This window comes from Haemaphysalis longicornis, unplaced genomic scaffold, assembly GCF_048455015.1.
Source record: "Haemaphysalis longicornis isolate Haplotype H1 unplaced genomic scaffold, Haemaphysalis longicornis Haplotype H1 scaffold_17, whole genome shotgun sequence".
Classification (NCBI taxonomy): domain Eukaryota; kingdom Metazoa; phylum Arthropoda; class Arachnida; order Ixodida; family Ixodidae; genus Haemaphysalis; species Haemaphysalis longicornis.
The window spans coordinates 2,372,250-2,444,338 of NW_027526276.1; the positions used below are offsets into that span (position 1 = coordinate 2,372,250).

The 72,089-nt window shown below is 46.7% G+C and overlaps 1 protein-coding gene across 1 annotated transcript; it reads right to left on the bottom strand.

Moving 5' to 3' along the window:
• Positions 1–8,697: 8,697 nt before the first annotated feature.
• On the bottom strand, positions 8,698–47,964 carry LOC144166381 (uncharacterized). Its single transcript, XM_077695896.1, has 4 exons — positions 47,804–47,964; positions 39,064–39,161; positions 31,539–31,867; positions 8,698–9,144 (listed from the first exon to the last, which is right to left on the bottom strand). The coding sequence occupies exons 2-4, from the start codon at positions 39,146–39,148 to the stop codon at positions 9,037–9,039; spliced, it is 522 nt and encodes a 173-aa protein (XP_077552022.1). The 5' UTR covers positions 39,149–39,161; positions 47,804–47,964; the 3' UTR covers positions 8,698–9,036.
• Between the last annotated feature and the right edge of the window lie 24,125 nt (positions 47,965–72,089).

Below are 72,089 nucleotides of genomic sequence, written 5' to 3' on the forward strand. Positions count from 1 at the left end.
TGGGAACGGTAACGACCTGAAAAGTTAATCACAGACTATATTGCCCAGCACCACTTTTTGTGTACAGTTCATATCCAGCGACCCTCCTATCGCTGAGATTTAGGTGGCCCAGATGAATTAGTGTGGTAGCTGTGAAAACGACGACGACCAACGTATCGATCGTACACAATGCGAATACACCGGCGCTCAACATTTTCAAATGAATCACTGGAAGATTTATTTAAAAGCTGCAAACTGAATTTTGATGAAAAAATGCACTGTAAAGAGCGCGAAGGCTGTGAGGGTTACAAAATTTTTGTTTTCGCCGAGGTATAGTACTGAGAAATTTAAGTACACGTTCAAGAACGTGGGACATGTGTACCCGGAAGTTCAGCTTCGATTACACATGCACAATCGGGTCGCATACAAGACGCTCGCGCTGTATTTCTTCATTAAAAAGGCTGTAATTGGCATCACGTTTTCTACTGAGTGACATAACTACGTCTTCTTTGTGTTCAAACACTGTGAATTCTTTGAATACCAATGCAGGATAGAATAATGTCATTCTGTACCAATACCGAATCACGAACGTTTTCTATCTTCCGAAAAAATTTTTGTCATCTGCAACGAGGAATGTCCTCGGGCGGCGTTCATACGATGGCAGATCATTGTTGACTACTAGAAACAACAAAGGCCCAAGGTTGGAGCACTGTGGCACGCCAGACAGTGGCTGGTAGGGCTCAGGCAAGCATAGTAAATTTTTAACCTGGTGAGGCAGGATTTTTCAAACTTCTAAATAACGGGAAGTAGGTTGAACGTTGGCTGATTTGTTTCAGTTTTAAAAGAAACTATTTGGTGCATAACCTTATCAGAGACCTTCGTCCAGTAGAAATAAACTGTGTCAACTTTGTCTTTGTTAAACCCGATGAGACCGGTATACCGATGAATGCACAGAAATTAGCTTCAATTGATCGATCTTTATACAGGCGAGGTGCACGGCAGAAATATTTCCTTTGGGCTAAAAGAATAAGCGGTAATAGACAAACATCTCGGTGACTTCAGAAAACCCTCACTATAGTGCCACCAGGCGAAAATTGTTAACGTGATAAAAGCTAATAGGTTCAAACATTTCGACGACCAGCGATTTATTTCACTGCGAAAGAAAAGACAAATTCTCTAATGACAAGCTTAATAGGCGAGTCAAAACGGGGACTAAAAAATCTTCACAGCCTTCGATTATAAAGTTTGGAAGCCCATCACAAGCAGTGAAAACTTGTTTCAGTTTGCGCAAAGCATTGCCTACCAGCTCTTTTATTACAAGCCGGGGGGTTAGGCAATCATAGCGATCATGAAAATGGTAGCCTGTCAATATGCCGTGAGATTCCGTAAATTCGAGTTGAGATGCTGCTCAAAGGCCTCGCATGCTTTCTCTGACACGCAGCAGATATTACGTGAGGTTTTGGGAACAGTAGCGCTGACATTATCTTTTGTTTCAGGCCGTACGTAACGCCAAAAACAATAGGGCTCTGTTTTGAAGTACTGTTCCCGGCATTCGTGATAAAATCTTTCACCGCATGCAAGACGTTTTTACAATTCTGCAGATGGAGTATCCCTTGTATAAGTGCTTACATTCATACTTCTTATATAATTTATAAATCAACCGTTTCCTCCATACCTTTTCGTGCAAGTGGGCCGAGAAGAATCCACGAAAGTTTACATTTGCGGGGAAAACCAAAGGTATAAGATTTTTTATAAAATCCTGAGCCACAAAACACAAGAAGGAAACAATACAGTCATCGTCTCTAATGCAAATAACTGGAGTTCAATCATAGCGCCGCACACGGTTCTACAATCCTCCGTATTCACCGCAAAAGCATTTCAACCTTCGCACAGGCCGCACATGATGCATTCTGAAGGACAGAAGAAAGTATTGGTAAAGCGGCGTACAAAACTTGCGAACTGGCACAGACGCTTTACTTGCGAGAGCCACAAGGAACATCGCGAGATTCACTCGTACTAAATCTAAAAACTTTGCCAGCGGAATTTTTAGAGTTGTTAGTTCTAAAGTCTATTAAAAACTGGTGAACTGAAACAGGCGTTCGCCTTTCTTGCGTACATGGGCGCAATAGCTTTCAATTAAAGCAAGCGACCAATTACCCTTTGAACATGGAAAGCGCAGTGAATGTGCTCTTCGTATGCCTACAAATCAACCAGGGATTCCAGGGCAGCAAAATATTTTAAAAATACAGTGGCGCCGAAGTTTCGTGGAAGGTAATAAGGTAACAGGCAATGCTGGAGTTTACGCCATCAGTTGTTGGTAGCTCAATCCAAACGCAGCCCGGGTCACTCTCAAGGTATATACTACAAGGCTATAAATACGGACCCGTTTTTAATGTTTCTGCCTAACTAATGCCCGGAATATACACGGAATAATCGCGTGAAAAATATGAATGAATTTAACGTAGAATACTTCATCCTAGTTTTTGTTTAACAAATGATATCGCATTCGCAGTCGCACACACAGAACACAAATAAGCCGGAATGGGAGTAAATGGCTTGTTGCATAACTCAGTACCAATTCGGAGCTTTCAAAATTCCTTCCAATAGGAGTTTCGCCTTACTCCTATTATTTCCGCACTTCTTTTCAGTAGAATATGGGAGTTTCATTTTACTGCAACTAAAATGGGAGGTTTCAGGGGTACCATTGGAGTGTATTGTTTCCTTCAACTGGGAGTTTTCAAGGGGCGCCATCGGAGCAGTTTTGAGCTGCATTTCAGGTATTCTTTTTGTTTTTGTGCGCTGCATATGACCTTATGAGCGCTGTATAAGGGCTGTTGCGGACCTTTTTACTGTATTTGGGAGTTTTAATGAGCGCACAGGCCGCATTTTCATTTTGCGTTTAGCATTACGTAATTTCTAGTCGTTTTCCGCTTCAAACGTTGAATGGCAAAACGTGAAGGTTTGTTTTCTGCACAGCGAATTCATTGCAAAAATTACATAAATACGATATACGTGTGGACACGTTTATACAATACAACGCCTAATCGACCAAACACCTACATCGAGAACACAAGGTAACTTGGTAAGAACTTTATCTACTACAACACTCCTCAACGAATAAATGTAAGCCATTTGCGAACAATGAGGTCAGCAGGTCGGCGGTGCGCTGTTTGCTTGCACCTGCCCCCCAATCGCTGACGTTGCCGCAAATCCTGGCACTTTCCCTAAGAGCCACAGCAGCACATGCATTAGAGGGATAGCAAAATACTTTATATCTGCGGCAACAAATACAGAAGCATCATGGGCATCTGACCTAAAAACAACGGCATTGTAAAGACGCTGAACTTGTCCCTCTTGTGTCCAACTTTCTGTAATGTCTGAAGGTTTATTTAAAGCTATGCAAAACTGAACTTCCGTCTGAGACACCTGCGCTCACTAGTTCGTCAAAACGAAGTGCTCTGCTGCTCAAAAGGCTTACAACATCTCAAAATGCTTCCTTTCCCTCTTTTCCACGCGTTTAGTGTTCTGGGAGCGAGCTTCAGGTTTTACCACCCGCACTGCCCTCTCTCCCTTCAGCCAAAGTTAAGGGAAAATTTCGGTAGGTGTGACGCCTGCCCCTGCTCCCGCCTCCTCCGCCCCCCCCCCTTCAAAAAAAAAAATAATAAGCAGTCGTCTGTCGAGTCTACAGAATGCTTCCTCCAATGGCGTTTGCTGGTTATAGTTACACGCGCCTAGCGTACGGAGAGCTCCCACGTGGCTTCGACCTTCTCCCTTTCCAGAAAAATCAATTAATCGCCGGCGGCACGCGACACTCACCCTCCTCGTAGCAGGCGGGGCTGGCACCACACGTACTTCTCAAGAAAAACGGCCGCCTGCGACGTTTGACTAGCCAACTTCACCTTCGCCTGCCAATAAGCCAGACACAGCCTAACAAAAACACCTCACAGCCGTTCACAGTGCGCACAGTTTTCATTTTGCTCTTTCTGCTCGAGTGCTCTGCTCGAGACCCGCGCATGATGCATTGCTTTCACACCGTTCGGCCTCCCCAATTAAGCTCCGGGCATGGCGCCCTCTCTCACGCACGGCGCTCACCTGCAGGGGCAGAGAATCGCCCGTGGAGGGACGCGGGAAATATACTGAGTTTGTTTGACACTGGAAGGGGAACAAGTCTCGCAAAATGTTGGGTTCAATAAAAACGTGAAAATGTTTCCTCCAACCACCTCGCAGAGGCACAACCGCGTTGTTTTTAACGAGCCACCCTTCGTTAGCGATCACAGAATTCAGGCCTCGCGTTGGCTCGCTGGCGTATTCCGTCGGCTCGTAGGTCGGTCACATGGAGGCGACGTTGCGATGTGTCGCACGTCAGTGCAGGCTGGTTTCACAATGTTGGCAACAAGCTTCGATTGTGGGCACGCACTTCACATCCATTCGTGCGGCCGCAAGTTCACATCGACAATTAATTTTCGGGGACGCTGGAGCCCACACGACACACGACACCAACTGGCAGCCATTTTGTAAGGAGGAGCAGAAGGAGATAGAGGAAGCTTGGGAGTTTTTAATACTCCCATTAGGACTAACGCAGTATTCACAGCTAGATACTGCGTTTTGTGAAGAGGTAAAATCATGGTAAATGCGCTATTTACAACGGCTTGTGGCCCCCGGTGTAAAATGGCAGTTTTTCCGCCATCATACTACCACATTAGGGAGCAGGCCGCCTGCCGTGAGGAGTTTAAAAGACGAATTCCAGCCAAAAAACTCCCATTCAGGCTGACTTGTGTTTTGTGTATTAGCATGCCTGAAGAACTGTTCGCTTTTGTTTTGAAGGGCCCTGGCGTTGTGGTAATACATCTTAACGTTCTGCGTTGCCATGTGAGGAATTCAGGGCAATACCAGTTCATTCGAAATGGCATGAAAGTGACAGACCTTTTAAAAAGGCGGCACCCGCAAGCACTTGACCATACTTCGGGCGTGTTTGCGATCCTAACGAGTGCGCTGTCCGGGGAAATATCGAACCAGCGTACGTTTTTATTTTGTTTTTAGCCTGGTCCAGTTCACTCTCGCCTCGCAATGTACACCGTCCGCAGTTTCTGAACATCAGATGCCCTAGTATTGGGTGCAGGGACAGAAACAAAACAACTGTAGTGGCCGGAGCTCTGGGCGGGACTTGGAAGTGGAAATGCATGGCCATATCTATTGTAGCCGGCTGTATTAAACTCTAGCTCTCCGTTTGCGCCGGGATTGTATCTTAACGTACCATTATCCCACCGCAATATTTATTACTTCGAATGACTATTCATTTATTTTAAAAGTTGTAATTAGTGATCTATACGTACACATGCAGGCAAGTTATCCTTCTCTTTTGGCGTTATTTCAATCACTTGGGTTTTTCGCATCATTATTTCCACGCCATCCTCAGCGTTCTTATGAGACGGAAGGGTTCCACATAAAAAACCGAAAAACAAGAAACAGTACAGGCAACCACACCGCACCCTACACTACGCGCCAAGCTGTCGTGGTATCATGGTCCACTCCAAACTTCCGGTGACATTGGTGGGATTGGAACGTAGATTCATGAAGTGGTTGCTACCATCGAAACAACGCAGAGCGCCGAAATGCTGGTTGTATCAGTGTCGCATAGTTACTCTGAATGGATCATGGTTTTTTGTCAGCCAGCTCAATGTTTCTTAGAAGTAAATGTCACTGCTATTCATGTAGTTTCAGTCTACACTTAGGATCCAAGAAGAGGGCATGCACAGATGCAGCAGCGAAGATTGTCAGCATTGTTCATCAAAACAATGCTGCCACTGCAACCCTGCTGACGGATCATGCCAAGATGAACAGACTAGAGCTGGTAATGCATTCTTCCTCAATGCGAATGGTACACCTGCCTAGAAACGGTGTCTTGTCAGGAACCGTATCTGTTAGGAAAGATTGAATGAATGTCGTAGCAGCTGTGAAAGTCGAGAAAATTAAATTGACTACAGGCAACCTACATTGTGTTTATTTGGGAGAAGCGATACGGAACGAAAGTGAAGTGAGAGGGTGCCTTGGGGATAGAAGAAAGGAATTTACGTGGCCCGGTTGCAACAAGACATCGCCTGTCGATGGCGTTTACAGCGAAGTCAACAGATAAAAGGCCATTTTTATCACTTTCCACTGGAATCCCCTTCTCATCCCGAAATAACCGCCTCCAGTTTCCATTACTGCTAATAATCAAGGCCGTTGATTTATACCTGCATGTCTCAAGGGTTCGTTTTCCAATTTCGTGTTCATTGGGCCTCCAATCCCGCCTTGTTGGTGCTGACGGTCGGGTACTGTGCGTCGTCGTGTTGGTCGTACCGGGGGGAGAGTTGCAAAAAATACAGACACTAAATAAGACTTCTCGATTTTTTTCCAACAAGAATAAATTAAAAAAAAAACAGAACAGAGCTTTTCCAGGCAGTTGCGTACTGATATGACTTTGACTGCCCACTGGCAAACATGTCTAACATCGCAGAATGTCAAGCGTGCAATGGAATTCGGTCAAAAGGACGAGTTTAGGAGTATTTCCAGCCGCTCCATTCATCCACTCAGTGGCAAAGGCTTTGCTTAAGCTAACCCACTGAGTCCGCGGTCCCGTCGCTGACTGGACTGCAGATTCCCCTTTTCTTGTGGCGTGCAAAAGAATGTAATCCCAGTTCTGAAATGTGTACGCCCTGCAACGCAATAGGTTTGCGGAAGATCGTGTCTAAAAACTAGTGTACGTTCACGAGAGCCTCAATGTCCGGAAAGCATTGTCCTCTGCGCAGCTAAACGGAGACCCGTTAAGCTAACGGTATTAGTACAAGGATCCATCTAAAAAGTCAATCTTGGTGTTTTTGAGAAATTGATGCCTTGACGTAAAATCTTGCCTCGATTGACTCGATTGATTGGTTGTAGGATTTACCGCCCCGACGCAACACAGGCGATAAGGCCCACTGAAGTGGAGGGTTCCGGAAAAGGAATCCAGGAAGGAGACAGAGCTAGCAGACAATCACAAAACCCGGTTTCACATTTTATGATCGTCTGCTACACCATTTGGCTCCTTCCTACTGTGAATCCCAAACGTGCGTTTCGCTCTGAATATCCGAGGTGGCGCCGTCGTTCCAAGATCAATTTGCGCTGACTCGAACATCCAAATTGGCGGTCATTTTCCCATTTTCGAAAACAGCAGTTACTTATTTCTCGTAATAAACAGGAAGCTACCGTTGTTGTTCCCCGTGTAAAAAAAATAGAGCACAAAACGTGACCTTCGCGTAAAGTTTGAGCTCGAACAGAGTGGCAGTTCGTTCAGGAAAAAAATTTCGAGTGTTCCAATTATCGCCGCATCAGCCTGTAATAAATAACCGTGACTGTACCTGCAGTCTAAAATATACATTCTCACAGGCCATTGCTTCAAAAAATTTCCAATAGTCATAAAGATACTGCGTTTCGCTTAAAGGAGCCATGAAGAGAAAACACAAGTTTGGTTCATTCGAAAGATTGCCTCGTTAGAACCATAACGACACCACTTATAACGCAAACTTCGCTCAAATAGGCTACATAATTAGGAAAAACGGGAATGGTCATGCGACCCACCAGCTCATTTCCCGCAACAGAACCTATGCCGTCACATGGGCTAAGCTCTGCGATTGGCGGAGGCCGGCAAAAGCAAACGCATGTTAGGCAGGGCTTACAGTTTGCATAGCGAGCTAAATGCCCGTGAAACATACTGCACATTCTTTTTATGACAAAGAACGGTGGAGTAAACGGTTGAAGTTCCGAACGAACACGCAAGCGTGTGCGCCAATGCGTACGAAACGACCGCCTGGCCGAGCTCGACATCTCGCCGTCGCGCAGACGAGTTTTCGGGTTCGAGGCGCTCTGACCTTGGAGGAAAAATGCCGTAAACACCGCGCATTGACGCTCGTATCTTTCTGGTCGAAGCAGAGAGCTCGCGCGAACGGCTTTCCATACACGACACCGGCCAACTGGCATAAGCGATACTGCTACTGAAGTTGAACTATTATTAACCGTAATAAAAATACGGCACATACGTACCAGTCTGTATTCGTCCGTGGCGACGGCGCTGACGAGGCAGCGGTGCCGACGGCAGGGCGTTCGTCTGTTGTGGCTATCGCGGAATGGTCGCTTTTCCGTCCACCGCGTATCCCACAACTCTTGCCGCTCGTGCACTTAGAAGCGTTGAGCGTTCAAGTGGTGTGAGGTTGTTAAATGCAAGCCCGAGCTCCTCGGCGAGAGTTTTGTTCTCCGGATCAGGCGATTCCATGACTAGGGCTGCGGGTGCACTAGGTTTTACTAGCATTTTTAAAATGGCCGCCGTCTCGGTCGACTCCCGCGTGTGGGTGCTATATGGAGTCGACATACTAAGTATCTGTTTCATGGACCGGCCCGTGTGACACCATTGCTCACGTCACCAAATGTGCAATTTTAGCGGGAGATTTAAAATTTTGGCTTAAATTGCCTTATTTCTCAGTGAATAAAGCATCATTTGCTTCCGGGAAAGCGCTTGGGGTACTATGAAACACCTAATCTTTCGAATAAAACAAACTTTTGTTTTCTCTTCATGGCTCCTTTAACATAATAATTAGCCTTGATTTTTCGGGGTGTATGAAATTCATGTTTTGCCTGTGCTTGTTTTAAAAACGAGGTCAATAACAATTTACGGACACAAAAACCATCAAGATGTGTTATCCGTGCTTGTAAGACATTGCGCTTCATCTTTATTTCACCAGAATGTCGTGCAAAAGCGACACATTTTAGTAAAAACTGTAATATTGTAAGCAGGTATCTGACTGAGGCGACCAACATTTAAAGAACAAACAACCCATAAAATGATTATGGAATTGATCGCATGAGGTAAGTTTAGTGAATAATCATTCTATTACATTTCATGTCAGGGCGCTTTCAAGTACGACCTATTTCGTTGAGAACATCGCGGAGTATATAGGTGACCATTTCGTGGCCTAATTCTTTGATAATACCCGGAAACAATTTGCCGAGATGCATTGCCACAGCACCAAGAACTTCTCCGGCACCTCATAGTCGAAGACGTCCCACACTCATGTAAACCAACTGGGGGACATCGGCATGAATCATAGACGATTCATTTCGGGTCTCGTTGGTTATGACCGTAGGATCCACAACCTGAAAAAAAGATGCACACTTTTGTGAGAAAACAGCAATCCGGAATGCAATTAAACGAACTGCTGACAATACTACAGTATCAATCTGAAATCAGTTTTGAAAAATGTAGCAAAAAAATGCATTATCAGGGAAATGTACATAATATTTCTTGGCATACTCAGGCTTTTCCTCGAATTTTTAATAAATATTTGGGGCACCAAGTTCATGGAATGACTGTGTTAAACCTACTAAAAATCTATGCTTTCAAAGTGTATCCCTACAAGCACCCGTGTGAAATAGGACCCCGATAATTTTGTATCCAAATGTCACAACTGTGCAGTGACCTTACATGGCAACGTTACCTACCCTCATCCCTTAGCGATAGTCGTGCCCCCCCAAAATATACGAAATGTCATCTCAGTGAGCAAGAACTCGCAATGATAGTGACGCATTCATCTCCTTTCAGCGAAAGAAACTATATCCCCAGAAAGTACCAATAGAATAATGACAAATAGAGACCACAGGCAATATGTTTTTCATGAACCTTCGCAATTTGTGGACGGGGAACCAGGGATACGAGAAAGGTCCTCACGAATCCAAAACTAAAGCCTTCAAATTCACAGACAGCAGTCGTTAGGCAACATTTCGGTACAAATTAGGACCAACGATTTGGATAAGTTGGCTGTCGACTGCACATCTTCGTTTCTCCTTTTTTGGGAAAGGAAACCTTCAGAGGTACGTTAACCAAATAGTTCACATCTTTAATGTACCATGTAGCACACTCGCTGCCTGTATTTACTATTGGCAACTATAATTAACAGCAACAAAACACATATCAGCAGAAATATGCATGAAACCGTAAGTATGAGCTTTATCGGCCAGTAGAGCCCTAGGGAGGAGCCGTGTTCATGTCAGCGATACCGAAGGAGGGGGTTTCTTTATCCCCATCCACACGAACCCGGACACATTCAGCGCTATGAATACCTCGAAATACGGTGCCTTAGTTCTAGGACTAGAGGAGCTCTCAGACGTGCAATTAGACGGTGCAGTATTCAGCGAGGCAAGAACACCAGCGAAAGGCTTTGTTCTATTGCATACTCGGCATATATAAAATTACCGAAGTCGTGGAGCAACGATGAATTCTGGTGTAGCTTTTCTGATCCCATCGACAGAGGAGCTAAACAAACAAATATCTACAATTATCAAGAAAGTCGCAGTCGCCGTTCTTATCAAGCCACCCAAGGTACAAGAGGTAGCGACTAGATAATTAACGCTTATGTGCTAACCTGTCGGTATGACGATGAGACTTTGGGTAGTTTCTACGAGCAGGTCGAATCGGGAATGTATAAGGTGAGAAAGAAATGCACGCCAGTGATTAGATACAAAGAACAAACGGAGGAACTCCAAACTATTTCAGATTCTATTTAGGCTCCACTTCAAGTATTCCGCAGGATTCTAAGTGACCACGGTAAAACCCAAATGCTAGAGGGGAACTCGAAAGGGTGAGCCTATATAAAGGAATGAAACCGGCATAGCAGTCGGGAGAGGCTGAATACAGCATTTTGCAATAAAGATTCAGGAGAAATACGATATTTTATCAGGAGAGCGTACGATCTCAGAGGCATGCGATACGACAACCTAAAGACTGACCAAGAAATCAGTAGCTCCTGCTGGAAGAGGTGAACTTCAAGAAGAACATGGTAAACTATAAAACTAGTTAGCAAGTATGTTTCTTACTCAACCCACGTTCGACGGGACAAAAATAAAAAAGATAACGCGAAAAAGCAGTTTTGGAGCCCCCTTATAGACAGCTCGTTATTGCCGAAGAGTAAATATTTCCCGCAGAGGCAAACGTTTTTTGTCATTACGCCTAACATTAACAGCAAAATAAGAGTAGCGGTTATATTTATGCCGAATTGTGCTGCAGCAGCGTTTTCACAGGCACGCTACAATATGCGATATCTTCACCTTCAGAGCCCCAATTAGAAATCGCTAAGGAGTATGAAGCAAGGAAAAGTTGCAGGTGAGGAAGTAGTAGCCGGGAATAACGGGACGATGTAGGGTGTATTATTTAGAAAAAATCGCAAAATCGTTCTCAAATCAACTCGAAACATACAGGTGCCTTTACTTTGGTTAAAAACGAACCTAATACTAATCATGTACAACGGAGATGTGGAGAACAAGTGCGTGTTATATGACAATGCCTTTTGGCTAAGCGTACTGACAGATGAGCGCAAGATGGAAACTGTCCGCGTCTAACGCCGCGGCGAAAACTCAATTGTTTGCGCCTGGTTTCTCCACAGCCCTGCGTCAATGGTGTCAACGAAAACAACAATAATTTGTTGGGCGTAAGTGTTCAATTCGTCTAGAAGAGGTGTACGATCAGCGCGATTTGCTGGAAAACAAATAAATTCCGCACTTTGCCGTGCAAAATGTCATCGGGCTACATAATGCCCAGACACTTCTCCCCAGAGGCGCGTTGCCTGTTCCACAAGTTATCACTTCCCCAGATTCTTTTCTAGCCACTTTTGCTTGCTTAACCGCCTCGCAGCAAGGTTAATGCCGAGGAATTAACGATTACGGTCGGCGCTTTCGGTCGAATGGCCGTTTTATTTCTGCAAAGAATAAGCTCACGGCGTTATTGGGATCAGGATGCTGTGGCGCCGGCTTCTTTACGCAATCCATTCGAACTTTGTCTATGAAATCTTCTAGTTAAATATGAGCAGCGGACAAAATATTATGCATTTATAGAATATTTCGGCCGAGAAAAAGCTTCAATCAGAAGTGAATCCTCTTACAAAACCGAAAACATGTCCATGTACTTAATACGAGACTGGCAAACTAACAGATGCATTCAACAAGATGAGGCCCAATTCCAAAATCACACAACCACAATCTCCAATACAGTTTCGTATGTTTCCGAAATATAAAATATCATGAGGGATTTTGTTTGATATGTTAGGGCGCATGAAAAAGGTAGCTAAAAAATTTAGTAGGTGCAAATATCGACATGAAGCTATCAAATTGACATCGTCAGAACGATTGATGCGTCTAGTATATGTATTTACTAGACACTGTTAAACAAAAAATGATCTTTTCAGTTTGTTACGTGATTTTCAAGGTGGACTTTTGTTGGTATATATAACTTAAATTGAGCAGTCCGACTGGAATAAAGGGCTAACTATTCAACAGAACAATTATTATTTCAATTTTCTAGAGATTTTTATATACCTCGTTAGTGTGCGGTTTCCAAAGTTGGATGCATATTCCGATATAAACTGTATTATTGAATTATATCCTAGTGGTTACCTTCCAGAGGGAGAGGTTTTTGGAGATGTCTAATGATGCAATATTTTCTATTTACAGGTAAACATTTGTGCTCAGTATAGGAGAACCAAATTCCTTTGCAACTGATTCTAGCGTCACATAGTTTCAATTGTCTGAGAGTAAAATATGAGTTTCTTTGATACTATACAGGGATGGGATTGCTTCCTTGTTAGTGATGGGCATAAATGCTGTTTTATCTATGCTTGTATACCTGCACCTATATTCACACCAGTTAGTGATTGCTTGAATGGATTACTCCAGCATTTTTGGTTTACTGCTGCAGCTAATGGAACAAAATAAAAAGCAACCAACCGCAAAGCGCAAATCGCCACTCTGAGTTTGAACCGGTAATATTACCCAAATTTTGACAAGGAGCCACATAAGCACGCACCCCTCGAGAGCTCTGCGGTCCAGTGAAAGAGGGTTGGAGTATATCACTGTTTATGTCTCCAACCCGTGCTGGAAGAGTTGCGCATGCTGTGACAGCTTTACAAATGAGAAATAGGACCATTTACCATATTCATTATTTTCAGTGAGGCATCTTATCGAAATTCATTTATATAGTGAAAACAAAGAAATGTACAGGAGAAATCACTTGGGCAGCGGTAGAGAGACCCGAAAGGCGTATTGCTACACTAATTGAACGTGTGCTTATCTGGCATATAATTATGTAAATAGAAATAACGTTTCCCAGCAAAAATATACGTGCTTGTTAATGATGTTACTCTGTTCAAGTTTAGGAGAACAGTTTTTTTGTTCTGGTGTACTGGGACTGCTCAAGCATTGCGCACGTGTCCAATGTCTTGTGATTAGGATAAGCGAAATATTATGACACAGAGACCGAAAGCAATCCAGTGTAGCGACGTGAAGTGCATTTGTTAGTGTTGAAAAACAATAAAGGCCCTTTTAAGAGACAAAGCCGGCGTCAGTCATCATTGCGCGGACAGAAAAACGGCTGATTTCGAAATGTTTCATAGCACCTCAGCAACGCGAGTCAATGCCAGTACACCGCAGATTCATAGAGCGGAAGTCCCCTAAGGCGTTGAACTGTTCCTCCCTGGGACGCGGGTTCCACAGCAGCAACGTTAGATGCTTTTCACATGATCTCTTAAAGCGAGAACGTCCGTGTGGCGAGATTTCGGGGCACGTTAACGACCACACGAGGTAAACATTATTCCCTAGCCCTGAACTATGGCCCGCCTCCTTGCCCAGGTGCATTTTCGGCGCCTTTAACCCCACAAGTAAATCAAACCAGTAGCTACGCAACACTTCAGAGACACAACAAAATCACATATGTGTTCAGGATGTGCGGATCCTGGCGTCGAAACCACTGCGCTGTCGCTAGGTTTGTACGGTTGGCGCGGCGCTTTTCCCCTCTCTCTCCGAAATGCCGAATCGCATCGGCGCCACTTTGCACAGTCGAGCCGAAACCCCGAACTCCAGCCTTAGGTGAACGCGGTAGCGACCATTTGGACGATGAAAAAATGTCACGCAGCAGGCTCTCCCTCCTGGTAGGGGGCCTAACCTCACTTCATTGGCTAGTTTGAAAGGCAACCGGAACCCCTCTCGGCAGGACGCGGTACGCGCACCCTGCCGGGGGGGGGGGGGGGCTGTACGGAGGGACACTTGTATGACGCCGAAGGCATTGTCCGAAGGTATTTGACGCTTTCCTTACCATCCCGCTGCAACTCTGTTGCACCGGCGGAAGCCCGCCAGCCCCTCCGGCTGCCATCCCGTGCCTTCGGCTGCCCCTGTTTTCCTTACGCTTACGTATAGTAAGGCCTTCCCTAACACTCAACGATCACGCCGTGCGGTATGCGCCCTGAGAGAACGTAATCTGGGCCGCACGGTGATCCACGGGCACAACGGTGCGCCACGCCCCAGATTATGCCCTGATGAAAGAGCCCTCTGGGACTGCGTGCCGACGACGCGACCACTTGCGCGTGGCGCCCCATCCTCCCTTTCACCCAAAGGGTACTACGCACCTGCTCTGTACATCATGTAACCCGGATGTTGGCATAAAATAAACGCCTTCTCTCGATACCCTGGGCATGATATTTTGTCGCCGGTACTCCACCTGCCCAATAGAGGCGGTGTTGAGTTGGCGGGACGCCGTTTCAGTATCGTCGTCATCATCAGCCTATCTACGCCGCCTGTAGGGTAAAGGCCCCTCCCATGGATATCCAACTATCCTGTTCCTGTGCTGACTGTGACCAATTTATTTCCGCAAACTTCTTGATCTGATCTGCCCATCTAACCGTCTACCGCCCCCTGCCACGCTTGCTTTCTCTACGGATCACTCTGTTCTCCTTAATGACGAACGGTTATCTTGCCTTCGCATTACATGCCATGACCACACCCATTTCTTTTTAATTTCTACTAATATGTCCTTAACACGCCTTTGTTGCCTGACCCACTCCGCTCTCTTCTCGTCCCTTAATGTTACACCGATCATCTTCCATTCCATTGCTAGCTGACTCGTCCACAGTTTCATTTGAACCCTCTTAGTTGACCTCCAAATTTCTGCCTCGTAGGTGAATACCGGTAATACGCAGATGTTTTTCAGGGACGATGCTAGGCTGCCATTCATTGTCTGAGAATGCCTACCGATGGCACTCCACCTTATTCGTATCCTTATAAATATATCAGTCCCATGGTTGGGATCTGGGGTGATTACGTGGCCTAAGTAGATATATTCACTTACAACTTCTCCTGCCTCACCACCTATTTCAAACCGCTGTGCTCTGCCGAGGTTATTGTGCATTACTTTAGTTTTCTGCATATTAATTTTCAGGCCCACGGCTATACTCTGCTTGTCCAGTGCGGTAATCTTGCTTTGCGATTTGTCCCCCGAGTTACTTAATAAGGCAACGTAATCAGCAAATCTGATGTTACTGAGGTATTCTCCAATAACCCTTACGCCCACCTGTTCCCAAATCAATGTTCTATACCTCTTTTAATCATGCTGTGAATAACATTGCAGAGATTGTGTCTCCTTGTCTGACGCCCTTCCTTATCGGTATTTTATTGCCCTCTTTATGGGGGAAGATGATAGCTGTGAACGCATTGCAGATTTCCTCCAGTATACGCCGGTAATACTTGTCTAAACCTTGATTCCGCAATGCCTTAATGACGGCTGAGGTTTCGACTGAGTCAAATGCTTTCTAAGAATCTTTGAAGGCTATATATAGGGAATGAGTGTACTCCGCGCATTTCTCTATCACCTGATTTGTCGTTTGTATATGGTCCATTGTTCAATAGCCTTTACCAAACCCTGCTTGTCCATTCTGGGGCGTGGCGACGGTGCCACCACGCCCCAACTGGAGGGGCGGTATATGTATTCCGGGAGAAGGGCCAGAGTCTTCACCCGGAGTACAGCATGCGACATTTTTCATTTCATATTTACTAGATAATTTTGCGCATTACAAGCATGCAACAAGATGTTGGGCCAATATCCCAAGCTAGTTGAGGCCCAGATAAAGATAAACATTTATGCTTCTTGCCGGCCCTGTGGGTTGATCACAAACGTACTAGCTGACGCGCTTTCTCGTGCCTCGTGGTCAACCGAGAATCATTGTCCAGGTGTAACTTTAATCAGCGACACCAAAGCGAGCCCCGCGAAGTTGGCGAAATTAAAGCTGTATGCGGGTGGTCGTTTTAGAGCGCTCTAGAGCACTCCGGAAAGCGACTCCGTGTTCGGGTGGTCGAAATCGAGCGGTCGACGTATGTTCTGTTGGTCGTTTCAGAGCGTCGTCCTCCCCTCCGAGTGTCTCGGAGGTCTGTGACTACGAAGTGGGGGCGCCGCCGATATCTGCAGGCGATCAGGTCACGTGACCCCGGCCGCCGCGGCACGCCCCGCTCGCCTGCCTAGTCGGTGGCGTTCGCTAAGCTCTAGTGAGCGGTTTGCGATGGGACTATTTCGACGTTTTTGCTTCGCGTGCTATTACTGAAGGCATCTCCGGATCATGTAGAAACATAGACGCCTATATAGTGTAGGGGAACCGTCTTCGCTTCTTCTGCAGATCGAAATCGGCGCCGAGGAGGACAGAAGCTCAAACGCCGACGATTCGCACGTTTAGACGACAAAGTTCGCAGAACTGTTCGCCGCTTCGCATCCTGTGTTCAAAGTGCAGGAATACGTTCGCAACTTTGGCTTGGAGCTAACGCCTCCGATATTCAGTGAAGGCCGCCATTTGTGGAAAAACCTTGGCCGGCCTGGCTGTTTGCAGTTGCCGTGTTGGCCGCGCCGCAGCGCCATGGTCGCGCGCTGCTCCAAGATCGGGTACGCATTCGGTTGGGGAGCGGTGACTCTTGCTCGAATGGGGGGAAGCAGCGGATCGCCGTACTCCGTAGTAGTATCTGTTTGTTTTATGGCGCAAGGGCAACGATGGCCAAAGAGCGCCAATGCAATGGTTGATCATTTTGAATGATGTTTTAATAAAATGGTGCTGTAAATGTGACGATTTTAGGAGAGGTTAGTGTGGGGGGTGTATACAGCCCCTCATTTAAAACAGCAATAAAATTGGGGAAATGGGAATGGCAGGGTAAGAATGTAAAAAATAAATAGACACTCATAGCGTCCTCCCACTCTGAGGGGCCCCGAGGTTACACATGGTATGATATGCGGTTTAAAAAGCCAATGTCTCCCAGGTAAGCAAAAAGGCGTTTACTTGGAATTAAGGGTTGATCAGCTAAAAACATCGAGGGATGAAGAGGAATCATGTGAGTGTAGAGTTCCCGGAAGTGCTTTTTCCTTGCCTTGTGGAAGTACCCACACTCAACTAAGACATGGCTGACGGATAGGCGATGTCCGCACCTGTCGCATTGTGGCGGTGGTTTGCCCTGCAGAAGGTGCGAGTGAGTAGCGTATGTATAAACTATTCGTAATCTGCACATGTATACTTCCGTTGTTCTGTTCTGTTTTTCTGTGTAGTAGCTGCCTAATTGGGGTTTTATAGTGTGGAGTTTGTTATCTGTCTGAGTGTCCCAGTGTTGCTGCCAGGGTTGTCGGATTGCCTTTCGAATGAATGGTTTCCAGTCAAGATAGGGAAGCTGCTGAACGTCGACGCTGCAGCGAAGTGCTGCCGCAGCGGCGCTCTGGTCTGCGAGTTCATTACCAGGAATGCCACTGTGTCCAGGCACCCAACACACGACTATGACCTGTTTTAAAGCGTAGGCTGCCATTATCTCTTTAACTAACCTGTTCAGCACAATGTTCCTACTTGGTTTTCCATAATGCAGTGCTGTCACAACACTCAATGAGTCTGTGTATATAATGGATTGTTGTGTCTTTGTTTGTATTATGTGTTCTAGCGTAATTAATATAGCATGTGCCTCAGCCGTAAATATACTTGTGTTTCTGTTTAGTGTCCTTGTGCTGGCAAAGTTGGGACCGTGTGCAGCACATGCCACAGCAGTGGCAGTTTTGGAGGCATCTGTGTAAAAGGCAGTGTACGGGAATTTGTTTTGCAAGTGCAGGAAGTGTTGTCGGATGAGTTGTGCGGGTGAATGTTTTTTGTAAATTTCCTTGAACGACATGTCACAGGTGACAGGGCGCAGTTGCCAAGGCGGCATGAACTCAACGAAGTCAGCTTTGTAAGATTCTGATAAAATAACCCCAAATTCCTCCGCATCCACCTTCACTCGGATAGAGAAAGGCAGAGGAAGCGACGGACGGCTCAAAAACAGCCTTTCGGACGCTTTGTTTTCAAGAATAGCATTTAGCGGATGACTATTTAAGGATGTTGCCCTTACGCAGTACAAAAGTGCCATGTATGTACGCTGGTGCTCTAAGCACCACTGATCCGTTTCTGCATAGAGGCTTTCAATAGGACTCGTCCGGAAAGCCCCGGACGCCAGGCGGAGCCCCAAGTGCAGCACTGCGTCCAGCATTTTTAGAGCTGTTTTTGGAGCAGACCCATACACTACACTTCCATAGTCTATACGGGACCTGACAAGACTGTTAAAAACACGTAAAAGGCATGTTGTATCTGCACCGTATGACTGGCGGGAAAGGACTTTTAAGATGTTCATAGTCTTCATGCATTTCAATTTAAGTTGTTTAATGTGTGGGATGAATGTAAGTTTATCATCTAAAACTACTCCAAGAAACTTGTGTTCTCTTTTTACGGGTATGTCAACTCCCTTAAGTTGTATGGTTGGTTGCAGATGGATCCCACGCTTCCTAGAAAAGAGAACACAAGTGCTTTTCTGCGGATTTAGGATAAAACCATTTTTGTCTGCCCACTTGGCTAGTCTGTTCACAGCAACTTGGATCTGCCGTTCACAGATAGAGGAGTTGCATGACCTGAAGCTGATGTGAACATCGTCTACATAGATTGAATAAAAAATGGTGGGTGGCAGTGCTCTCCCTAACGTATTCATTTTTACAATGAAAAGTGTGCAGCTAAGTACTCCACCCTGGGGAACGCCATTTTCTTGTGTATACGTCCTGGATAATGCTGCACCAACTCGTACCCGGAATGTTCTATCAGATAAGTAGCTTTCCAGTGTGTTCAACATGTTTCCACAAATGCCGAAAGATTTAAGGTCATGCAGGATGCCATACCGCCAAGTGGTGTCATAGGCCTTTTCGATGTAAAAAAATACAGATATACAGTGCTCCTTATGGGCAAAAGCTTCTTTAACATAAGATTCAACAGCTATAAGATTGTCAGTTGTTGACCTGCCCAAGCGAAAGCCTGACTGGCAGCTATCAAGGACACCATGATATTCCAAGAAATAGATAAGCCGTCTATTGATCATCTTTTCAAAGAGCTTGCTCAAGCAGCTTGTCAAAGCAATAGGGCGATAGCTTGTCACAGAAGAGGCATCTTTCCCCTCTTTCAATATAGCCAACACAATTGCCTCTTTCCAAGCATGAGGAAAGTACCCAGCACACCATATCTTGTTGTACAAGAAGAGAAGAGTATTGAGGGTATCTATGTACAGGTGCTGAATCATTGTGTATGTTATTTTATCAGCTCCTGGCGCCGAAGCACGGCATTTGTTGAGGGCTACCATAAGTTCCTGCAGCGAAAAAGGAGAGTTATACCCATCATTAGATTTCTTGTGGTCACGAATACGCTTTCTTTCAATAGATTCTTTGTATCGCAGGAATGTCTCAGTGTAGTGGGAGGAGCTGGAAATATGTTCAAAGTGCTGTCCCAGGGTGTTTGCTTGGTCTTCAAGGGTATCGCCAGTGGTGCTGACAAGAGGTGTGACATATGTTTTCTGCCCCTGCAGTTTCCGTATCCTGTTCCAAACTTTGCGCGCATCTGTATAGGAATTTATTGATGATAGAAAAGACCTCCAACTATCTGTTTTTGCCTGACGTCGGATTCGCCGTCCCGTGGCTTTTGCGCGCTTGAAGGAAATTAGGTTTTCTGTAGTAGGATACCTGCGGAGGACCCCCCAGGCCTTATTCGGAGCATTTCTGGCCTTCTTGCAATCGTCATTCCACCAGGGCCTCTGAAGATTACGTGTGGTACCGGAGGTCTGGGGAATAGAAACGCTAGCAGCATCAAGTATATGTGCTTTGATGAAGAAGCACGCTTAATCAATACCTAAGTGTGTTATTGATGTGTAAGTAAGTTTCGACATCTCTTTAAACGTTGCCCAGTCGGCACCAGCTTCTTTAAACTTTTCATGTGAAGTGTAACTGTAGGGGCATTTTTCTGAATATCTGAGGGTGACTGGGAAGTGGTCGCTCCCGTAGAGATTCGTACCCACTTCCCATTCGATGGATGGAAAAAGAACGGGGGAGCCTATAGCAAGATCAATGTGTGAATATGTGTGGTGTGCTATATTGTAGTATGTCGGCTGCTTTTTGTTAAAGAGACAAGCTCCGGATGACAAGAGAAAGTTTTCTATCAACCGGCCCCTGGAATCTGTGCGTTCCGATCCCCATAGTGGGCTGTGCGCATTAAGGTCACCAACTAGTAAAAACGGTTCTGGCAGTTGATCTATAAGGGACTCAAATTCGTAACTGGACAGACGATATTCAGGGGGAATGTACAGTGAGCAAATTGTTGTTAACTTATTGAATATAATTGCCCGAACAGCAACCGCTTCTAGGCCGGTGCGCAAATGGATAGATTGACAAGGGACAGCTTTTTGTATAACTATTGCCACACCACCAGAGCAGTGCGAGCAGCTGCCTCTGTCTTTTCTAAATACTGAGTATTGGTTTAGGAAGTTGGTATGCTTAGAGTTCAAGTGAGTCTCTTGTAAACACAGGACAGTTGTTTGAGTTTTGTGTAGGATTTCATATATATCATCTAGGTTTTTAATTAATCCTCTACAGTTCCACTGCGTAACTATTTGTGATACCATAAATGTTTAAAGAAGATTTTGGCTGGTGAAGACTAGGGATGGATGTATCACCTACCACACTCAGGTATGATCTGGGCCAGTGACACGGGGGGCTGCTGGCTTTTTTCCCCGCCCCGCCATGGAGCGCTGTTCTTTCACCGCCTTTGGTACTGGCCGAGACGGTGTCATGTCCATGTCCTCGTCTGAGTGCTGAGACAGCGACGAGATGGAGTCCTTGCGGCCTCCGACACGGAATATGTTCGAAGTCGTGGAAGGATTTCCTCCCACCATCGTTTGTTGCGTGTTGGACGCAGAGGCGGTCGAAGGACCCGCCACATCTACATCCATGGCCACCTGAGGTCTGGTAGCCGGAAGAAGGGGGCCAACGGCAGAGCCGTCACTCCTGGCGTTCGTGGCCGACGCAACACTTGCGGGTGCCACAGGTGTTGCGTCAGCTGGTTGGGCTGCCTTAGGCAGCACCTTGGGGGGCTGGGGCGGCACCAAGTCTGCTTCGCAGTACTGGGTGGCCGCAGTGACAAGACGCCGCTCCGCCCCCCGGCGAGCTGCGTCGGCATACTTCGCAGAAGCAAAGGCGCTGAGCCTTTTCCGCGCTTCTAAGTAAGAGATGTTCTCGCTGACTTTAAGATTGAGTATTTTCTTCTCAAGTTTGAATGTTTCACACGTCCTTGAGTAAGCTGTGTGCGGCCCACTGCAGTTCGGACACTTAATCAAACTGCTGTTGCAATTCTCTTTGGCGTGGTCGTGCTCTGAGCACTTTGCACACGTTAAAAGCCCACGGCATTTGTTAGTACTCTGCCCATAACGTTGGCACTTAAAGCACCGACGCGGGTTGGGGATATATGGTCGGACGGTACATCGAAGAAAGCCTGCATTCACAAATTCGGGTAAGGTACTGCGGTCAAAGGTGAGGACAACATGTTTGGTTTTGATTTCCTGATTTTCTCGACGCATAGTGATCCTCCTTACTGCAATGACGCCCTGGTCGCGCAGGCCCTCGAGGATGTCAGAGTCAGTTTCATTGCAGAGATCAGATTCGGATATCACACCTTGGGATGTATTTAGCGTTCGGTGGGGAGTGACTGACTTTCAGGTCGCCAATGAGGGTTTGTTCAAGAAGCTTTTTTGATTGTGCCGGGTTGTTTACTTCTACAAGGATCTCTCCAGAGGTTAGTTTCTTGGCTTTGTAGTGTTTTCCCACAACACGTTCAATGCACTTAGCTATTAAGAAAACGGATGTAGATGTCACTGGCTTTGTATTGTCTTCGGATGCAATGATCAAGAACCGGGGAAAGTTGTCAGGTATTTGGAATGATAGGGCAGGCAATGGGGGAAAGTTCGCTTCAGTGCGGCCCCTTTTGGGGGGCCGATCAGTGGGTTTAGAAAATTTTTAAAGAACCATGCAGCATGGAAAAAAGCAGGGAACGGGGGTACTTCCTTCGCTCGGTTTACCCTGATGCCGAGAGAGGTCCCGGAGCTCCCTGCCTGGTAAACAGACAGGGAGCCCAACCGCCGGAGCTTGACCACGGCTCCGACAGCCACCGTTTGTGGTTTCTACCCTTCACCTTAAAACTCCTAGCCACGGTAGGATACAGCGTGAGTATGGGGGCTCGGGGTCCGCGGTATCGCCAGTATCGTCACCAAGATTGCTCAAGGTGCCCCGTGCGGGGGGATCGCCGTACTCCGAGTCCGAGTATCAGAGCGACCACCCGAATACAGCATAACACAGCCGTCGAGTGAGAAAGAGAGCTCAGAGTTGAGAAAAGCCGTTCGGACACACCGCAGAGAGGGGGAAGGCGCTTCTCGCTGTTTACGTGCCGCCGGAAAGCGGGGTTGGGCTCAGAAACAAGAGGGACGGAATGCCCCGTTGAACGACGGTTGTATTCACCCAGAAAGAGCTACTAGCCACCCAGCAGAATTACCCGTTTCGTCGGTGGATTTGTGACGGTCTCTGGGAGACGTTTTTTTACTTTGTTTTATTAGAAACAGAGGCGTAGCTTGTACTGCTGCGGGCGTGCGCCGAGATGCTACTTGCTACTTGAAGTCAGCGTGCGTCGCCGACGCCACGGGGCACTAATTTCTGCTGGACTGTGAAAGACTCGTGCTGAATATCGTAGCCACCGAAGATGAGGCAACTGGTACATTCAGTATGGTAACCCCGAAATGTCTGAGGAAACACTGCTGCGCTACGTTCATGACGAACCATTGGAACTTCGTTTAGGCAGCTCCAAGGCTTTTGGGAAACTAAGTCGCTCCGTGACCTCTGCCGACATGAAGCGAGACATTTTTCGCTATTGCAGATCGTGCTATGTCTGTAAAACGTTGAAGGCGCGTGGTGGAATGCCGCCTGGAATGAGGAAACCAATTGACAGTGTACGTCCTTGGCAGGCAGAAGCTTGCGACTTGAAGGGACCTTTGCCGAGGAGCAAAGAGAGCTATACTTATCTTGTGTCTGGGGCTGACTATTTGGCGCAACAGCCCACTGGTTCTGCGCGGCGACGACGAGGCACCCTCGTTGATCCAGGCTGCTGTCGGCCGGCTCATCGGTACAAACTCAGAAAGAGCTCACTCAGGGACCATCGCACGGTAAACGGTGGGATATTTCGCCACCCGTCCAACTAACCGTCACTCCTTTTGCTCTCAGTTCCCGCGGCCGCCCCTCCGGCCCCCCCAAGGCCTTCGTTGGGAGGGTTGCGCACAGCCCCAGCCCATTGAGTGTCATCAGTTACCGCTGTGCTCCAGCACGTTGTAAGAACAAATTTTCTGTTTTTGTTTAATTTATAAGAGTGTGCATGTTACGTGATATTGTTTGTATTATTGAGTTTCATTTTATGCATGCTGAGGGCGCCTGATTAATTATGTACGTATTTTTCTGTGTAATTGTTCTGTGCGCTAGCTTTAACGCACAGGTTGAAACAGTGTTGACCCCGTTTGAACCATACGGTGTAACGAAAACGTTTTTCTGTTAGGTGCAGAGTTCTGTATGGTTCGAGTGTTAGCCTTGTCCACGGCGTTAAGTGTTACTTTTTTGTGCGCAATGTAAAGGAATGTTTCTTTTGTTTGTGTTATGGCGTTACTTGTTTGGTACAGGAACCCTTTTTTGTGCATGCATGTAGGACGAGGTATGTTCTATGGTTCTTTTTTATTTTCTTCTGAGTAGCGAGCAGAGCTAGCTTTCTTTTGGAGTTGCTCTTTCGGGGACGTACGGTGTTGGCTGGAGCGCGAGGGTGGGGAAGTGAGAGCTCGGTCTCTCGATAGAAGCGTCTTCAAAGACATTCCCCTGCTCTTCGTGCGCACGGTTCGAGAAAAATGGGCTGGTTGTTCAAAGTTGAGGATTTCGGCCTTCCGCGGACCGGTGTTCGGGTGAGCAGCGTGTACTGGAGGCCATTGCGTAAATTGTGAAAAGTTGGGAGAACGGGCCAGACTTTTGGGGACCGCATATTCAATGTGAACGGGAAAGTGGCTCTTCCTGGGAAACACTGGCCCTGACGACGCTATAGTGTGGTGCGCAGCGTTGTGGAGAGGGAACTTGGCTCCGGTGGCAGGGAACAGTTTGACGCGTGTGTTGTGTGGGAGTTGGTGAGTGCGTTTCGTGTGTGAGTCTGCCGGCTTCAGCAAACCCGACCTTGCATTCCGAGAGTGGTTTCTCCTTTGTCCGGTAAGACCACCGTCACGTGGTGTCTCGTCGTGTGGTGGAGGGACCGCGGACAGAGACATCGAGGATTGTGAAAGGGCACGCGACGTGAACTTGGCCTCACTCTGAACCGCTGCGCTGACTCGGAGAGGTTCAACGACATATACCCCTGCGCACCGCCTGCTCCAGATGTGGACAATGTGGTGTTGCCATCGGAACCGCACCATGCGTCATCAGCTCAACGGCTCTCGTCCGGCTGCTGCCTCGCTCACGGTGCGCAGCGGCGACCACCCAGGCCACTCGTTGCTCCTTGGCGCGGCACCCAATTAAATGCCACGAGAGGTCTGCGCCCGAACAGCGCCATCGTGGTTGTCATACCTGCCGATGGACTGCTCAAGCCGCATTCCCTCAGGGCTTCAAAAGGTCGGCGTTGTCGCCTTGCCGTCGGGACATGGGTCCACCTTAGCTACTCACCAAGGTGTTGGTACGGTTGCTGCTGTGTCGGTGCACCGGTGAGGTCGTTTTGGAACCGGTACCTACAATATCCCCTCCTTGCCAACAGCGGACGTGTCCCCGAAATCTTTCGCGCTCCCAACCGCCGAACATTGGGCAAGCCCGCGAAATGGCTTCTCAGGCATTTTTGTAGATATTTTTTTTTCATACTAGTGTAGCGTAGTTTGTGGCATGACTGTGTCTTCTGTGTTGCCCTAACCCTTTTTAGTGGTAGTCTGTGTTCCTTTTCTTGCAATCCTATGTATCCTAGTATCGTTCTGCATTCATATAATATTATTGTTCTTCTTATTATTATTATTAATATTAGTGTAGCGTTCATTGCAATCATTCTATTTTAGTAGCTTCCTTTTGTGTATGAAGTTTGGATCGATTACTATGTATTATATAACTGAGTGTCACATGTAGTTTTTTGTATGCATCATTCGTGCTGGAAGTGTTACTGCCATTAGGGTGGTTTGTAGATTCTTTGAGCGGGCTGAGGATGGAGACTGACTTGTGCATGCATTTCTTTCCAGTTTTTGTCGTCTTTTCCTTGCCTGTTCGATGGCGGGTCATTTGCTCTCAGACCGGCGAGAAAATTTCAGAAGAGGAGGGTGTGGGGATCCTGGCGTCCTAGCCATTGCGCGGTAGCTAGGTTTGTACCGCTGGCGCGGCGTCTTTCCCCTCTCTTCCCGGAATACCGACTCGTCACGGTGCCACTGTGTAGATCCGACCCGACCTCTCAAAATCCAGCCATACGTGAATGCTGTAGCGACCGTTGCGGCGATAAAACAATGTCACGCAGCAGGCTCTCCGCTCTAGTAGCGGGCTTAACCTCTCCTCATTGCCTAGTTGAAAGGCATCCGGAACTGCCTCTCACCGGAAGGCAGGACTCGTGCCCTGCGTGAGGGGCTGTTCGGAGGGACACTTCTAGGATGCCGAAGGTATGTGACGCCTTCTTTGCCATCCGGCGGCAAATCTGTTGCGCCGGCGGAAGCCCGCCAGCCCTTTCGGTTGCCGTCCCGTGCCTAAGGGTGCCCCTGTTCTCCTTACGCTGGCAGTCTGGCGGCGGTGGGGACAAGCAACGGACGTCGATCTGATTCACCCGTACCGTTTTCACATATTTGTTCCTGAGTGACCGCATCCGCTGTTCCGGCTCATCTCCCCCCTGCCGTCACAGCAGGACGGACAAGGAATCGCGCACGACAATCTGCTTTTTTGTTGGAAACCCAGGTATCAGCGGTCGACAAGATTCCTGGAGCGACAACATTGCGCAGTTTGAGCGATCTGCGACAGCGTTCACGCTCCCCGGTTTCAAGGCACTCTGGCAGCGGCGGTAATGGGCAACGGACGTCGATCTCATTCACCCCTACCGTTTTCACAGGTTTGTTCACCAAGTTATGGTCATTTACTTTTTGTGTCTTTTTGCTCACGTCACTGCTGCTGCCAGACTTGTCACTTGTTTCAACTGCGCATGAAGTGTGATGTCTGATGCTGAAGCAGAAATCTGTCTTGCCTGCAATGAGCCCATAGACGAAGCAGACTGTTTGATAACGTGAAAAGAATGCACTTACCCATATCATCTGCCAGGCTGTTCTGGTCTGCCAGAATCACTGGGAAAACTAGAAGTGCCAGTGCTCGCACAGCATATACGTACCCTACATGTAAAGTGGCGTGTTCCCGCTCAGGCTCAATGTCAGAAGCCAAAGATACTTTCAATGTAGCCGCGGCATTTGTGGAAATCAGTAAAAAGCTGGACTCCTTGTTGCCCCTGAGAGAACAGGTAAATAACATCGAATTATCTGTGCAGACCATGTCGGACCACTTGGATGAAATAATGGGGCGTCTCGACAACCAGGACAAAAAGAGCGCACAGCTTCGCAAACTGGTTGAAAATAATTGAAACCGCGCGACCAACTGAACAGCTTCTTGAGTCGAACGCTGACTTGGATACTCTGGAATTTCGGAGATGGGAAAGAAAACTAGAAATTCGTGGCTTGGTGTTCTCGGAAAAAGAAGAATTCATTACCAAGGTTAATGAAGTGGCCCACGTGATTGGCGTAGACGACGTAAGTGACTGTGACATTGATGCTTGTCACAGGCTGCCGGCAAAGCCTAACAAAGTTCCGGATATCTTATTTCGGTTGGAAAGGCAGGCAGTTAGAGACCGATGGCTCCGTAAGAAAAGCGTACTCAAAGAAAGAGAAACGGATACTTACATCTGTGAAAATCTGACTCGGAGAGCGAAAGAGCTGTTGTACACGACTGAAGAATGGGCCCAAGTCAATGGCTGAAAATACGCATGGCATGCAAACGGAAAGGTTCGGCTTCGCAAGAAGCAAGGTGACACTGCCCGTGTGATCAAAGACGTGAGCGACTTAGCGAGACTAGCATCGTAACCTTTAGTTTTGCTATGAATCCAAGTAGCAAGTCTTCACCTTGTTGTGACTTCACACCGGTACCCCTTACCTTGTGAACTTAAACAAACTGAACCCAAAGAATGGTTGTGCCCTTCAATATTCAAGTGTTTTCATTTAAATGCCCGCTCATTAAACATCAAGTACAATGATTTAAGTATACTCTTAGATATCTTCGGATTTTTGTTTGATGCAGTAATGATATCTGAAAGGTGGTTACATTCTGATGTTGATTTTCAGCTACCCTCGTTTTCTACTTTTACAGTTAATCGAAGTGCATGTCGTGGTGGTGGTGTATGTCTTCTGCTTAGCAATACGTTTAAAGGAGAAATAATAGAACAGTTTTGTTATATCGATCACAATATTGAAGTTGTATCGGTAGTAACAAACGACACAGTGATGTCAGTGTTCTATAGACCCCCAGGGGCGATACTTCTTCTTTCTTGGGGTTTATGGAATCCTATTTGAGCTTCATTACTCAGCACAAATACGAAGCCATCATAAGTGGTGATTTCAACATAGATATTTTACGTAGTACCCCGGTGAGTACTAATTTTGATGTGCTATTGAAATGTTATGATTTCCACATTACATCTAAGGTGTCCACACGTATGACTTTGAGTACGGAAACACTCATTGATTTATTTATTACAAACATTGACCCCTCCCTTGGAAGGTCTGGTGTCACATGCTGCGATCTCAGTGACCACATGGGTATTTATCTCTTATTAAATAAAATTATCCCTAAGCGTAAACAACGTAATGTATACACAACTCAATGTGTTACACAAGAACGCCAAGAGGACTTTCGTGCGGAACTTTGCTCAGTGTACTGGAATGACGTGTACAACGAATCCGACGCAAACAAACCTTATGAAATATTTATGTCAATTTTTATCAAGATATAGTGCAAGCCTTTCGCAAGGACCACAAAAATATATCGAACAAAGTAAGGAAACCATGGATTTAACGTGATCTATATAGCCGCATCAAGGAAAAAAATAGGTTATGTCAATCATTCATTAAATGGAGAAACGTCAAAACCCTAGAAAAATTCAGAAAACAAATAAACAAATCAACTAACGACATACGCAATGCAAGAAATCGGTTTTATGAAAAACAATTTGAATCGCTCGACCGACATGATCAACTGTGGAGGAAGATCCGTTCGTTAGCTGCGAAATCCACTCACAACATACTTACTGATAAAAACTGACTCTCAACACACCGACCTACCGTGTGTGGTGTTCCTCAGGGAAGTATTTTAGGCCCATTATTATTTAACCTGTATATTAATGATATAGTAAACCTTGAAACCGGCACTCGTTTTGTAATATACGCCGATGATACCAGTATTTTGTCGATTTTCCCGTGCGAACGCATTATTGGAAAAACTAGCAGCCTGGTCAGACGCTAACTTGCCTGAACTAGACATCTCGAAGTCAAATGCTCTAATTTTCCGCCCGAAAAATAATCAATACATTCACAAATTCCACTATGTTATAAATCCCAAACCGTTGAAATAGTTAAATCTTTCTAAACATTGCCTGTCGTTATTTTAGAATATATGTTCTGGGATGATCACGTACACCATGTAACGCTAATAGCTTGGAGGTCCATACCCGCCGCGGTGGCTCAGTGGCTAAGGCGTTGCGCTGCTGAGCACAAGGTCACGGGTTCGATTCCCGGCCGCGGCGGCCGCTTTTCTGATGGAGGCGAAAAGCAAAAACGCCCGTGTGTACGAGATTTCGGCGCACGTTAAAGATCCGCAGGTGGTCAAAATGAACCCGGAGCACTCTACTACGGCGCGCCTCATCGCCTGCGTTGCGTCGGCACGTTAAACCCTACAATCAATCAGCTTGGAGGTCCATGGGATGTATTCTCCGCCACAAATACTTACTGCCACAAAAAGTCAAATTACTACTGTACCGGGCTCTTTTCTGCTCTTACTTTAACAACTGCACACTTGTATGGGCAACAACTACAACCTCAAATCTAGAAAAACTAGCTATTCATGAAAAACGGATGTTTCGCATTGTTCTTGACTTACCGTACAGGCATACAACACAACATTTATTTCGGAAACATGACAGTAAACATATTCAACCTATACAAACACCGCTTGATCCGGAACTGTAAACGCAAAAGCAAAACAGGTCTAAATTTGCTTTCCAGTCTAGCAAGCCTACAATGGTACGAGACTCCATATCCACAGCGCCATAAACCCCATTGGGAATTACCCCACGTCCGTACACACTATAGTCATCAACTCCTATCATATCAACTACCCACAATATTCAACACACTCACTGTTGAGAGTATCAATATGGATATTTTTTCAGTGTCAATTTTACGCAGTTATCTTGCCGACAATCCACGTTCTACATAAGCATGTTAATATTAATTGTCAATGTTGGTTCATTGTTTATATTGAGATCAGTGCTGTGTAACTTCGAATGAATGTCTGTTTGGAAAAAAAAGGGCTTGATTTGTGTGATGAATTCATTACTGAGTAATCTTGAGTTGTTTGTGCGTATGGTTTGTTAGTTTTTTTGCTGTTTTTGTTCACTACGCAGATCGCCGTGGAATGTCATTTTTCTCTTTTTTTTTTAATGACGCAGAGCGTAGTAGACTGTCATTTCTTTTTCTTTTATTTTTTTTTTCTTTTTGTTACTACGCATAGCGTAGAAGCATGCGATGTTTTTCTTCTGTTTTTTCCACTACGCAAACCATAGTACAATGTGAAACTTTGCCCTCTATTGCGGTTTGCTGTCGCTGCCAGCTGTAAGGATGGTGGGAGCTTCGTCAAGCGATTTCTTTTTTTTTCGCTTTTACTCCTACCTCCTCCATCACTTGTATTGATGGAAATAAAGACTATTATTATTATATTATAGTAAGGCCGTGCCTAACTATCGACGATAAGGATAGGCGGTACTCGCCTGTGCGGGAACTGACCGCGCCTCCCTCACTGCTGCGAGCCGATATGGCCAGCACGTCGATACACGCCTACTACGGTGCGCCGCCCTCCGGATTATGCCTTGGCCGAAGAGCCCACTGGGCATGCGCGCCGACGACGTGCACACTTGCGCGCGGCGCCCCTTCGCCCCTTTCACCCAAAGGGAACTACGTACCTGGACTGTAGATCATGTAACTGGGAGGTTGGCGTGAAATAAACGTCTTCTCTGGGTCGACTGAACATATTCCTTTGTCACCCCTACTCCACCTACACAATAGAGGCGGTGCTGAGCTGCCGCGAGGGCGCTTCAGTATCGTGAGCGTGCTGAAATAGCTCGAACCCACGGCAGTTCCTCGCAGGGTTTATATGTGCATGCCTTGGGCAATGGTAGGGTTGTGCATATTGTGAGGAAGAAAACACAAAGTGGACTGCAAACCACAGCGTTTTGATCGGATACCAAAGCACTCCGAGAAGGCTGCGCGGAGGCAAGGCGTCTCCCGCCAACAACCGGCTATTTGTGCTTTCGCATTCAAAACCCGCCATTCCAAGAGGTGTCCGCCGACTTCTGTGGTTCCCGGATCGCAAGAGTATTTTGTATTAATGTTCGAAATCTCATAGAGGCACCCTCGAATATTACAAAATAAAGAATAACTCATGCAGAGTTACCACTGGCATTATCAGTCACACATGGGTTTCAAAAACGTAATAAAAAACGTAATACACTGTGTCGCTATCTGAAATGCAATCCTCCGTTTTCTGTTCGTTCGTGTGTATGTAGTTCATCAATATTGCGCAAATACAAATCAGTCAATAATTATGTTCGCTTAACTAGAAAAGTTTTCGTAGATGAAGTTTTTTCTTAAATACCTATTATTTTTACCTTGAATAATTTGTTGCTTCGCATATTTCACTTTCTGTATACTGTTTATTGCCGGTGCTCTTTTGCAACCACTTAGCTGCACCATTTCAAATGTAAAGAGAGCACAGTTCTCCAGTTGCGCCTTTTACAACGAAAGCGTTCCTATTACTTTCGGAACAGCAAAACTTTTCTGTGGCGCTTTCTCGTTTGTTTAACTCCTTCGCAACATAAGACGTCCATCGCAACATAGGTTGTCCATCGGTTTTTGTGTTTCTTCCTATCTTGTTTAGAAAATATTTAGACAGGTAAATGCTGCACGACAACAAATTATTCCAAGGCGTTTTCGTTCACGACTGCGATGTAGCGAGGGCAAGTGAACGAAGAGTGAAAGGAACTTACCCGGAAGGTGAGTGTTACCCTGGCCTGTGTCAAAGCTTCGATAGTTCCGTTCTTTCCACCACAAGTTCTCCACGGGATTAAAACAAGCATTGGAACCTTGGTGTTCAACACGTCAACCTGCATCAGCTTGAGACCGTCGCGACAGAAGCCTACTACAGGACTGAACATCTCCAGATCGTCCATATTTTTGTACTCGGTGGGCCCAACAAAAAAGCCAGACACAACCTCTTCCGCATGTCTGTTCGATTGTGTGTGATGTGATGGCAGTCTGAGGAGAATTGTTTTAACCATATCCTCCATGTCGATGCCTGAGAAGTCACACGGGTCTCCTGCAGAAAACCAAGAAACAAGGAGCAGGCTTCGGTTACCTCGAAGGTTGATATAGTTGACGAAAAAACAACTCACAGCACTAGAAAGGTCAACAAGTAATTCCTTTCGGACCAACTTTGGTATTTGGATATATGCTTGTTTGATAACCTATACCTTCGTAGAATTTCTGCGTCTCGATGGTGAATTTTACTTTACGCGTACCCACTTTGGGTGTTACAATGGCTCCCATGGTAAGTAATATCACTTAAGTTCTACGCTGCCTCGTGCAGTCAAGGGCCACTAATTACTGTGTATTCATAAGCAGTTGACATCAAATATTGCGCGTATTTCTTTATCTCAGCATGGAATTGGTAACACAATTGCGGCGTTGGTTAACAAATAATAAGGAATATGCCTGGTACTACCACTCTGCAAGAGCAAAAACGACGATTTACCCTTGGTAGTTTAATTATATCCCTGCGCAATTATTCTTCATGGAGTAGTGGTCACGCGGTCTCCCTTTTTCGCGTGCCCTGGTACCTTCGTGTATATTCAGCCTCCTGATCTTATGTAAAACTTCAAACGTTGTTCTTATGCCAAACTCCGATTTAGTATTTTTGAATTTGCTTGTGCAAAAACCACCTAAGGCTGGAAAATCCCTTTGATCCTCTGAAGAAGCACTAATTTGAGTTGATGCATTTAAAAAGTTCTTGTGCACTTGCGCAGCAGTGTTCAAATACCACGGAATGAAACCATGGTAAATCGTGTTCTTATGTTGGCGACACTTGTTTGCGTAACAGGACTGCTTTTAAAGCAACTTCATGCTCAGTGGAAGTCTAGAAATCCACATTGCTATTTAATGCGGCATTCATTTCGTTTACTTTTGGATAAAAGTAGGATAACAAGCTTAGCTTGCTATTGTCAAGTAAATTGCTCCGGCTTACAAGTATTTTGCGTCAAATACATTCAACAATTAAAGTAATAGATTCGACAAGAATATCTGGGTCGCCTACCATAAATAAAATACTAAACCCTGTTTCTTCATTTTCCAGCTATCGTGTTCCATCGTGTTATATGTTTGTACTTCAACAATAGTTCAAATATAATTAGTCAATATAACTGACGCATGAAGTACCCGAACGACAGATGACTGAAAAAAATTGGTTCATTGTGAACAGTGATAAAATACCGCTTTTCTCATTTCTATAAATAAGACCTAATGTCGCGGTGTGGACTACATCACCCACCCTGAATGAAGGCCACTTGTCTACAGAACTGGATTGTTACGCACCGTGGTACCCCTCTACGTGTGATTTTTGTGGTTTGTGTGGAACAATTTCATTTTTGTTAGTGGTTAGACGGTTTATTCCTTACAGCCCCATCTTAAACGTGCTATAATGGTTAACGACTGTGAAAAATGTGATATTTAGATTTTGTAAGTATATGTTTTGTGCTTATCTCCTGAGTGTTCTGAATCTACAATTTATATAAGTTTGCTACACAAATTGGATATAGCTTAAGTAGTATGTGATTGCAATCTGACACTCCAGCGCTATCAGAACACAAACTTTTCAACAGAAGCGGTTCTTCCAAAACCGGTTATTTAAAGGGCGCGTGTGAGAAGGCTATTTTGGAGGAGCTACCAGTAGGCTGTAGGAGAATAGGTAGGAAGGTGAAGTGCGTGTGCAAACGAGCATGAGGAAGGACGAGGTGAAAGAATAAACAAAATGAAAAAAAAACAAGAGAAAAACAACAAAAGGGGAGGTACTAGCTAACGGGAGACGTGACAGCGCACAGGTAGGAACGAGCCGAGGGATTATTCAGTTCGCCACTGGAACCCCATAATTCTCCTTTCCTTCAAGACTCGTACCAACTTCGTCACTTCCAAACCATACTGTTCATTCCAAACATCGAGCGAAAAGGGCACGCAACACCGCGTCCACGCTCGGCATCGACCAGGGAACGAGAGGAATGCCGAATCCAACAGCCGTCCTTGAAGCTCGAGCATCGCAGGGTAACCCGAACTTTTGTGGGCCGTACCGTTGAAGGACTCTAGCGGGTAAATTATCTCATGATTTTCACTTGTATAGTTTCCAATTCGATCGTAAAGATATTTTAGTTATTAACGACGTCATCTCATCTCACTCCCTTCCGCCGTAAGCCAAACTTGTCCACATAAAATATACGTGCTACCAAATATCCAGGTTTCTTTTTCATTTAATTATTTTGGTTTCACCCTTGCATCTAAGTAATGGTCTTTTACTACAACTAGTTCCCTCTCTCAGTAGCTGCTCAGTTGCAGTAATGGTTTACCGGGTGTGAGTTTGCAATATATGCAGTTTGCGAACTCACTTCTTGCCCTTAATTTCAGCCGAGGTGTTTTTCACGTGAGTTTCTGCTCTAATTTGTGTATCTCCTATTTTATCCCTAAGCGTTACTCTTCCACTCCTCGTTCGGCAGACATCAGTCTTTCTTCACGCAGTTCAGTGAGGCACCGACGTTCCGACCCTCAAGGCATCATTGGTAATACCTCTTTACTTCAAACTTTCCACTAAAGTAAAAGATATAACTTATCACTCATTTTTAAGCCGATTTACGAAACAGCATAGATCATTGTGAGTGTAGGTTCAATTTTGGTTTTGTGACCGTGACCAGCAACGACCACTTCTCCTAGAAAGCTATGTTAATTCTCGATTTCGAATATTTCATTACCCGCGCTGAAGGCGAGTTTTTCGGTTTGTTTACTATTACATTTCGTTTATTTTATGTTGAATCGTTTTCCTACAATGGAGCTTTGTCAACATGTCTTGCAGTCGTTTCTGACGCACTGAGCATGATAATGACCATGAAGCCATCATTCGTAATACGTCTTCATTTCACACTTCCCACCATAGAAATAGAGAGAGCGGATGACTTATTTTCAAGCCTATTTACCAAAAAGCATCATATCATGTTTGTAGGTCCCTATTTGATTTTGTAAGCGCCATCAGCAACGACAACCCGTCCTAGAAAGCTACGTTCATTCTCGAGTTCGAATATTTTATTACCCGTCCTCAAGGATTGTTGTTCGGTTTGTTAAATATAAAATTTAATTTATTTTCCGTTAAATGGCGCTTTGTCAACATGGCTTGCAGTTCTTCTGACGCACTGAGCGTCAAAATGTAGAAACGAAAACTCCAATGGCTCACTCCAGTATTACAATGGCATCGACAAGGTAAGACACTTGTTGGCAATCTTTAAATATAATGTGCAAGGGTTTATTGAACACCACAGCATTTTCTAAGACCTGACTGAAGACATGAGTGTAAACAATTGTTGACTAGCCTTTTCAAATGCTAGCCTGTTCCTCGGGCGATAAAAATCTACGGTATGGCTATGCGGGCAAAGAGTAGGCGGAACTGTTTTAATTTTCAAGACCTTTCACAGCTCCCTTTTCGTCAGTTCTAATTAGACTGGCGTCTATCGGGACTAACGGCACCTAAAAGACTCTGAGGAAATGCAAGGAAAAATTTGAGGCCATGATGCCTATATCATATGATGCCTGGTATGATGCCTATTTATTTCAAGTCGATTAACAGATATTCAGTCGCCCCCCGCCGCTTTTTCGGTCTCCATTCCCGTAGCACCTTTTCTACCTGGAATTTTAGTAACTATAGGGAATTAGCCAAGTTATTTAGAACACTACTGTCCCACAGCCTGCGGTAATAGCGTAAGTCTAAGCAGAAAATTCTTCCGCTGCTTTCTCACTTCCCCACGTGAGTAAGGTAAGCTCTTCGCCTATTAGTGCAAACATTCCACTCTCACGAATAGCAAGCTTTTTGTTAAGTTGTTTGTTGATTGCCACATTTTTGTTTTATTTTTACGAATTTTTACCTGGCACCCGGGTCGCAGGTAGGTACGTCTCTTTTTAGGTAATGCTGTTTTTTTGGAACGAGTTTGTTCCGTCCAACTGCTTCCAGTATATGCTCCGGACAGCGAAGTTTGCCGCGCGAGCGCAGCGCCAGCCACGACAGACACGCGCAACTCTGGGGCGGTCCCGCCATGCCGAACGCCTTCAGCGCCAGTGAACGCAACTTTGAAAAAAACGCTTGTTATAACGTTATTTGCGCGTATATGTACTACATAGTGCAACAAAGTCGTGCTAAATGTTATATAGTCGCGGGAAACCTCCCAATAAAACGGGCACTGATAAAATGCTGTCGCCTCGCTGCCGAGCCGCAGGCTAGCACAACTGGGAAGCATGTGTTCAAGGCTTTGCATTTTCCCGTGGAATCTTCTTCTCTGTTTTTTTTTTCGCAGATACCGAGCATGGTTACTGAATCTTGAAAGGCCCACATTAAGCGAGCGGATTATATGCTGCCGTGGAGTGCGATCAGCTTGTTAGTAGGCTGGTTAGCAGGCGGTCAATACACATAAGTGCGCTCTAAATTTGGTAACAAAAAAGGCCCCCAAGCACAGTTATAGCATTGTAGTTTTATCACCCAGCGGTGCTACTCGGCTTCGTCTAATATTCCACGTACTTATACCGCCGAATTAAATACATATAACCACATATGGGGCGCGGACGCTTATAGGCGTTAATGTTCCCAAATGTATCGCGAGCTTTTGATAGCATAAAATCACCGCCTCTTCGGGCAAAACAAACGACGAAATTGTTGTCTAAGCCACAGAAAAGCAAAGAAAAATAGAGCTAAGGCGTGCCGAAATAAAAATTGGAGCAGTATGTACACAGGAAAAACAATTTCACGTTCGGGGAGGAGAAGCAGGAGGACAAGCTTTTTTATCATATCCGTTGTTATTGCGGTCACTCTGGACCAGTAAGGGGTGTACTCAGGTAACTAATTTTTCTCCCGTGACTTTTGTTGTAAAGGTGTTGACGGAAAAAAAAGCGCTACTATTCTTTCCTAACGAAGGTCTCCTGCTGAACCCGTTGGCGTGGAGAAAAAAAAAAATACCCGAATATGAATATTCCGTAATTTATTCCGATACGCCTATTAGATGTTCTGCTTACACCCCCCTTCCAATCCCTGCCCAAAGGAATTTGTTGTGATAGCCTTCTCGTGAAGAGTTTCTTTTTTGTGGGCGTGTTTACATGCATGAAACTAGCCTACTGGGCTATAACTGGAAGCCCAAAAGTTTCTCGGTGAAGCGGGCGCGTATTAAGGTCCGCAGTTTCGCTATACCCCAACAAACGTGAATTTCATACTGTTACATGTATGGAGCATCACATTCGGATCAAAGACCTATATGTAACTCCCATAGTTCTGCAGTCACATGCAAGTGCACTCACATGGATGGAATACCCCGCGCGGAAACATCGCGCAGCGTCTGATATATTTGCAGACAAAGCCTCCTCCTTTGTGAATTCAACAATACAAATTACGTTTACTTTCGAAGCGAAACATGCTGATCTTGAGAAAGGTTTGCCCCGCAGGCAGGCTGTACAAGCGTTTCTGTTCTGGGCATCACTCCTATGCGGCCTTTGTATGCCTTCCTATACGCGAGTTCAACCGAATAAATTCTTCTCCATTCACATGCAGTATGTGGCAGGATTACTTTACATTCTCTTACTTCGTTTAAAGCCCAAAAGGGGCGACTAATAAGCTAAATCCACGCTGCAAAAAGAAGAGTGCCCTCGAGCTAGCAGCGTACCGGCTTGCTGGGACCGACCCAGCGTTGCGCATATCTGCCGAAGGGGGCGCTGGGTGTCTCGGGCTCCGTGTCGCCCTCTGGGCGCTGTCCGGAGCCTATTGTTACGGCGTCTACAGGGTCACACACTTGTTGGCAATCTAATTATAATGTGGGAGCGTGCATTCTACACCGCTCCGTTTCCTATTACCTGTACGGCGAAATGAGTGCAACCAATTCTTGAATATCCTTTTTAAATGCCGCCCGGGTCTTCGGTAAAAAAAATCTATGGTGCGGCTATGCGTGCAATCATCACCTCATACAGTAGGCTGAACGGTCATTATTTTTACACTTTCTGACACCTTTCTTCTGGTGCAGCACGATTATTCTGTCGTATTTTGAGGCTAAGGGCCACTGAAAGGTTCTGAGGAAATACAAAAATAATTTGGGCATCATTTCTTGAATAATGTCTTTTGACTTCAATCCGATGCGCGGTTCATGAGTCGCCCCTTGCAGCCTTTTCCGTCTTGATTCCCGTAGTGCCATCTCTACCTTGCCTTTAAGGAAGTATTGAGAATTTGGCAAGTTATTTAGAACAGTACTGTCTCACAGCGTGTCGGTGGCAGGGTAAGACTAGGCAGGAACTTTTTCCGCTGCTTTCTTACTTACCCACATGCGTAAAGTTACTTCTTTCGTTTAAACGTACGAACATTCGACTTTGTCGAATAGCAAGCTGTTTGTTAATTGCTTCTTGCTTCGCACACTGTTCCATTTTTCCGCGTTTTTTAAATCTTTGCTGTGTTGTACATAGGAATGTCATTAACCTTAATGCTGTTTTTAGACGATTTTCTGGGTAATGTTTTCTGAGACCGATTACGAGTTTTTTTGTTGCGTTCATGTTCGGAAACATTTACAGCTTGCTCTGACTATATAAGTCGTTATGTGCATTGAACATATCTACACTGTCTTCACTATGATGTGTTAGGGCCTCAAATTCTTTTTGAAGTGTATTAATTGATTGATTGATTGTAGGGTTTAACGCACCGACGCAACGCAGGCGATGAGGCGCGCCGTAGTGGAGGGCTCCGGATTAATTTTGACCACCTGGGGATCTTTAACGTGCGCCGAAATCTCGTACACACGGGCGTTTTTGCTTTTCGCCTCCATCAGAAAAGCGGCCACCGCGGCCGGGAATCGAACCCGCGACCTTGTGCTCAGCAGCGCAATGAAGTGTATTAAACTCCTTGCTGTGCATCTTACTGGCTATAAGTTGGGCATTCTTCGTTCAGCTTGTTTCGGCTTTTCCCGTTTGATATTTAGAGTAATATTACTCTTCATTACGGTGTGGTATGTTACAATACTTGATCTTACCTAACAACTCAACATCCCGTACAATACATACACGTGCCCAAGAATGAAGTCGATGAAATAATACTTTCTTCAATGGGGCTGTTCCATGTTCGTTTGATATGTTTGGTTCGCATAAAAATGCATTAATTTTCAGCAGCTGAATATTGCCGGCCAATCCAACTATTCCACTTACTCGGCTGCTAAAATTGTGGCTTGTTTAAAAAGTCCCTCCACTTACCTGAAGCCGTCGCCACGGACTCATTCAAAGCCGCAAGAGAACCAGCCCACAATAGAAGCCTTGCCAGGGCCTCACCTTGCTTCATTTTCCGGAAGGTGCTGAAAAATACAGCAAAATTAGCACCCATTCTGATATAACTGATAGCTTCAGTGAGCCACGGACACACCCACGCCCCATCCCCGTGCCCCAGCCTGTGACCCACCGAGATCAGCTTCGACTTGATCGTCCGCGCCCTGAACATGCGGTGAGACTGATCCCCTGCCTCGTTATCGGGCGCGTCTGCAAAGGCCTTGGACGCTGCTTTCTTGTGGAAGCGCGACGGTGGTTCCGGGGCTACAGCTAAGTAAGTCCATCTTCGTCATTTGTGCTGGAAATTAGTTCTGCACCTATTTATTTTCCTGTCTTCTAGCAGCCACACCGCACGTGTAAATTTACTGCATCCGAGTGGAGGACGTAAACTTTGGACAAGGAGGTCTTATAACGAAAGGGCGAAACAGCTGTGGGCCGAATCAGTGCTGATTGAATGTGGGGCCCGTAGTCGTTGTATGTTATTTCGCGCCCGACCATTAAAAAGTCCAAATGCATTGTTCGAATGTTCAGTGGTTTTTGTCTATTGGTCTCCAGCGACGTGGCGGTAGTATATATATATATATATATATAATATATATATATATATATATATATATATATATATATATATATATATATATATATATATATATATATATATATATATATATATATATATATGTTTGTCTATATATTTATTCATTTATACTGTCAGCCCTCACTTGTGGGTCATTACAGAGAGGGAAGGATAAGATATGGAAAGCAAATACAGACATTGATACTTTCAGCAACTTCGAACAATCACACAAGAGGATATTCATTTCTCGGCGAAGTAAACATCAAGAGCACATTCAATATTCTTAACGTCAGAACTTTCAGCAATATGTCGCGGCAATTTGTTCCATGCTTCTATGACATCGGAAAAAAAAAGAATTACGAAAGACGTCCGTGCCAGCGCCGAAGCTGCGAACTGCCGCGTCATGGTTGATCCGGTTGATTTTTATTTGACCTTGCATTATCTGAAAAAATACTTTTAAGCCCTGCTTTTGTCACCTGGTTTCTAGAGATTCCAAACCGCTTAGTTTTAACATCTCGGTAACCGAATCCGTCCTCTTATACTTCGAACATGTAAATCCTGCGGAATGTCTCTGAATTCGTTCCACTTTACCTATTAAATCCCTTTAGTGGCGGCTCCACGCAGAAAAGCGGCCGCCACGGCCGGCAATCAAACCCGCGACTTTGTGATCAGTAGCAGAACGCCTTGGCCACTGAGCCACCGCGGCGGGTCCATTCTGGTTCACTACATGCACACCGAGGGCCTCTGTTTTGGCAGTGTTGCTGCCTTAGGGAGCTTAAGAGGGTTCAACGCTGGTCGACCACTTTCTAGATGTCATAGACACGCGAGTCACGGCCCAGGGGTTAAAAAAGAAGGTTCCCTTCACCCCAAGTACTCCGAGTGGCGCTGGCTACCACCGCCAAGTGGAGAAAACAAAAATAGCTTAACAATAATACCCCAAAAAGTGCATGGGAAAATATCCCCGCGGGTAGCGTAGTGGTCATCGCACCAGACGCGTATTCTGGAGGTCATGGGTTCGGATCACACCCGGCGGGAATTTTTTCACCACTTTCTGTCTTTCCAAATTCCTTATCTGTTTCAATGCCCCACCACAATCTCCCCTTTGGTTTCAAATGTTTTGTTGACAGCCAACCCTTATTTCTGACTTAATTCCACGATTCCCGCATTTCCCATATATATATATATATATATATATATATATATATATATATATATATATATATATATATATATATATATATATATATATATATATATATATATATATTTGTGCGTGTTTGTGTGTGTGTGTATAAATAGAGACAGAGAGTCATAATGTGAAATGAGGGGCTCTGAATTAAACATAAATATTACGACCCACAGGATACGACCTCAAGAATACGGAACACAGCCCCGCCGACAGTGTAGCGGTCATCGCACCAGACGCGTATTCTGGATGTTGTGGGTTCAGATACCACCAAGCGGGCATGTTTTTGTCAACTTCCTTTTTTTCAAGAAACTACATCTGTTTCAATTATAATGAACTGACCTACCACATTTCCACTTTTCGCTGCTGAGCACGAGGTCGCGGGTTCGATTCCCGGCCGCGGCGGCCGCTTTTCTGATGGAGGCGAAAAGCAAAAACGCCCGTGTGTACGAGATTTCGGCGCACGATAAAGATCCCCAGGTGGTCAAAATTAATCCGGAGCCCTCCACTACGGCGCGCCTCATCGCCTGCGTTGCGTCGGCGCGTTAAACCCTAAAATCAATCAATCATTTCCCCTTTTGCTTCCCCATCCCTTTTTGACTAATCTCATCATCCCATCACCTGCCTATCTACGCCCACTGCATTAACAGCTATCTACGCCCACTGTAGGGCAAAGGCCTCTCCCATATTTCTCCAATTACACCGGTCCTGTGCTAACTGCAACCAATTTATCCCCGCTTTATCCCCCAATTTATCCTCCCCTGCTCATGTAGCTTTCTGCCGCCCTCTTCCGCGCTTGTCTTCTCTTGGCATCCACTGTGTTACCCTTAATGACCAACGGTTTTCTTGCCTTCGCATTACATGCCCTGCACACGTACATCCCTTCCGCTTAATTTCTACAAATATGTCCTTAACACGCGTTTGTTCCTGATCCACTCCGCTCTCTTCTTGTCCCTTACTGTTACACCTATTATCTTCTGTTCCAGTGCTCGCCGAGTCGTCCTCATTTAAGTTGAACCCTCTTAGTGAGCCTCCAAGTTTCTGCTCCGTAGTTGCGTACCGGTAAGATGCAGCTGTCATACACTTTCTTCTTCAGGGACAATGGTAGGCTGCTGTTCATTATCTGAAAATGCCTGCCGAATACACTCCATCCCATTCTTATCCTTCTAATTATCACCGCCTCATCGTTTAGATCTGCGGTCACAACTTGGCCTAAGTAGATATATTCGCTTACGATTTCTACTCCCTCGCTACCTACCTCAAATTGATGTGCTGTGCCGAGGTTATCCATCATTGCTTTAGTTTTCTGCATAATAGTTTCAGGCCCACGTTTCAGAGAGAGAGAGAGAGAGAGAGAGAGAGAGAGAGAGAGAGAGAGAGAGAGAGAGAGAGAGAGAGCGAGAGAGACAAAAATAAGCGTTGCCGGTCAAGAAAACCTCGGAAGGCAACGCGGAGAGTGGGGTAGGTCACTGAAACAGATGACGAATTTGGAAAGACGAAATAAAGTGGAAAGAAAACGCGCGCCGGTGGGATCCGAACCCCCGACCTCCAGAATACGGGTCTGGTGCGATGATCACTACGCTACCGCCGGGGCTGTTTCCCCGCCACTTTCTCGGTATTTATTTTAAGGTAATTTGTTTTCCTGTGCTTGGGGTGGTAGGGAGCGCCACTCGGTCAACTCGGGGTGAAAAAGACCTCAGAGGTCCCCTTCACCCCGAGTAGTCCCGATTTCGACGTTGAAGGACACCAGAAACAGGATGCTGGAGATTCGTCGGTCTCTCGTTCCAGATTTGGCTGCAACCAGTACAAGATGTACGCTGCGCTTAGCAAACGGGAATACATTGGAGGTCCCGGAGGGAAAGATTCAAATGTCGTCGCCTCGTTTTTCCGGAAAGGACGTTACGAAGTGCATGGAAACTCGCATCTAGGACGTTATTGTGGGCAATATCCCAGGTGAGCACCATGCCTCCAATCCCTACCCCGCGGGGGAGAACGGCGCCATGCTATCGTGCCCAACTATTCATTTGACCATCATCACCATCATCACCTACATCATCGCCCAGGCGCCTAGCGCTGAACAAGAAAAAGGTGTAAGCCAGCGTATGTGTTGGGAGATGGTTAAGCAGAGAGTAACCAGCAAGCGATTGGGCGCCGACACGTTCTGTTTAAGAAACTGGCTTTTTGGAAGCGTTACCAAAGGCCACGAGACGTGTTCTAACAGGTGCTAGTTCCGAGGAAGTTCCTCTCCCAAATATTGAGCGGGGCACTAAGGGTCCGATGGGTGGGCATTTCGGGGTCAAGAAGACCAGACATCGCATGTTGGATGCTTTTATTGATGAGAATCTAAGCCCGGATGCATGCGTACATTCATTCATGCCAATCCTGCAAGATGACCGTCGCAAAAGAAATAGCTGTGAATAATCCGTTTGGACAAAAACCTCTAGTCGATAGCGCCTCTGAGCAAGTACCTTCCAATGTAATTTCTTCCCTGTCTTTAAAGTCGCAGAATCCTAGTGAAAAAACCCCACTGTCGATGAAAGACTCACAGACGGTAGGCGCGGAAAACACGCTGCTTGATGCTACAGCCATGCAGTAATGGGCAGTTAGGAGCTCACACCGTCTCTATTCCTTTAGCTGGTAATGGCCTACCTTACTATGTACTTTCTGAATTTATGCACATTCTGAATCTATCTGAATCTAGAGTTGGATATTTGTCAAGAAATTTGCACACTTTGCGATATAGAGAGTTTGTACTTTGACACCGCGTAATGCGGAGAGTGCTTTATTTTGGGGGACTCGTGGGAGACATCTGGTGGGTGATTCTGCATGATGGTGCTGTGTGTGTGCGTGACGGTGCTGTTGACTGAATGTGCCGGTACGTTCTACCGCGAGTGGTTTTTTTCACCATGGTGTGCAGTTTTCTTTCGAAGAACTTTCCTAAGAGAGAATATGTGAGGTGAGGCCCTCGTCGTACCGACAAACGACGAGAACGTGGCTGAAACACGTGTGAACGAAACGTTGTCCACAGAGTGCTGGTGGCACTAATGCGGGTTTCGTGATTGCCCTTCGTGTGGTTCCGACGACAAAAAAGAAGCCGAGGTATTGACGTCGGCCAGTGACAGGCACAACGAACAACGAGAGGGCAGTCCAGGCTGACCCCGAAGGAGAACCCCGGGAGGACGGGAAAGAGCATGTTTGAGGAGCGCGACGTCCAAGTGGAATACTCCAAGCTGATGGGGTTTCGGGAACCCGAGCCCGAGGGGAGTCTTGCTTGCGCCTTGGAATCCTGTGGCCTAGGCTCGCCTCCTGACTAGCGGCAGGCGAACGTAGTTACGGCGTGCCCTTCTCTTTGATGGCCCGCTGTCTGCTGCCCGTCGTCGTGTTCCGGCAGTTGCTGGCTTCCTCCTTCGGGCCATCTGCTGTTACCTGGCGCCTGATTGTGAGCGGGTACAGAGCAGACTATTGTATTCGGAGACAACGGTCTGCTCGGAACCACTGTCCAGCACTCGAAATGCAGTCATCGAAGCCCCGCAACGCCTCGCCTCACATCGTCGCTAGAACCCACGCTGCCTTCTCTCCAATCTCTTTAATGTTGTTCACAGCATGCTTACAAAATTTATTCAGAACGTTCGATTGGAAACAGGTGGAAGGAAGGGTTAATGGAGAATACCTCAGTAACCACAGACTTGCTGCTGACGTTGATTTGTCAAGTTACTTGGAGATGAAATTGCTAGGCATGCTTGCCGCATTGGACAAACAGAGTAGAACCGTGGGCCAGAGAATTAATATGCACAAAACTAAAGTAACGATCAACCACGTCGGCACAGCACAGCGGTTTGAGATAGGTTGGGAGGCAGTAGAAGTGTAAGAGAATATATATATTTAGGCGAAGTTGTAACCTGAGATCCCAACCAACGGACAGCAAAAATTCGAAGGCTATGCATGTGGTGGAGTGCATTCGGCAGGCATTTTCAAGTAATGAATGGCAGCCTACCATTCTCCCTGAAGAAGAAAGTGTATGACAGCTGCATCTTACCTGTACTGATGTACGGGGCAGAAACTTCGAGGCTCACTAAGAGGATTGAACTTAAATTGAGGACGCGTAAGCGTGGCATGGAATGGAATGTGATAGGTATAACATTAAGGGACAAGAAAAGGGCGAAATGTGTCCGCAAACAAACCAGAGTCAAGGACATATTAGTAGAAAATAAGAAGAAATGGATGTGGGCAGAGCATGTAATGCTAAGGCAATATAACCGTTGGTTATTAGGGGAACACAGTATCCCTAGAGAAGGCAAGCATGGCAGGGGGCGGCGGAAAGTTAGATGGGCAGGTTAGATCAAAAATTTTGCTGGGATAAGTTGGTCGCAGTTAGCACAGGACCGGGATAATTGGAGATTAATGGCAGTGGCCTTTGCCCTGCAGTGGGCGTAGATAGGCTGCTTAATGTGATGATGATGTTGATGGTGGTGATGACGATGATGATGCTGATGATGATGATGGCGGTACGTGCTTTAGTCGACCCGTAACTTAACCTCAACGAAATGAGTTCGCCTGCACCCGAACCATAACCTAAGCGGAATTTCACAAGCGACGCTTTAGTGTTCTCACTAATGCTGTCTCTAACGCGAAAATGGCGAAGGAGATGAAAAAAGCGCTTCCAGTGGCCGGAATCGGACCCGAGTCCCTCATTTTACGAAGCCGGCGTCTATCTGATTGCTCCCTTTCGACATGGTCGAAGCGGTTTGAAAAACTTAAACCACAGCCAAAGAATGTGTCACGAAAATCTTCGCGGTCAAACATCGTCGTTTTTTGCCGCAGGGGATCGTTACTCTTTATGTTCGGACTACTGTGTGTGTGCGTGTTCGTGCGGGCGTGCGCGTTCGTGTGTGTGTGTGTGTGTGTATGTGCCTGTGTGTGCGTGTGCGCGTACGTGCACGTGTAGGTGTGCGGGTACGTGTGCGTTTGTGTGTGTGTGCGTGCGGGAGTGCGTGTGTGTGGTGTGTATGTGTGTATGTGTGCGTGTGTGTGTGGTTGAGAGGGGCGCGTGCGTGCGTGCGTGAGTGCGTTCATCTGTGTGGCTACTACGGCAGACTCCGACCCTCGTAAATTCTCGGAAAAGGCTAGTGGAGCCCCGCGATGGCGTAAAAATGACGCTGATCTGCTCCGCCGAACATCAATTGACGGGATCCATATTGATGAATGATATAAAGAAGCTCTCGTAATCCGTAATTTTTGCTAGATAACTCGTAGCACTAAACTCGTTGGGATATGGATACCCATGGGAACGTTTCCTGGTATCCTGTAAACAAAATCTTACAAACAAGAGCAAATGTCTTTTGAGCCAGAAAGGTCCCAAAGTAAGGCCCTGTATATGGGCTCCGAGGTGTGGTATCTCTAGAAAATGATCCGGCAATTACTCGTCGTAAGTTGTCGTCGTTGTGAGCACAAGAGCCTACTTGCGAGCACATCATGTAATTGATTCGTATCCTGATCCTTCATTGCGCGTTGAATGCATTAGACATGTTTTTGATCAAAGGAAAACAAAATCCAGAATACTTCCGATGAGAATAGCGAACCATTAGGCTAGAATTACGGCAATCGAGCACCATCGCTCAAAAGAAAATTGTATTGCAGAAGCTGTAAACTAGAAGCCGCTTTGTTGCATATTTTTTCTCACCAAAATGAACGTGTACAAAGCGTAAAGCTTCATTACCATATTGCTATAGACAAAACAGCAACTCCCTTATTTGGCAGTCCTGTATCTCAGTCTTTTGCATTTTCCATTTGTACGTTTGAATGTCTGTGAACTCCGCCTCTTTTTCTGCGCAACTTTATCTGGCGAGAACCACGCAGTTGCAATCTTATGCAAAAGCGTACCTTCTAAGAATATCTTGGCAGACACCCCTGTAATCAAGCCATGATTAATGATTACCTTCATGTGTGACATACTTACAAAAAGCCAATTGAAGTCAAATGCAATGTCGAAAAACCCAGAGAACAAACAACAATAAGCGTAACTTCAGGGTTGCGATAAATTCGCAAATTGGCAAGCAATTAGTACTGATATTGGGAAAAACCTTCAAATACCAAGGTACAAACGGTTGTTACTGTCTTCTGTTATTTTCCTTTAACCACGACAATCTCCTGACAGCGCAGAGTGATTATTGACCAAAGCTATATTTCTAAAAACCACACGTCATCCTGATGATCTAACTCTGCTCTCCCTGTTTCCTCTGATAATACCTTTTGGAAGCTTCAGAGAAAACGCAAGAATTATTGCAGCCCAAGAGAGCTAAGTTCATGATAGCCGGCTATACTCAAGAGATAGGTGGAAAGAATAAAAAAACTGTCAATTTTTGGCTTTCTACGGGTTCTAGCTGCGCCTGGGCTAAGAGGCGTCCGGTAGTGGATGGCTCCAGTTTAACTTAGACAACCACACAGACCTGTTACGTGCACTCAACTGTCGACAGACTGGCTTTTTCTTTCTTTTTCGCTCCCAACAGAAGAGCTTCAAGCGAAGCCGAGATTGAACCTACGTCTTGAGATTAGCAGCACATTTCGAGATCTGATGGGGGACTGAGACTTGGAAACCAGAAACTGTACATATTGGGGGGGATATTTCTGTTGAATATATATACATCGTAAAAGGTATGTTCCTTGAGTTCCAGTCTTTTTCCCTCCTCCACTTTAGTAAATATGTTCTGAGTATCCCAAGGCACATCGTATAGCCACTCATATTGAGTCTTCAAAGCTCCTCAATTATTTAAGCGAATATTCACCACTACTCTAAGCTGCTGTTTTTCAGCAATTACCGCGAACCGCATCGAAAACTTTCGCTGCTCTCCAAGCGTAACTCCGTGCCCGCACTCTTTTTTTAAGCGAAAAAAAAGTATGCGGTGTCTTACCTTTGCGTAGACTGGACGAACACTTTTCTTCGTAACGTCACCTCGCAGCTTCACACTGGCGTCGATGTCTTGTTTTATGCGCCTCCCTTCAACTTAGGTATTGTAACTGGCTGCCAAGAGTAGAGAGCGCACGTGGCCGAAGTAGTTTTAAGCGGCAGAAATGTGGAGGTTGCACATGGTGGACATAACAAAGGACAGCCGGAGGAGGATGTTTTGGAGACACTGGACACAGATGCAAGGTTCTTTGGCGTTTCTCCAAACGTTGCAACGTCCGCCGCAGTACTTTAAGTTGTTACTTCACTTCGCTTTGCGAAGGCCGTTTGCCGGAGTAGCTTCCGTCAGAGAATCCGTGGACAAACGGAGCTGCGCTACCTCTACAAGCGCCCCACTCGATTCGCGACGGGTTGAGACGGGTCTCTTGGTATAGCGTAATCTTGTTACTAGTGGCCTTATAGAGCAAAAAGGGAGCGTGTACAATACGAACACAGCTAAACTGTTTACCTTCAAGGGCTACTTTTGTTGGGTGTACTCAAATTGTTAAAGTATTGAATTGGTTTGCCAGTGACGCTACGCGAGTGGAAACGTTTTCTATACGCTGTGAGGTTGGGATTTAGAATATAAAAAGCAAAATGTTTTGTTCGTGTTGCATGTCTAACTCTAACGGTGGGTGTATTCATACATAGAAGTACATATTTATACATATATATATATCAGGACAGAAGGGGTAATTGAGAATAATGGGAGGGCCTTTGCCCTGCAGTGGGCGTAGATAGGCTGGTAAGTATAGTGATGATAAGTACAGAAATAAGGTTAGTCAGTCAAGAAAGCCAAGGAAAGGAAGGGGGAAAATGTGGTAGGTCATTTTATTATCATTGGAACAGAAACAGGTTTTTAATAAAAGAAAGGAAGTGCAGAAAAAAATGCCCACTGCATAGCATCGGAAAGCACGTCCTCGGAACCAAAATGATGTCATATGTTCGCATCTGCCCCTTCCACCACCCCTTCCGCGTTATATTCCATGGATTCCCCTCAAGTTGGCGTAGGCGTTCCTGCAGATTGACAAGAATTGTGCGTTATGTCTAAGTTCATTCGCTCTATCAAATCTACGAACACGAATCGCCAGTATTACCTACAGTTTCTGAAATACATTCTTCATACCTTCTGATCGCGAAATGCGATCTGCTTACACTAATATGTTAACCGACGGTCATTTAACACAACGGTTGTGATATTACATACCCAATTTGATATTGAGAGCATGGCTTCCGCATTTTGCTTTTTCATGGCGTCCGTGATTAGTAGTCAGCCAGCTAGTTATGAAGGCAAAATTGCTTGCGCTGTTTTATTACGTGTAATCGCTAGCCCGAACACTTTAAGCCCCGCATGCTTGCTACGCTATCTCTCTGAAAAAGTTTTCCCAGTCTACAGTTCGTCCCATTTTTTTGCCCCACACGCAGATAGGCATGCGTAGGCCAAAGGAGTATAGACTAGTAGAGAGGCACTGACTGCTGCTCGTCATTTCAGCCCGAAGTGGCGAATTGTTCTCGCTCGCGGCAATCAAATAGCTTAATTTGTAAGTGAGTGAGTGAGTGAGACAGATTGAGTGAGTGAGTGAGTCAGTGAGATAGTGAGTGAGTGGATGAGAGAGCGCTCGAGAGAGTGAGTAAACAAGTGAGTGAGTGAGCAAGGAGTGAGTGAGTGAGTGAGTGAGTGAGTGAGTGAGTGAGTGAGTGAGTGAGTGAGTGAGTGAGTGAGTGAGTGAGTGAGTGAGTGAGTGAGTGAGTGGGTGAGTGAGGGAGTGAGTGAGTGAGTGAGTGAGTGAGTGAGTGAGTGAGTTTGTGAGTGAGTGAGTGAGTGAGTGAGTGAGTGAGTGAGTGAGTGAGTGAGTGAGTGAGTGAGTGAGTGAGTGAGTGAGTGAGTGAGTGAGTGAGTGAGTGAGTGAGTGAGTGAGTGAGTGAGTGAGTGAGTGAGTGAGTGAGTGAGTGAGTGAGTGAGCGAGCGAGTGAGCGAGCGAGCGAGCCCGCGCGCTTGTGTCCGTTCGCTCCCGTGATGGATTGTTGTCAGAGCTTTGTAATCGAAGTTGGTCAGTGATTGGAACTAGTAAAATGCTCAATGGTCCCATTTTTGCATGGAAAAAGAGTTTGAAGTTGCACGGTACGGGAGGCGCTTAGTAGCGTCGTTAGTAAGGGCACCGCGCCTGACGTGTTTTGTATCGCCGCTAGGTAATTTTAATTTTGGGCTCCTTGTTAGACAGAAAAATAATATGCATAAGGACAAAACTGCCACATTTCGCAATGTCATCGAAGTTGCAACCTACGCATTCCACGCCTGTTTCTTTCCGCAACAGGTAACCGAAAATGAGCTTCTAGATCTCCTCTTCTAGTGCTTCAGTAAGGGCGAATACATCTTTGCGGGATTCAGAATTTTTTTTTCTGCAAAGTTGGCCTTTCGGGGTTATATTGGCGACTTTATTGTATACATGCCATGAAGGGTACAAATTAGAAAAACTAAATTTTGCTTGTGAGTGCGGTAACGACACTTTCATTCATTGTGGCGTCATCCCCATTTTGGTATTGTTGCTCGGACAAACGGATAGTACTAACGATGCCATACCCTTTAATTCAAATGAGTTGCAACAAATTCCAATGAAATTTTTACGTATTTCGACACGCTTAAGACGCTTCTTTCGCAACACGAAGTTATCATAAATTTGCCGCCCTTGCGGTTACGTGAAGAAATATGTTCCAAAATTTTTCATTCCAACGTTTACCGCCCACCTTTTTCAATTCAATATTTTTCGCAAATTGTGACCAGAATTTCGTTTTCCGCAATTGTAGACCTTACTGCAGCACTACGAGGTGTGCCTCAGAACGACGAACGATTTATTTAAGTTCTGCTTCTAGATACAGCCGCTCCTCGTTTGCGTGCAGGTGGATGTCGCAGACCGTCGAATTGCTGGCTTCCCGATATTCGAGACGTTGCTCACCGCCATGGCTGCTCCGAATAGACAAAGCAAGGTGCGGGAGTTTTTTGAGAGCAGCATTTAAGCCCCCTCTCCTGTGAATTGACGGCTCATTGTGTATATATCCCTTTTACCGGAATAGCATAGGAATGGACACACATATATTCTTTCCAATATAGAGCGCTTTTACGACAGCGCGATGTCCTTTATTCAAAATATTGTCACAGCATGACCTGTTGCACACGCCCGGCTACAAATAACAAAAGAAAGAAAAGATGCCTCGTGGAGCAACCAACCAACCAACAGCGCCCAACCGACTACGCCACGTGCAGAAGAAGAAGGGACACACACGGCGGCGCGCGAGAGATCTCGGTGGAAGCGGAACTAGGGCATTCGTTTTAATGACGCACAAATTCGCTTTTAATAAATCTGTTTGTCCTTTCACCGCCAACATTGTCTCTTTGAGTTTGTGCCTCGCTACACTGGTGAGGTGCGGGGTATTATCAACCCCATGCTTTCGACTCCTCCTGCTTCGCGTGCATCAAGCCCCAAGAAGCCGGCACCTGTCTACACCCTGGTTCATCGCAGCCACAGTCGACTGCTAGGCCTTGCTCCTGAGTTCTCCACTCTTCCCGAGAATAACGCGTTGGCTCGTCACGTTGGTCCAGAACCACCGATGAAACAAGAACAAGCTTCACAGGTGACTTTCCACCCCCAAGTGATTTTCCAACATCCTCGAGAGCCTAAAATCTTATATGGCGACTTGTTCCAAGACGTGGAGGACTGGCTCATTCAGTTGGAGTGCGTCAATTTGTTCAATCAGTGGAACGAGGTTCAAAAACTGCAACAGGTGTACTTTTCTTGGGATCACGATGCGAGAACATGGCTTGAAAATAGAGAAGGGTCTTTGCGAACATGGGGAGAATTTTGCCATGAACTACGGGAAGCATTCTCTAGCACGGACAGGCGAGAGCACGCACAATGGCTTCTTCAATCACGCATTGAGAAACCGAATGAGAGTGTGATCATGTTCTCCGAGCACATGGTGCGCCTGTTTCGGAAGGGGGACCCCGACATGCCTGAGCCCAAGAAGTTGCGCTACCTAATGCATGGCGTTAAGGAGCAGCTATTCGCCGTGCTTGTACGGAAGCCTCCGCGGACTGTACGCGAATTCGTAAAGGAGGCTACGGCCAACGAACGAGCACTCCAGGACCAATGCCGCCAGTACAATCGCTCAAGCAATGCATCGTTGGTGAATACTGCTGTTCTGTCTGCATGCAACGAGATCTCCCTGCGTGATCTTGTCCGCTCGATCGTACGCGAAGACCTCCAGAAACATAATGTCCGTCCCAACTAGCCACTTCGAGTTTCTGCTGCGGATGTCGTACGTGAAGAAATTCGCTAGGCACTTGCACTACCGGAACACTACCCGGAAGAACCACAAGTGAACTACGCGAATAGCTTGGCTCGCACACACCCCCGAGCCACAAGTGACCTACGCGAACGTCTTGGCTCGCCCACAGTTCCACAGGTCAACGGCACCGCGTCGACAGCCAGTTGCTAGAGCAGGTTCTCGGCCCGAGTCCAGACCCCATCATCAGGTACGCAAGACAGACGTGTGGCGTACTGTTGACAACCGGCCGCTGTGTTACCAATGCGGTGAAACAGATCACGTCTACCGTCACTTCCCGTACCGAGAAAGGTGGCTCACCGGTTTTTCGCCAATTGCTTCCCGCCCCCGCTGTAGTGAACAACCCCTACAAATCGAAGATTATGTTGTGACGATATCAACTGCAAGACTTCGGCCGCGTTCGCCGTCACCAGGTTGTACAAACAGCCCACCCAACGTTCATCGAAGCCCTCAGGACGGGCCTAGGGGAAGGTCCACATGTCCTGGGAGATAGGGAAACTAAAAGCAGCAACCTCAGCAGGCAAGGGTGCTAAGTACGACAGCTACTGAGCCCCTCCAACGACCCAGACGAACGATCAGAGAGGGTTGACGTGTTAGGAAAGTGGTGACGACGGGGTGGCGTGCGGTCCAACGACGCTGAGAACCCAAGAAAGCGCCGCTGGCGTCGTAAGTGCTGAACTGCCTCTTTCTGTCGACGGGCACAAAGTGACTGCTTTGGTGGACACTGGTGCGGACTTTTCTATAATTACTCAACGTCTCGCGGCACGCTTACAACAAGTTAAAACGCCGTGAACTGGACCTCCCCTCCGTTCGGCTGGTGGACATCTCATTGAGCCCGTTGGAATATGCACTGCCATAGTTCGCATTGACGCTTCGGATTTTTTTACCTTATTCATCATGATCCCGCAGTGTTGCAAAAAACTCATGTTAGGCATGGACTTCGTCGCGGAACACAAAGCAGTAATAGAACCCCGCAAGCGTTCCGTCACAATTTCGACTAGCTCGTGACCTTCAGAACTCCAAGAGGACGTATGCTCGGCGTTGCGCGTTATCGATAACGGGGTTACTTTGACCCCGATCATGTGCCCTTGCATCTGTGAAGTGCGACTCGTCATGCCACGGGGATGGCATAGCAGAGCCGAATAGCGCTCTTTGTCTAAACTTTGGCGCCGGCATTGCTCGGGGTATGGCGCACCTAAATGATGGTTACAACGCGATCTTACTTACAAACTTTGGACATGAGGGTCAGCAAATCCCGAAAGGTACCGCTGTGGCAAGTTTTCAGAACATCGCTGATGGCGCAGAATGTCTTGTTTTGCACACAGAAAGATCAGACACTGAGCGCCTACCCCCACTCTCGACGTTTGTCCAGACCTGCCACTCGAAAAACCGCCGGGGCTTCTGCAGTTATTGCTGGAATTTCAAGATTGCTTTTCTTCGACCAGGATGGGTCCCCAGACCGCGCTAACAAAGCACCCCATCGTTACCGACGACAACCAAAGGCCTATTCTTCAAAATCCTTACCGTGTCTGCCAAAAATAACGCGATGCCATATATTAGCAGGTGCAACAAATACTCGAGGACGATGTTATTCAGCCATCTCAAAGTCCGTGGTCGTCACCTGTCGTGCTAGTGCGGAAGAAAGATGTCACTCTACGCTCTTGCGTTGACTACGGAAAGCTGAATGAAGTCAGAAAAAATGATGTGTATCCGCTCCCGCGCATTGACGACTCTCTGGACAGACTGCGCAATGCGCGCTACTTTTCGGTGATGGACCTAGGAAGTGGTTATTGGCAGATCGAAGTCGATGAGAAGGATCGTGAAAAAAGTGCCTTCGTGACACCACACGGACTTTATGAGTTTAAAGTGCTCTCCTTTGGATTGTGTTCCGCTCCGGCAAACTTTCAGAGGATGATGGACACTGTTTTGACCGGCTTTAAATGGCAAACGTGTTTAGTCTACCTCGATGACGTTGTCGTGTTGTCCGAAACTTTTGGCGTGCACTTGAAACGGCTGACTTCTGTCCTTCGGGCCATCCGTTCCGCTGTACTCTCCCTGAAGCCTGAGAAATGCCATTATGGCTTCGAGGCGCTCCGTTTTCTGGGTCATGTTGTTAGCCGCCAAGGAATCCGACGTTACCCTGACAAAACTGCAGCCGTCGCTGACAAACCTGTGCCTGCAGACGAGAAGTCCGTGCGCCGTTTCTTGGGCCTGTGTTCCTACTACCGATGTTTTATACCGACCTTTTCGTACACTGCTGCCCCACTAACCCAACTACAATTAAATGACTCGAGTTTTGTCTGGGCTCAAGAACAGCAAGCGACTTTGGACGAGCTCAAGCAACGCCTAAAAGCTCCTTCCGCATTGTGATGAAAATGCCGACACGATGGTCCACACAGATGTAAGCAGCGTCGGACTCGGAGCGATTCTCCTAGAACGGAAAGACGTTGCGGAAAGAAATATCGCTTCCGCGAGCAGGGCCCTTTCCCTGGCAGACTCCAACTACTCCACCACCGAAAAAGAATGTCTTGCGGTTGTGCGGGCCGTAATGAAGTTCCGCCGTTACCTTTATGGCAGGCCATTTCAGGTCATAAGTGACCACCACTCGCTGTACTGGTTGGCAAACCTAACGAATTCATCGGGACGTCTTGCACGGTGGAGCTTATGGCTCCAACAGTTTGACATGAGTATTGTATACTAATCCGGTCGGCTCCATTCGGATGCTGACATTCTTTCCCGGGCACCACTGGAAGTAGCGGTCACTAACTGCGATGACGAGGACGTGTTCGTCGAGGCTGTAGACATCGTCGCAATGTCCGCGCAGCAGCGGCAAGACCTAGAACTGCGCCTATTGATTGACAATCTGGAAGGATACACATCGGTCGTACCAGAATTTTTGCAAGAAGCTTGCCGCCCTGTTCGTTACGCAGTAGCGTTCTCTACAAGAGGAACTTCGCCTCTAGCGGCAAGGAATACCTGCTGGTAATGCCCACAAGTCTCCGCGACGAAGTACTACTGGCCTGCCATGATGAGACAACTGCTGATCACCTTGGCTACGCCCGAACACTGGCGAGACTAAAACAAAAGTATTACTGGCCAAAGCTTTCAGCCGCTGTTAAGCAGTACGTACGGTCGTGTCGGGAATGCCAACCCCGAAAATCGCCTCGTGGCCGCCCTCCTGACTTGAAACGACCCCTTCAGATTCCAGCCGTACCATTCCAACAGGTTGGCATGGACCTTTTGGGCCCGTTTCCCATTTCGTCGTCGGGGAACCTATGGATAATCGTAGCAACCAACTACATCACCCGCTATGCTGAGACGAGAGCTCTACCTCGAGGGACAGCTGTAGTGCTGGCCCACTTCTTCCTGGAGAATATGGCCCTTCGCCATGGTGCTCCATCCATCGTCATCACAGATAGGGGAACAGCATTCGTGGCACAACTTGTCCGAACATTAATGACGCTCAGCGGTTCTTCTCACAGGAGAACTACTGCTTACCATCCGCAAACTAATGGACTGACCGAGAGAATGAACAAAACAATCGCCGACATGCTGTGCATGTATGTACACGTCGATCACAAGACGTGGGACGCCATTTTGCCGTACGTAACGTTCGCATACAATACGGCACCACAGGAAACGGCACAAATGACTCCGTTTTGTGTTCTCTACGGTCGTGACGGTGCCACAATGGTAGAAGCGATGCTGCCCCACGTTGAAAATGATGATGACTGTTGTGCCCAAGAGATCACGCAGCGCGCTGAAGAGGCAAGACAGCTAGCCCGTGTCCGCATCAGGAACCAACAGCAACGCTACTCAAACCACAGCAATCTGCGCCGCAGGCACACGGAATTCCAGCAAGGTGATGAAGTTTGGTTACCGACACTCCTCAGACGCCGCGGACTCTCCGAAATGTTGTTGAGAAGACACTTCGGACCTCAAAATGTGTTGAGACGACTAAGCGACGTTACGTACGAGGTCGTACCATCCAGCCATGTTTTCCCGGCCCGTCGCCAGCCTCGACCAGAAACGGTTCATGTAGTGCGCATGAGGCCCTACTATACAAGATAACATTCTGCAATTATGCCTATAGGTACCTGACACAAAAACTCCCTTTTGCCCATCGGGACAATGCGCCTTAGGGAGGGGAGCGAATGTCACGGCATTGCCTGTTGCACGCGCCCGGCTACAAAGAACAAACAAAAGAAAGGATGCCTGGTGGAGCAACCAACCAAGCAACAGCGCCCAACCAATTACGCCACGGGCACAAGAAGAAGAAGGGATCACGCGGCGGCCAAGAGAGCGCTTGGTGGAGGCGGAACTAGGGCGTTCGTTTTAGTGAGGCACAAGTTCGCCTTTTAATAAATCTGTTTGTCCTTCTACCTCCAACATCGTCTTCTTGAGTTTGTGCCTTGCTACAATATGCAAAAATATCCAAAATACCCAGCCAGCCCACACTACAAATGTCAGTTAGTCACATTCTCAAATTTAACAATAAAGCAGTATTTTTAATTGTTTGACTTATTGCTAGAACTATACAATTATGAGCAAAGCGGTAATTCTGTCCGATGTAAATTAGTTTATTTTGTTTGTCTCTCACTCTCTGTCTTTTGTCCAGATTCTTCACGTAACATTGGCTTTATGCCGTTGGTATCCGTCGTGCGGAACCACACACCTCTCAAGCTGTCATTTATTTGTCCCCGCGTCGCCTATGCGCAAGCACCTGCCGTCTCCCCATCTTCACTCGTCTTGTTCTTTGCATATGTGCCCGTCGGTGACTGGGCCACCCATTGAAAAAAGCTGACTCACTGCAAGCTTTTATCTTGCAGTGAGCATGAGCCTGTGCTGTATCTCACCTCTGCCCTCCCCCCAAACATTCAGGCAACACAGCCACGCCTGTCTAGACATACGGACGTCTTCGCCCGAAACTCTATCGATGAAAGTTCAGCAATGGCCTAAGTGGTACGCAATGAACTGTACGCCCACTCCTTCCATACACGTCGTAGAGAGAATATACTTTAAAAAGCATTGGTGAGATTAGTTGGGGAAGCTAGCTGAAGCAGGAGAGCCCACGCAAACATAACTGCGGCGCGGTAAGGGTTACTGCGAGCGGTTCTTGGTGCTAACAGCCCTTTCCCCATCTAGAACAACCTCTCCATCACATGAACAGTCGCTGCTCCAACCAACAAAACCATAATAAATAATTTTCGAATCCTCCTGTGGAACTTTCCCGAGAATCATCGACGTATGGACGAGTTGGTACTGGTGAAACATCTTGAGACGGCACCAAAAAAAAGGGTGTTTTTCATACCGAGGTCAATGCTACGAAGCGCGGATACAAACAATTGCGGAAATCCGAACCCTTTTGCGTGTTAATTAAGTGGTCATGTTCGAGGCGATAGTATGCTTTTTCTTGCTTTGAACAAACTACTATCCCTGAAGCATTGCGTAGTGAGGTATACTCAATGACATCAAGTGTCACCGGCGAAAAGCTCTGTATGCGGCGCCCGGGAATAGAACAGGCATGGTGCAGTCAACTAATAACGATATCAATGGTCGCATGCGTCGGGAGTGTGACCTTAGCAAGAAACCTTGTAATCTCTTTTAAGTAGAGTATTTGGCCGCCGTTCCTTTTGGGGATGGGAAGCAATAGCGTTCTTAGTAATTAAAGGATGCGGCCCACTTGGAATGACTTTGGCAATTCTTTGTGTAGAAAGGCGCGCGAAAGGAGATTTGTTAGGTGCGGTCCGATTAGATCCCAAAACGAGGGACACAGCGCTGCAGGCAGACCATCAAGCCTAGGCGCTGAGCCGCGCTTCATGCTATACACAACCTCTTTCACTTTAATAATAGCCCGTGCAACGGTAAGGTTAGGACAGCACTTGGGGGCACTTGTGACAACTGTGAAAGCAAGAGCTGAGACGAGACGAAATGTTCGCTTACACTGGAAGTAGTCTGTGCCAGTCCTGTGAAGTAATCTAAAAAAGATAGGATATACTGCCTCCTTTGACAGGCCTGGATGGACAAGGGTCATGTATAAATCCAGACCTTCGGGCAGAATAAAACAGCTTTTCACTTGCACACCACCAAACTTGATGGTGCGCGCATGAAATCCGACGTCATCGCCAGACTGCACCCGAATAAGAAGATGTTGAATGCAAACACTGACACCGTTCAAGCATGTGTTGTAGCCAAACGCTTACTGCAGTTGTTTGCAGCGTAGCTCGAAGAGCAATGGGAATTATCACACAAGTGTGCTTCAGTGGTCATGCAGACAAAACGCAAGTTTGGTTTATGCTAATTAGCATAAACCAAACTTGTGTTTTGTTGAGGCAATCTTCAAAGATTGCCTCGTTAAAATCATACTAACACCACTTTTACGTTAACTTCGCTCAAATGAACTATATAATTAGGAAAAAAGCGGCCCATCTCCCCGCGATGGGGACACGAGTAAATGCGTCGCATAGGGGGTGGACGTATTGCGTTAACGTTTAGTGTTTGGGGAGTTGGTGGTAGTGAATGCGTTGTATCAGCAGCTTCTTGGCGTAGTTTGAATGAGCCAAGGATATGAGGCGCGTTCGTAGCCTTACATTCTGTGTCGGTTTTGTGGCGCAGTGGGAAGAGCACCATGTACCTCGCGTTCCGCCCACAAGTAGTGAATGCGTTGTATCAGCAGCTTCTTGACGTAGTTTGAATGAGTCAAGGCTATAAGGTGCGTTTGTAGCCTTTTATTCTGTGTCAGCTTTGTGGCGCAGTGGGTAGAGCACCATGTACCTTGCGTTCCGCCGGCAGGGTCATGGAATCGAAATCAGGCGCCGATAAATATTATTTTTATATTGTGTAGGGGGAGGGGTGCGGACCTGTTGTTGAGAGCGAGGAGGGTAGCGTGATGCGGGAGAGGAGGAGTGGGAGAGAGGGCGCGCCTGCGCGCTGCGCTGTTGCGGACGGACGGCGGACGCTACATGTGAGTTAAAGAAATGCTCAGCATTTTAAAGGGGGATGGTCATGCGGACCACTAGCTCATTTCCCGCAACAGAACTTGTGATCTCATATGTTGCAGAAAAGTAAGACCGCTTGCCGATGATCAGATCATCATCATGAGCAAGTTGACAAGGAAGAATAACGGTTGTTCTCGGCAGAGCCATGGCGGAACCAAGGCAGGCGGATCCAAGCGTCGCCTCGTTATGACGTCCTCGCGCGCGCCTGCACCGCTAAATCTTCGAGTTCAATCTTCACAGCATTCGTTGTGTGATCTCCCGCGTGCTCTTTTTTTTACGCATTTCATGTGCGTTCACGGTTGAAGTGGGGAGCACGCAACACCTCGGCCTACAGACGCCGCGTTCGCGAAGGCGGCTGCCGCCGTGTCTACCTCGTGCACCTCGTGCTAACGCTATCCACTTTCCGAAAGTTGTGAAAGCCTGCGGACAAAATTTTACAGTGCCTCGCCGTAATGGATAGCTTTCAGCGGCAAGTCCTGCAATCCATGCGAGGCGCAACAGACGATTCTCTGGAAAAGAGACAGGAGCAGCCAGCTCCGCTGTTTTTCCAGTCGTGGTGCACTAATCAGGCTGCGCCATTTTTTATGTGTTTTTTGTCTTCAAATCAGAAGGAAGAGCGCTATGCTACAAAAAGTATATTTTTACCCCGCAAAGCCAGCGGAGTTCTGGCTACAAGCACTTGCACAAACTCCCAAACCTGACTCAATGGCAGCCAGAAAGCATTCCGTCGTATTACTAGAGGTCAGTTAGCCCGTGGGGTTTCCGATGGGCTGCAGCAGGCGAAGCGAATGATTTTCTACGTTTTTGTTTTCAATTCAGTCTTGGTCGTCACCTTACAAATCTTTGTCACTTTATTAAAATACTTGCCATCAAAGCACTGTGCCATGTTCAAAAGAAGTTTAACCTTTTTTTGTCCCTGGAAGCGAACACCGCACACACGTCCTCAAGTATATACCCCTTTGATAAGATGTTTAGCCCAGTCGCTCTACCCGCTACACACACTGCTTGGTATTATGTCTGCGTCTCTGCGCATACGCACAACCGAGGACTTGGGCCGGAGAAGGCTGCAAGGCAGCTGTTCGTGACTGGTTCATTACCTCGCTGAAATTTTACAATATGGCCGTGACTAACCCAACCCACTATTTCCAATAAAACAAAATAAGACATTTAAGGCACTGCGCTCCCGCCCTAAATATCTCATTTATTTATTTTTTACTGGCCCCTGAACAAAAATAGTCCCCAAATTTTGACCAAGTAGTCCTGCTCACTTGAATAAGGAAGCCTTCCGCATTAATACCTTTAAATGTAGTCTGAAAATACCACGAAAGGTAGATTGGTTTCGCCACTACTGATGTATAAACTGGGCACATTCCCTTTGAAGATGTCATTGTCAAAAACAATAACCATACTGTTAAGGCCGTCGGAGGGGTATGAGGGGTCACGAGAGAACACTACTATTCAGTGTACGACTGCTGGAACACCTGTGCATCTCCCACACATACACACACTTTCGCCACACACACACACACACACACACACACGCACACACATACACACATACACACACACACACGCACGCACACACACACACACGCGCGCACACACACACACACACACACACACACACACACACACACACACACACACACACACACACACACACACACGCACACACTCACTAAGGTTTTGTCCCGCAGACCTCGAACCACCTCTTCAGGCTGGGTCGCTCCAAACAATGAGCCCAAACGGGCCTGCAGGCGGGGTACGCAGAGCCGTTCCCAAACGTATTCACCCTTTAGAAAGACCGGGCACCAATGCCGGTGTAACGCTTGAATCCGCTTTCGCCGGTGGGTGTCCAGCGGTGGGTTTCGAACCTGCCACCTCCCGAAGCCATGGTGGGTGCGCCAAACCACTAGACAACGACTACAACAATGACGTACTCGCCGCAGAGGAGGATTCACTACGCAGTTATACTGCTGAACTCCAGAGGCGGGTTTGAACCAGGCCGGGGGGTCGTCTTTCTTAGGGAAGCCAGGAGCAACAACACCCGTTTGCCGACATTGCGGCGCAAGTTATATTCACGTAATCTAAACTATTCAGGTACAAATACTAAACTATCTCAAGTACAAATGTCTGAGAAAACGATTATCGAACTGATCGCTGGGGGGTAAGCTTCAGTGAAGAATCATTGGTATTACATTAGCTGTGACGACGCCTTCAAGTACGACCTATTTCGTTGAGCACGTCACGGAGTTTATACGTGACCATTTCTGCGCCTAATTCTTTGACGATACCCTGAAACAACCTGCCGAGAACCGACGCCACAGTACCAAGAACTTCTCCGGCACCTCTCGGCCGAAAGGCTCCCACCTCCACGAAAACCGGCTGGGGGACATCGTGATGAATCATGGATGATTCATTTAATGTCTGGTTGGTTGCGACCGTAGGACCTGGCTAATTTTGTATCGAAACGTCACAACTATGCACGACTATACAAGGCAACGTTACCTACCTTCGTCTCTTAGCGAAACATTTCAAAAAACTAAAAAAAGAAATTCGTTCCGCTACAAAATACAAGAAAGATAATCTCACTGAGCAAGACCTCACAATGCTATTGGAACAAATTTAGCTCTTTTCCGCAAAATTACCTATATCGTCGGACAGTAATAATACCATAATGTCAAAAGAGACAACCTGCAATTTGTTTTCCATGAACCTTCGGGCTTTGTTTATGCCGAAGCAGGGATACCAGAAAGGTGTTCAATAAACAGATTAATACACACTTCAAATTCACAGACAGGAGCCGTTAGGCCACAATATTGGGTAGAAATTTGGACCAATAGCTTGCATAACCTTGGCTGGTGACGGCACATCTTCCGTTCTTCTTTTCGTGTGAGAGGTGACTTGAGTAGGGCCTTAACCAAATCGTTACCATTTTTATTGAACGGAAAGCAAGAAAAGCTAACTGTATTTACACTGATTACGTGGCATAAGAAGCCTTAACATGTGGACCAAGAATCTTCGTTTTAGTTTTTCGTCCTCGTTGATCAGCTCCGCTTACCGTCGCGCGAAAGTTCCCGCTGTTTTTCCATGCGCTGGCTCCCGCATGCGGGCGTCAATTTTCAAGTAATGTCACAGCTCGTGGCAATACGAAACACGGGGATTTAATTGGTTCCTTTTTTAGTCATGGGCATATATAGGGTTTGTCGAATGCTCTTATTACTGTCCCTGTCTGTACTCGCCCCATTTAGTGATTGCTTGAACGGGTTATCCCAGTATTGTTTGTTTACTGGTGCAGCTAATCGAGCAAAATAAAGGACAGTCAACCACAAGGGAGGTCAGCAATTATTACAGGTAATAATTACCTAAATTTTACAAGGGGCTGCCTAAGCACCACCCCTCGAGAATTCGGTAGTCCAGTGAATGAGGGTTAAAGTATATCACTGAGTTGCGCATGGTGTGACACATTTACAAATTATGTATGGGGCCATTTACCTTCTGCATTATTTTCAGTTGGGATCTTACAGAAATTCTTGCTAAATTAAAAGGAAGATAACTAACAATTGACCATGTTGATCTAGTGAAAGACGAAAAATTGCACAGAATAAATCAGTTGGGCCGCATTAGAGAGACTTTCCGAGAGCCGCAGTGCAACACTAATAGAACGTGTGCGGATCTGACACAAATTATTTTGTGGGAAAAAACGTCTCCCAACAAAAAATACGTTCTTGTGAATGATGTTATTCCGTTCTAGGTTAGGAGTGCAGTTTTTGTTATGGTGCACCGGGATACTTCAAGCATTGCGCACGAGTCCAATGTCTTGTGATTAAGATAACCGAGAGGTGATGACACAGAGACGGAAATCAATTAGGCGTAGCGATGTCAAATCCCATTCCTCAGTGTTGTTAAAGCAATAAATACCCACTTAAGTGACAAAGGCGGCGACAGTAATCGCTGTATGGGACAGAAGAACGTCTCATTTGGAAAGGTTTTATAGAAACTCTGCAATGCGTATCAACGCCAGTACACCGCAGATTAACAGAGCGGAAGGCTGCTGCCAAACGAGCGAACACACAAGCATGAAAATTAAACCTTCTCATCAACGCTCCCAATGCACGGCAGCGCAAACAAGTAGCGGACTCGCCGCGATTGCGAAGAGGCTAAGGCGTTCGGCTGTTCAGCCCACAGAGGCAGGTGCGACCCCAGCCACGTTGGCTGCTTTTTACATGTTCTCTAAAACCAGTGACGTCATATGGCAAGATTTCTGTGCACGTTAACGACTCCAAGAGGCAAACATTTTTTCTGAGCCCTCTGTTACGGCCCGCCTCATTGTCTCCGTGTAATTTCGACGCGTTAAAGCCCCCGAATAAATCAAACCAGCAGCGGCGCATCAGTTATTCGACATATCGAATTCATACTTACGTGTTCACGTGGACAACGAAGCATAGCGTTAAAGCCAGAAGATATTAAAGCACTCCGAGAACTCCAGGTGTAGGCAAAGCATTTCCCGCCTACTACCGGCAATTCGTGCTTTTCCATTCAAACCCCATAAGTGCAGAGCCATCCTCACATGTGTCTGCCCCGATCAAAAGAGGATTTTCTGTTAGTGTTCGGAATCCTGTAAAAGCGCCTTCGAATACTGTGAAATAATGAAAAAGCTGTGCACAGTTACCGCTAGCATTATCAATCACACATGGGCGTTAAAAAACGCAAGGGGAAAAACTAATAAACTGTGTCGCTATTTGTAATGAAATCCTCTGTTTTTAGTTCGTCAGTTCTATCTTGTTCACAAATATTGGTGAGTCACAAATAAGGCATTTAAGTGACTTCGCTTAAGTGTAAAGGTTTGCGTAGATCAAATTTCTTTCTTAAACTACGATTATTTTACGTGGAATAATTTATTGCTCGGCCTGTTGCAGTTCCTGTATTTTGTCGGTTACGTGTGACCTGGCGCAACAACATGGTGGTATCATTTCAAAGGATAAAGCGAGCACGCGCTTCCTGGTACGACCTTTATTACTGGAGCGTTCTTATTACTTTAGGAACAAAAAAACGTTTACGTGGCGCTTTCTCGTTCGCTTAACTCTTTCGCAACATAAGACATTTCTCCCGTTGTCCAACGATTTTAGTGTTTCTGTCTTTCTTGTTTTGAAAATATTTTAGTGGGATAAACCCTGCACGACAACAAATTCTTCCAAGGAGTTTTCGTTCACGACTGCGATTTAGCGAGGGCAGGTAAACGACGAGTGAAACGAAATTACCTTGAAGGTGACTGTCACCCTGGCCTTCATGTAAACGTCGATAGTTCCGTTCTTTCCACCGCCCGTTCTCCACGGGATCACAACATGCAGTGGCGCCTTGATGTTCACAAGGTCAACCTGCATCAACTTGAGACCTTCGCGACAGAACCCAACTACGGGAGTGAATTTCTCCAGCTTGTCCATATTCTTGTACGCGCTGGGTCCAACAAAAACGCCAGGCATAACCTCTTCCGCATGGGTGTTGGTTTACGTGTGATGTGATGGCAGTCCGCGGAGAAATATTTTAACCATATTTTCCTTGCCCATCCCCGAGGACTCAAAAGGGTCTCCTGCGGAAAACCAAGAAATAAGGAGCAGGCTTCTCTTACGTCGAATGTTGATATAATTGACGAAAAATCACAACTCATGACGTTAAAAAGGCCAACAACTAATCCCTTTCGGACCAACTTTGGTATTTAGATATACGCTTCTTTGACAACCTATACCTCCGTGGAATTTCTGCGTCTTGATAGTACAATTTTACTTTGCGTACCCACTGGGGGGTTCCGATGCCTTCCATGCTAAGTAATAGCACTTAACTTCTACGGTGCCTCGCGTAGTCGAGGGTCCTAATTTCTGGGTATTCAAAAGCAGATGACATCAATTATTGCACGTATTTCTTTAGCTAATCGAGAAATTTCTAACACAATTGAGGCCTTGAATAACAAATAACAGGGAATATGCCTAGTACTAGCACTCTGTAAAAGCAATAACGACGATTTGACACTACTGTTTTAATTATATCGTGGTACAATTATTCTTCATAGACTAGTGTTCCAGCAGTATCTTTGTCGTGTATTCAACTTCCTGATGCTACGCGAAACTTCCGATGGTGTTCTTATGCCAAACTAGGTTTTCTTACGTTTGAATTTGCTTTTACAAAATCCACCTCAGGCTGGTAAATACCCTTATTTTCTGACGCAAAATTAATTTGAGTTGCCGCACCCAAAAAGTTCCTGTTCACTTGCCCAGCAGTGTTCAATATCCCAGAATGAAACCGCAGTAAATCCTATACTTTCGGCGATACTTTTTTTGCCCAAAAGAAGGGCTTCTTTTAAAGCAACTTTACGCCCAATGAAACTCTTGAAATACATATTATCAATTTATGCAGGGTTCTTTTCGTTAACTTTAGGCAAAAAGCAGGATAACAACCTCATCTTGGCACATACAGTTTATTGCTTTACCATACAAATATATTTCGTCAATTACATTCAGCAATCTAAAGTAATATATTTGAAAAGAATATCAGTGTCGCTTACAAGTGAATAAAAAACTAAAATTTGTTTCTGCATTAACCAGGGGTCGTGTTCATTCGTGTTAAAGGTTCTGGACTTCACCAACGCCTCTCACAACGCACAGGCAAGAAGAAGCTGAGGGGTGCTTGAGTTCTCCAATGCAAGTGAACGCGAAGGAGACCTGAACACCAAACCGCATAATTCTCCTTGCCTTCATCATTCGTAACAAATTTGTCACTTCGAAAACGCAGTGTTTGTTCCGAACAGCGAGCCAACAGGCCACACACTAAAGCGTCATCGCTGGGCCTCGATCCCGGCAACGGCAAGAAAGCCCAATTCATCAGCCGTTCTTGAAGTTAGAGCATCTCAGGGTAACCCGACCTTATGTTGGCTGGACTTTTCAAGGACTATATCGCGTAAATTATCTCGTGATTGAGTTACAAACAGCGCAGGGACAGGATGCATGAGAATCACGCAATCACGGCGCTGTGTTCCTGTTCCTGCGCTATTTGTAACCCAGTTATGTGCCAACTGGCCGGCCTATAATCCGTGTATCTTGTGATTTTCACATGTATATTTTCGAATTGGCTGCAAAAGATATTTTGTTTAAAACCGACGTCATCTCGTCTGACTCCCTTCCCGCCGTAAGCCAAACTTCTTCTCATAAAATATACCTGCTATAAAAGATGCTACACCATGTCTATTTTTTAATTTTATATTTTGGCTTCACCTTGGCATTCATGTAATAGACTTTCACTACTGTACTACAACATGTCTCTCTCAGCGTCCACTCAGTTTCTTGTAAGTTTTCACAATATGTAGTTTCAGAACTCACCTCTTCCCTTAATTTCAGCCAGGATGTCTCTCACGCGAGTTCCTGCTCTAATAGGTGTAGCTCCTTTTCTATCGCTAAACGGTACTCTCATTACCCCTCTTTCCAACCCTCCTTCTGCTGACCTTAGTCTTTCTTCACGCAGTTGAGTGAGGCACCGACGTTCCGACCCTCAAGCCATCATTGGTAGTACGTGTCAGTGTCATATTTTTCACTGAAGTAATAGAGATAGCTTATCACACACATTTAAGCCTATTTACCAAACAGCAAATACCATATGTATTGCAAGTCCCATTTTGGTTTTTTGACCGTGATCAGCGACGACAACTCATCCAAGAAAGCTATATTCATTCTCGAGTTGTAATATTTCGTTACCCGCGATGAATGTGAGATTTTCGGTTTCTTTACTATTGCATTTATTTATTTAATGTTGAATCGTTTTCCTGTTAAGGCACTTTTTTTTGGCTTTCCGCATTCTCAACAACTTATTTAGGAGGCGTGTGTAAGCGAATAGTACGCTTAGTGCAGTCCAAAACATCTGCGTCTGGATAAAGTGCTGGAATGCAAAACAAGGCTATCCGGGAACGAGGTTGTGTGCGCTTACTTGGCGCTCGTACGGGCGCCGGCGAGGGTGCCACCTTAATACCACTGTCCCCTCTGAATATGCTAGCGCAAGTTTATTCTACTGTTCAACCGTGTAGACCTCATGCTGGCACAGTGAGAGGTTAGTTTCATTTTGCAGCGCAGACACCGAGTGTGGCTTTCTTTTGAATATATACAAAAATATGATTCGGGGATGTATTTATCTGTTCCATAAAGCGTGCATTTTATGTGAATATAAGCCACACGATAATATAAAGCATATTTCAAGGCTTTACGTCGTTAAATATGGGCCCACTCACACCTTATAGCGACAACCATGGAAAGTCAATCAAATCGCGGAAAAAATAAATTAGGTATAAAAAAGGTAGGAGATACATAGAAGAATGTGTACAGCCCGAAAATGGACTCGTCAATCTCACGCTAAGGCAACAAATATACAAGCATAAAATATAGATATTTATTAACAGATCACAGCCAAGAGTGTCGCTCTGCAGAAAAGGAACGTCGAAGACGGAGTAAAAAAATTAAAAAAGGAAAGAAGTTAGGAAAAGGCGAAGGAAGAGAAAAAACACGGGCATCGTATGAAACCAATCAAACGGGTAATAAATATTGTATTAAGCAGCCGTGCGCAGTAGTAATAAAATATACAAAAAAAATTCCCCCGCTTTTCTCCGAGGGGGAGAATGTGAAAGTGCGAATGCACGGTTGTCGGCCCGCTTGCGGCGCTTGCGCTCGGCCCCCGCAGCCCACCGCCTCGCCGCCTTCTCTTCCATCTCTTCCATCGGGTTTGTAGTATCACGTGTACACCACGCAGTTATCAAGCCGCTATAACGCCGCTGAGTCGCCAACGCACGCCGCTGACGACGTAGTTTGAATGCGTTAAAGATATAAGGCGTGTCACTAACACTGATATCAGCGTCGCGTCCGTGGCTTGGTCGGTAGAGCGTCGCGCTGCGGCCGCAAAGTCCTCGTATCGAAACCTGACGCCGGATGCTGTTTCTTTTTTAAATATAGAGGAGCACTGCGGACGCCGCCGCCGCCACAGCCGGCGGTGGATGGTTTGGGGTCGCTTATAAAGTGCATTCGCACTTAAAAACAAATAAAAAAACAGGAACAATTTCACGGCAATTGAAGTAAGGCTGCGTTGTGTGTGTTACAACGTTATCTGCTACAATATCCCGTCACTAAAAGTTCTGCCCTGGCAAGTTTTTTCAGATTTATTTTAAGTGCGAATCACTTTATAAGCGACCCCGAACCTTCCGCCGTCCGCATAGCAACAGCTGCGGGTGCGCGCGCTTTTCGTCTTCCTTAGCAACGGAGGGAGATGGGCGCGCGCTGCCTTGCCGCTGACATGGCACAAACCCACGTGGGAGATTGGCCAGGAATAAGTGCGAATGCACTTCTTAAGCGAGCCTGAATCGTCGCGCTCGCATAGCGCCTCCTCTCCCCCCTCGCCTATTCTCCTAAAGCCCCTTTACTACTCTCCAGCTCGCAACACCCTCTCTCGGCGCGCCAGCCAGGCCACTACACTATATAAAAAAACAGCATTCGGCGCCTTGTCTCGATCGGCGGACTTTGCGGCCGCAGCGCGACGCTCTACCGACTAAGCCACGGACGCGACGTTGATATCAGTGTTAGTAATGCGCCTTATATCTTTAACGCATTCAAACTACGTCGTCAGCGGCGTGCGTTGGCGACTCAGCGGCGTTATAGCGGCTTGATAACTGCGTGGTGTACACGTGATACTACAAACCCGCTAGTTCTGCATTCTCTCACGTGACTGCGCCTCCTCTCCCTTCACTCCGGTCGGCGCTTCGCAGCTGCGGTGCGCTGCGGTGCGGTGCGCTCCTCCTCTCGAACATACACGTTAATTCACCAAGATTTCCGCAGAGGGACAAACGAGGCGTGTTAAGCCGAACGTGATCACGAGGGGGTGTTAATGTAACTAACGGGCAAAATGCCACCAAACTTCAACAAACTCCCCCTCATAGCATCACCCCGTGCTTCGCACTTCCTCATACTCCCCTTCGGGGAAATGCGGGGGAATTTTTTAAAGAAGAACGATAGAGAGAAGAAAGAAGAAATTAAAGGAGAAAAGGCAGTAAATAACGAACAATCCGCACACAGGAACAAAATGCAGTTTTACGCGCCCTGACTGCACTTTCTTTTACCTCTCCCCTTCCTCCGTTTTCGGTTTTGCTCGGCACAACAGAGGGGCTGCTCCGCTCACTAAAACTAGACTCACAAACTAAAACTAAAAGTCAAAACAAAAAAAAAAATAACGTCGCCGTAGCCCTCCTTCCCCTTGATCGGAAGCCCTCCGCTTCCAAACAAGTTCGCAAAGGCCGCACCCACCCGCGCCCACCCGAGTTTCAACGGTGGTTCTGGCACGGGTAAAATCGGGCCTGATAAGGTGTCGGCACCCATCGCCAGACAGTGTCGGGCGCTGTTCTACCTACCTCCCCCACAACCCTTAATAACGCCTCATGGCACCGCATCGCACGGGTAAAGTAGCACGCAGGAGAAAGGAAAGGGGGAAGTTCCCCGCGTGGCAAGCGACACGCGGGGGAATCGGCACAGTGATTTTGGAACGGGAGGATGGCCCGCGGGGGGCGCGTGCTACAACCTCCTACGGTATGGGTTGGTTGCACGGGGTTGACTAAAATATGGGGCGATATGTTGTCGCGTTGCAATTTCTTGGTCTTTTGTTGTGATATTTCTTTCCTCTTTGTAGTCTGAAAGTTTTTAAGTTCCTTGCATTCTGAGTCGGATAGATTCGATTGCGACCTCTCTAGAATTTCGGCATCTAGAAGGTCCGTGGCCCGTCCTCGGCTGTGCTGCGAGACAATCTCCGTGAGACCCACCGACGCATCGGACAGCACCGTCTACCATTTCTTAATTTCCTGCGGATTAAATGTGCACATCAAAGGTGTGCAGGCTAAACGAAGGCCTTTTGGTGCGGCGTTCTGGTTGACGTATGTTTCCAAGTGAGCAGCATACAAATCAAAGCGAACACGCTTATCGATTAATTTCCTAATTGACAAAAAAGAGGGGGACCATGCATGATCAGGGCGAGCCATGCCTGTCTCCACTGCAAGTCAATTCTCAGCCTCACGGCTTGGTTGCGACGCCGCCTGCGTGGCCAGGCGGGTCATGTAGCGGCGTTCTGGGACGGGCGGGGCTCGGGAAGGCGTAGGACGGGGCGGACGTTGTGGACACGGCAGGCATGGTGGGCACGGAAGACAGGGGGGCAGGTCAGCCTGGGGAGACGCTTGGTCATGGGTGTCCGTTTATTCTGTGTGTCGAGGCGTAGAGGCCCAACGCGGGCGATGATAGCGCAGGCGCTCCTTAAATTGTTGCGCCAGGACCGCGACACCCTCGAAACTCGCGTGCAGCCCGTCGGCGGCGAGGAAGCGCCAAGGGGGAAGTGTCAAGAAGGCATGATATATGTAGAAACTCCGGGGCCCCAGTACCCCTCCACGGCACAGCTGTCGAACCTCCCGGGCGTAGCGCTGGGCCTCCGCGTTAAACAAACGAACAAAGTTCTGGTTGGCACCCCCTTTGCGACGGTTGGGGGCGCGGGGAAGAGGGAGGCTGAGAAGGATGGTCTTCATCCCCGCGCGAAGTTGGATCGCTTCACCTCCGCCACCGCCACCGCTGATTGGCGCCGGGCTAGGTCCACCGTACCCACGTGTAGGACAAGGGTCCCAACTCCGGTCGGCAAGAACTTCAAAGTGGCAAGGACATCCTCGAACATCGCTCCGCCGTAGGACACTGTGATGATGTCAGGGTTCGGTGTTAATGAACAACGAGACGACGCACACTTGATGGCCAGAGATAGAGAAGCAACACGTGGTTCTATATTACGAAAGAACTACATTTAGAAACAGACAGATGGAGGACAAAAACTACAGGAAAAAAACTAAAGAGTAAGGTCCTACTCGCTCTGGTCCTACTATCAACCACAAATACCAAGCTAGGCAAATAAACCCACAAGCTCACAGTTTATGCTGCCTGGTAGCGCTCTCAGGGTCCGGCGAGCGTCGACCATCTAGAAGGGGCGAGAGCCGAAGTCGATGTTGTCGCAGCTGTCGTGGACAGATGTGGCGCAATGGCGCCGAAGCCGTTGCCTTGATTTGCCGTAGCAACGGACGGCCCGGCACAGTGGAAGCCCCGGAAGACGTGCCGGCTCCGAAGAGGTGGCATGAACCAGGTGGCACGTACCAAGTGGCACTAACCAAGGCTGCCTGGCGCACAGCATGGGTGCTTCGGTATGCGGGAGGGCAAGTGATCCACCCGAAGACGTGGCGGCCTCCGCAGGACGGAACGAGGGTTAGACTACCCGGTGGAAAACTCAGGTGCCTGGAGATGGACGGGTGCCCGGCCCTACAGCGCGGGCCCCGCTGTGCCGGCAGGAGCTGTCGACGTCCCGGCTCTACAGCACGGTCGCCGTGACTTGGGTGCGTGCTCTCGCTGCGCCAGGTCGCGTTCGATTAGCAGCCCTTCGCTCCAGCCGGTCTTGCGTTCCGTCATCCGACGTCTTCCTCCTCTTGCACCCCCTTCTTCCTTTATCGCGCATACCCGCGTTAGGGAGATTGGCCTTCTTATGCCCGGTTCCTTCGTCATCCTGGTATCCTTTTCCTGGTATCATCACACTACCCAAGACTTCAAAAAGTTTTTGGGGTGAAGCCACACAAACTTTCGAAAAAACGGTACTAGGAAAATAAGTCCTATAACACTACAATCCAAGCTACTAAAAGGGTCCTTAAAGTACTGGTATAGATTGGTAGTAATGTCCCTAAATGGTAACAAAATGTTAGTTCACGTTCAGTGAAGCACAGTTCAGTTTTGGTCCCCCAAAATAGCATATCCACCGCAATGACTCTAAATACCAACTTTTTTTTTGGACTAGCCAGGATTCTTCAAGTACCCAGTTGACCGACTC

Bases quoted from the DNA above. Each gene is read 5' to 3' on its own strand.
- LOC144166381 (XM_077695896.1), bottom strand. From the start codon at position 39,148: ATGAAGCAAGGTGAGGCCCTGGCAAGGCTTCTATTGTGGGCTGGTTCT. The intron at 31,868-39,063 runs GTAAGTGGAGGG...GGTTTTCTGCAG, and splicing joins GTCCGTGGCGACGGCTTCAG to GAGACCCGTGTGACTTCTCA. The intron at 9,145-31,538 runs GTAAGTTCCTTT...TCTTTTTTTCAG, and splicing joins GGGTAACACTCACCTTCCGG to GTTGTGGATCCTACGGTCAT.